Raw genomic sequence first — 60,948 nt, forward strand, 5'->3', positions numbered from 1 at the left:
TCTGGTCTCCTCCTATAAAAAGAAATTAATACAGTTTATATGAAGGCTTTACAGAAATGTTTATATTGATTACAATATAATTAATATATATTAAATACAATCAATTAATGACTATTGTTTTGAAGAGAGAGAGATATGTAAATTGTATAGCTAAAATTCACATTTTGTAATGAATAAAACAGGGACCTCAGCATCGGGGTTTGAATCCAACTCCATTGTGGGCTAAATGGCATGCTTTCTTGCAGGACTGTTTTGCATGTTAAATGAATTGAGATCACAAAAGGCACGTGGTAAACATTAACCTTCCATACCTTTTTTCAAAGCATGATGCTCCTTTACTTAAATACTTTAAAAAAAGATAACTTATTTTTGCAACATAGTGGCCATACCCATGTTGATGCTCAGAGACCTCTTAACTAAGGAGGTGGTTTAGCACAGACTGAGCAGCGGGTCCAGTATATCAGGGCCTTCTCTGCTTGGACTTGCAGGAAGAACCACCAGCGGGCCATTGAGTCTTTGCAGGCCAGCCTGGAGGCAGAAGACAAAGGCCAGGCAGAGGCACTTCAGCTCAAGAAGAAGATGGAGACTGACCTGAATGAGATGGAAACCCAGCTGGACCATGCCAACAGGAACAACAGTGAACTTGTGAAGACACTGAAAAGGCTACAACAGCAAGTCAAGGTAGTTATCTAGGAGGGGGAAGAACTAATCACAAATCAAGCCAACCCTAAGCCCGCAGGCTTACAAGAAGCTCACATCATGCATGTCTTCAGCTAGGATAAAGGCACGAGAGTAAGAATGGGGGGTGGCTGGCAAACCAGGGAGCAGGAGACTTAGAGACTGTATAATTGAGAGGCCCCCACCACCAAAGTTCATATCCTGGACAACTGGAATAAGGGGGAAAAGGAGAGAAATGGGACGTTGGACCTGTCTTGATTTTTTTTAATTATTTTTACTTACTATCAATGATTTCAGACATAGAAAAATAAAAAACATAAATACCCATGTGCCCCCACTTAATCACCTTAAGAAATAAACACAAATAGAGTTGAAAGTCCTTTAACACTCTTCATCATCATGCTAGACTTTAAAGCATGCATAGCTGGATCCATGCATTCAACACATATTTATTGGAGACCTTCCCTGTCCAAGCACTGTGTTAAGTGCTGGGGGTAGGAGAATGAACAAAACAACAAATATCTCAGCAGATAGACAATAAGCAACACATAAAGAAAACTGTAGTATTAAAGAAATGGTAAGTGGTGTGGAGAAATAAGACAGGAGAAGGAAGATAGTGATTAGCCAGTGCGGATGCAATTGTCAAAGGTCATTGAGGAAGGCCTTGTTGAGAAGGGCCTGCTGTAAACACCAGGTGCTCCATCATCAGTGAAGCATTGACCTCATGCTGACTGCCCACTGGAGAAATCCTCCGGTCAACTGGGCCATGACCCAGCTACATGACCCAGGCTGTGAACCCACAGAGGTCAGGTCTACATCTCACACTCTCTTTCTCTGTGGCCTCCACTTCCCCATTTCGACCCTAGCACCTCCTGAGCCAGCTCTGTGAAGGTCATAGCACCCTCAGTCCTAGCCAGCCACAGGCCGTGCCAAGGCCTGTGAGATGGGCTCAGTTCATGTCCTTTGCCCCCCAGGACCTGCAGGCCCAGATGGACAATGAGGCCAGGCAGCATGAGGAGCTGCGGGAGCAGTACAACCTGCCAGAGAGGCGTCTGAGCCTCCTGCAGACGGAGCTGGAGGAGGTGTGCTCAGCCCTGGAGGGCAGCGAGCGCTCCCACAAGCTGCTGAAGCAGGAGGTGGTGGAGATCACAGAGCGACACAACGCGGTCAACGTCCAGGTAAGACGGTGACTCCCTAGGACATGCCATGCAGACTCACACTCAGGGTGCAAGAGCAAACCCAAGATGGTGCCCAAACCTTGTGGGCTTCCTCAGAACTCAGAGGCAGCTAGTGTCCTCGCTCGTCAAAGCCTCGTAACTCACCTGCAGAGCTTTTTCTGATTTGTTGTTGTTGTTGTTGTTCTGATAAATAATAACATAAAATGTACCATCTTAGCCATTTTTCAGTACATAGCACAGTATGTTAGCTACATGTACACTGTGGTGTAGAGCTTTCAAAGACAGAATCCTGGAGTGTCCCCTGGAGATCCTGATCCAGTGGGTCTATGGTGGGACCCCAGGAGTCTAGAATTCTAGAAACTCCTCAGAAGATTGATTATTAAGCAAATTTTAAGGACACCCCGGCCCCCCAGGTAGCTGAGGCTAGAACTTCAGAACTAGAAGGGATCTAAAACCTTCCAAAGTCCTTTACAAATGAAAAAACACGGCACAGAGAGTTTGGTTTATTCATTGTCAACACTAAGGAACCCTGTCGGCTACTAGGAATAATACCAGTACCACTTATTACCCACAGTGCAGTCCCTTACTGGCATGGCTTAATCCTTACGCATTATCTCATTTGAATTCCCCAAAAGAAAAAAAAATGTGCATGGGACATACAGGTATTATCCCATTTAGAGGCAAGTAAACCAAACCCTAGAGGTAAGAAATTTATCTACACAGGTGGAAGTACACAACCTTGAACCCAAGTTTTCCTACCTCTGAGGTCAGGATTGTTCTACAGTGCCACCCTCTCCAGGCCTAAATTAATTATTCCTGGGCTCCTCATGATGCAAACTCTGCTGTAAACCCCAGAGAAGAATATGGGAGAGAGACCTGCACCCTGAGCAGGTCCCAGAGCCATTGTCTATTATGGGGTCTGGTAAGCATGTCTGGGAGATGCTTATTTTCTTTCCTGGAAACAAAAGGGCTGTGCAGACTCCTGTCTCACAGGGATTCCTTCATTTCCTCCTCCAAACCCAAAGCCTCCTTCCTGGTCAAGCACAAGCTGGAATCAGATGTCCAGCACATCTCCAATGAGCACGAGAAGCTCATCAGTGAGTTCCACTCATCCCATGAGAGAGCCAAGAAAGCCATGACTGATGTGTGTGCACTGTCTGCTGCTGGGGGGAAGGGGCCTGGGCACCCCAGGCCAGGCCACCTGCTGAGGACCCAGCTACCATAGGCAGGGAAGGCCACCCCCACCCCTCACGAGTCGCTATGGAGTCCTGGCACCCTGCCAGTGGGAATGTGGTCCCTGCTCTGAGGAGTCTGGAATCTGGAGAAATACTTACAAGCTACACATGATCATGTGAGAGATTAGTGTGTGGCCTGGGAACACAGATCAAAGGAGCCATCGACGTGGCCTCATCTGGGCAGGCTCTTTGGCAAGGAGGAACGTCAAACCAGCCTTGAAGGGAGGGTTAGAGAAAGGAAGATGAATGCTGTGCCCAGTAGCTCAGGTGTATATGTTGGCAAGACGTGCTGCCAAGTGTTTTTACTTCAGTATCACTTTGGGTGCTCACACAGACCTTGAGTGTTAGATACTATGTATCCCACTTTAGGGCTGAGAAAATACAGATTTTTCTTGGCAGGCTCCTCTTGAAGTGCCAAGAGCTTGGGAACATTGTTGATCTAATTTGGTGGTATGTCCTGAGAGCATCAGCACATACAGAGCGCACACTGGCCTTCTATTAATATTTGTGGAATGAATGTAAGAACGAGTGGGTAAAACAACTTGCCGAAGGTCACACAGAGGCTGGGTACAAACCTTCATCTTCCTACTCCAGATCTGTGCTTTGCCCCCTCGTGGAGGAGACAGCAAAGAGTTTGGCTGGAGAGCACAAGGCTGGTGGAGTCCACAGGACTGAAAGGCCTAGTTGCGAGTGCATGAGCCTGCCTCCGCCCCTTGCACTTGGAAAGATACGAGAGCATGGAGCTCCCTTCCACCAAACCCCAGCAGTGTGCCAGTGAGATTCCGCAAGTCAACCACTTGGTTTCCCAGAGACGGGGAGACAAGGCTCCTGTCTCTCAAGGGCGCTAGGAACCTGGATGGAGACCCAGCTCCACCTCATGCTCTTCTCATCTCCCACAGGCCGCCTGCATGGCGGAAGAGCTCTGGCAAGAGCAGGACCACTGCATGCACCTGGAGAAGATCAAGAAGAATTATGAGACCACCATCAAAGACTTGCAGGCCAAGATGGAGGAGGCTGAGCAACTGGCTCTAAAAGGAGGGAAGCGCACAATCATGAAGCTGGAAACCAGGGTGAGGGCAACAGTGAGCTGAGCCAGGAGAGAGAAAAGGGAGATATGGCCAGCCTGGAGAAGGGAGGAGGTCTTTTCCCTAAAACCATGCCCAGCATTTGATGAGGAATTGGATTATTCCAGAGCTAGGAAAGAAAAGGAAATTGAGACAAAAGCTCTAATTTATTTATACAAAGGTCACCTCTCCGTCATCTTTCCTTCAAGCAGAGCAGTTTCCAATATCCTTCCTTTTTTTGTTCCCATCTCAGTTTCCAACATTATTCCTCTCTTATTACTTAGTTAAAACAAGCCTTATTCTTTTTCAAAAAAGATTTTAGTCCTTTTCACAGGTCAGTAAACAGCCCAGTGTGGAGTATTTATGTTACGTTATTCAATGCTAAAGTCAAAGTCAAATGGTTAACAAATGGTGGCTTCGAGTCTCAATCCTACACCACAAGTCCACCTACCACCATCACCCAAGACATAGATATTTAACTCTGCTGTCATTTTCTGCCAGTCCTGAAGCTACCACATTGAATCCCACCAGATACCCATCCACCCAATGCCCTTCCCCAAATGCTCAATAAAGGCCAGGCATACAGTAAATAAATATGGTCTAAACAACTACAACTCTACTGGGAAGACAAGGGGATGGGAAATGTGTGGCGGGGGCTAGGGGAAACACTAAACCCACAACTTCCAAGTGGGGCCCAATAACTAATGCCTAAAACCACAAATGATAGAAGCAGCAACAGAGCACATTTAATTTAGAAATATGGACGTCAAGACCAGAAAGAATCAGCTAAGTGTTGAAGACAGTTGTCAATGGTAAGCTGGAGGATAACCCCAAACCAGGACTGCTGTGTTTTGTAACAAGCCTTACAGAACAATTACACTCTTAGATGACACTGCAGAATGGGTAATATTAACCATAACAAGCTAGATTCATACCCATTCCCACTGTGTCTTTGTTGCAGGAGGAGCAAGCCAACCACACCTTGGCTCGCTACAGGAAGATGGTGCATGAGCTGGATGATGCTGAGGAGCGGGCCGGCATGGCAGAGACTGCTCTAACCAAGCTGCGCACCAGACACCATGTGGCTGTGAAAGGCATCACCTCTGTGGAGATCATCCAAGTGTCCAAGACAGGTTCCTCCAAAACCCCTTCTGAGGAGTGAGGTTATCCGTGTCCCAGCCCACAGCCAGTAGGTATGGATTCCACTCTCGGTGGCCATTTTCCAAGTTCACCTTTCCTGCTCCTTCAGACTTTTATGCTTCCTGGCTTCCAATCTGCCATGCTCTTATCACTACAATGGGAACCCCAAAGTTTCCCTTCAGCTGCAACGCTCCCCCTATAGAATCTGAAAGCTCTCAGATGTGGTGCTATCTACCTATCATGATGCATCCCCATCTGATGGAATCTCATTGAAAGTAGGTTCCATGTCTGATGATACCACTTGGCACTAGGCCTGGCAAATAGGTGCTAAATACAAGCTTGTTTTCACTGGACAATCACAGGGATATTTGCAAGCTTATAGACAATGTCTATTCATCTTTCACACCTCCCATGATGTCATTATTCTTGATTTTATCAATACTGGTTGAAGTTAAATTTCTAATATTAAGGACATAATAATCACAGCACCATTTCTTGAGCACTGAGTGCAGGTGGGCTCTTAGCGGGACAATTTAAAATAGTCCTTTCTTATATTCCTTAATTCAGAGCCAATTAAAAAGAATGCAGGAGAAAAATACGTAAAAGCTTTTATGCTATAGCTCTAGATTGAGAATGTAATGGGTGTCCATCATAAGCATCCTTGTACTTCACCCCAGAATAAAAGATACCTGCAGAACTGAACCATAGGCCTGCTTCCTAGGGAGCAGCCCATATTCCAAGGGGAGGAATAACCAGAACCCATCAGCCCTGCAAGTAGATCCAAAAGGAGAGACCAGATGGGCTTCAGCCCTGCCTTCCTGGTCCCTTCTTCCAAATAAAAAATAAATTATTCCTCTTCCTAGAAGAGAAGAAAGGGAAAGGTGAGGAGAGAGGCAAACATTATTCTAAAATAAGAGTTCTCAAAATGTGGTCCTTTGGACAAGCAGTAACATCAGCATCACCTTCGATGTTGTTAAAAATGCAAATTCTTGTGCTTCACTTGGACCTACTGAATTAGAAGCTCTGGAGGTAGGCCCAGCACCTGTGGTTTAACCAGCCCTCCAGGTGATTCAGATATACGATAAAGTTTGAGAACCAAATGCGGTAGCAGAAATTGTCCTTTAGAGAAACACAGAGCCAAGAAACAGAGGTTTCCCCTATTTTTACAAGCCAAACACATCGTATATGTTTTTTACTTATTTACCCTGTGAGGTAGGTATATATCTTTCAAGTAAGGAAAAGAAGAAACTCAGAGATGTTCAGTGACTTGCCCGTGGTCATCCAATCCCTGTGCTATGGAAAGGCAAGCTGTCTTAATTACTGTGAAGATTGAAAAAGCTGCCCTCTGTTTAGGATTAATCAGGACAACTCAAGATCAAGGACTTGGCTTAGGTTGGGAGAAGCAGGAGCTGGAATCTCAGGGCTGATGTGCCAACAATGTTCAGCCTCTGTGGATTCTGGGAATTTTTTCTGTGTTCGAGTATCTGGTTGAATCAGCCCTCAGTAAGAATAAGGTTCCTCACTCACTTATAGCTGTCTTTCAGGACTGAGTCAATTTGGGTTTTAGCCAAAAGTGGCAACCCCATTGACATTTGAATTCAAGCTGAGCCTACTCTTCCTATTTGCTTAGGGAGGAAACAAAAAATAAGACACAGAAACTATGTTAATTCTCTAACTCTTAAATAATGGTTAGGCCAGGAAATTAAGTTAAACCAGAGGCTTGCCTCTGGATGAGCCCTATGATTAATGTGTAACCATCTCCTTTCAGGGCAAAAACTTGAAAAGAGTTCCTCTTGTTAATTTCTCACCTTGGCAAGGGTTACTCATAGGCTTCCTGCACCATCCAGAGTCAGGAGGCATTTCAGCTCCTTCCACCTGTTAAATCTTAGCCTCCAGAATTAGACACCTTGTAAAGCACATCCCCTGCATTGGCCTGGTGATTCCTGGGGTCTGCTGGCCCTGGTCCAATTGTGCTCTCTCCACACTACTGTGTGTTATAAGGCTGGGGCCCCTAGGGTCTGTTCTCCACATTTTGATGCATCCTTACTCTCTTATCCCATTTTCCCTTGTTGGTCATAGGGCCAGATATGCCATCTGTAGCCATGAGATGTCTTAAGTAAACTAGTACATGGGTCAAGACCCCACAGAGTTTAGTTTTCCAAAGTGGCATTATATTGTCCCACAAATACCTAACAAGCTGTGAATATGGGCTAGGCCTGTACTATTGGATACAGAGATGAATAAAAAAGACCATCCTCCTTTGTGGAGCTCAGAATCCAGTACAGAGGTAGACACACATATCAGTTACCATAAGGCTGTGATGTGGTGTTACTACCTCATGGGAGGGGATCACAGGGCAGGAGTGACTGGTTTAACCTGGGGAGGCTGGGTGGAGGAGCTCCCCAGTAGATGTGACCTGTACAAGAATCTAGAGCAGTGCCACTCAATGGGCGGGGCCTGTTTTTTACTTTCCAGGACAATAGAAGTACAGAAACTGAGAGGAAGTTTTTAGATATTTTTATAGCAATTGAGACTGTCTGACATCCAAGGACATGATCAGTGTATTTCATAAATGTATTAGTCTCTGATATTAAAATAAATGAAAATGAAAAACACTTAATGGAAATTAAAAATAAATAAAACTGATCCCATACCAGGTAGAGAAAGGAAGAAGGGAATTCCAGGTAAAAGGCCCAACACATGCAAAAGTGCAGGGGTGGAATTCACATAAGGTTGCATTGTGACTGGATAAGAGGGGCTCATGATGAGGCAAGAGTGATGGACAGTGCAGAAGATGAAGCTAGTGGGTTAGGCATGAATGAGGCTGCAAAAGGCTCTATTGCTTGCAAGTGTTCCATAATTCCCATAAGGAAATCTTGCTAATTTTTAAAATCCATTTGTGGGATGCAGTGAGCAGTAACTTGTCTTTCTTGGAAAGACACATCACAACAGCAAAACAATCCTCTCGGGCCATCATGAGACAACATGGGCATGGTGAGCACTGCATCCCAGGGACTGCACTCGGGTCCTCTCAATGGCCTACATAGAGTTCAGACCTACCTGAGCACATCAAGTCCAAAGAAAGTTTCTCTAAACCATCACAACCTTACACAGAATAAGCCAGTTATGGCCCAGTGGTGTCCATTACAAGGAAGAAAGCTGGTAGAAGCAGCCCAGGCACTTTTCCAGCAAGAAGGGGCAAAAATGTCAGAACTCTCAGCTCTGGCCCACAGGATTTTTCTCACCCTCTCTCTCTCTTGTCTTCTAGGGTAATACAGATCTCAACAGCAGACCATATGAAATATATGAAAATGGAAAACTAGGTCTTCCTGAGAATGTTCACTATGCAAAGGAAAGTGCAAGCCAGAGACAGGTGCTAAGGAATAGTGATAGCTGTAGGGGAAATGGGTTCAGGAATGGAAATAACCAGCCATTAGTGGAATTAAAATTAGCATGGCTTCTCTGAGACTGTATCAAGCTGTGTAAGCACTTGGAAAACAGTAACAGTAGGTCTGTTTCAGTTGAGATTGTACATGTTCATGTCAAGGACAGAATATGGAAAGTCAGTGACCTGGCCGTTCTCTAGAAATAATTCTTTACATGGACAGTTTTAATGCCTTGCCCCAATGCAGCTTAAATAAAAGAAATATGAAAAATAGACTGACTAGAGATTGCTTTTAAGACATTTTCTTGTTCTAAGACTTCCAAATACAAAGGCAGTTTTTACAATATATCTGAATTCTTTGTGTCCCTATATCCTAATTCATAGACTTGTTTGTATAGAAACCATGGAAACTATGCAGTCTTAGTGCAGTTCTTGGCAAATTTTGAGAGGGTATTCTCAGAGATACGAAAACAATCTAAGCAATGAAAGACAAATACCATATGATCTCACCTAATACAGGAAACTAATGAACAACACAAACAAACAGGCAAAATTGATACAGAGGCATATAAACAAGGAGCAGACTAATAGTGACCAGGGGGAGCAGGGAGGGAGAGAAGAGGGTTAAGAAGAGGAAGGGGCTAGTCAAGGAACCAATATAAATGACCCATGGACATAGACAACAGGGTGGGGACTGACTGTGGGAGAAGGGTGGGCAGGATAGGCAGGAGCAATGGGGGAAAATGTGGGACAACTGTAATAGAAAAACAATTTAAAAATAAATAAAGTAACCAAAAAATCTATGTTTCATGAAGTTCAAGAAATTATAGAATCCATTGAAGGGATATTAAGACCCATACAGGCTAATAACCCACAAGGCCTGAGTGATCCATCTCAGCATATTTCAGAATGTTCAGACATTGGCAGGTCAGCTCCATGGAGGCAGGTAGTTTTGTGTGTTTTTCTCACTGCTATAGTCTGAGCAATTAGAGATTCCCAGGACCCTGCAGAACCACCTTAATGGGAGACATTTTTCCTGGTCCCTCCGGGTTTTCTCTTCTCCAGACTGAATATTCCTGGGTCCTTCAACCATTCCAAGTATAACAGGGTTTCTGCTGTCACCTTCTAACGCTATTCGACCCTGTTCTTCTCCTCACTTTCCCAGTCTTCAGAGTGCAGGGGTGGAGGGGGCAACACTATGAGGGATCCTTGCCAGTGCACCTTTCCTCAGCTCTCTGGAAATGGTCTTTCCCTTTGACCATTAGCACTTTGACCTCTCTCCAATCCATTGGCAGACAGAAATCATTGTTTGGGCTGATAGAGGAAGGGATAGTAATAGTCCATGGATGGATCCCTCTCCATATTCACATGAACCCATAACACCCTTGCAATGGTTCTGAATTTGGAGCTCTCTAGGAAGGTTCTGAGAACCACGTTTGGGTACTTCTGTGAAAATGGACTAAACGTGAAGCCACTGCCCTCTAGTGGTAAGACCTCCAACTGCTACGTGTAAATTTCCTGGGAGATGCCAACTCACAGAATCCTAATAATGACGTTAGAATTTTAGGGTTCAAAGGCACATTGAGAGGATGTCTAGTCCACCTCTCAGGCATTTAGGAAGTCACCTCCATAACATCTCTGAAAAAAGAGTAATCCAATTTGTACCTGAACTCGTTCAGTGAAAAAAAGGCAGTCCACTGCAGTTTTGACTAACAACCATGGTTCAAAAGACCCACCTAATATTAAATCACAATATGTATCCCTCTATTTTGCTCTTATTTTGATCTAGTGTTTACCTAGTAATTAAGTCTAATTCTAACTCTTTTTAAGTATATTTTATTGATTATATTGTTACAATAGTTCCAATTTTTTCCCGTTTGCTCCCCTCCACCCAGCACCCCCCTCCCCCCAACAATCCCCCCTCAAGTCCATGCCCATGGGTCGTACATACAAGCTCTCCTGCCTCACCCTTTCATATATTATTATTCTTTTTAAAAAATAATTTATTTATTAATTTAACAATAAAAAAGAACAATCCCTCCCTCTCAGACTTAAGACCCTTTATAATCTTATAAAGGACAATGGGCGAAGGTCTCGAGCTCTTCTAGCTGCTTCAAGCTGGACATGGTCGTCGTCCTACCTACCCTTGGGTCCAGAAATCCTTAATAAGAGTGGGGGTGTAGAGGGGAGGGTGGCCTTCCCACATGGGGAAGGATCGTGCAGACTCCAGGTCAGCTGGCTGTCCCCAGACAATGGTGTGCTTGGTTTAACAGGCTGGTATTCTTGTTGTATTCTGGAGGTAACAGATTTGGCAAAAGGGTTAAAGGACATCATTCAATCCATAACCACTAGATGACAAAAGACAGGTATTAATTTTTCAATGTCCCACATTAGGGAGAAGAAGGGCTTCTTTGGAGGAAGGTGTGCCAGGTAAATCTTACCTGTCCAAAACCCTTTTGCCCATTATATTTAGTTTGGGCTGAGGGAAATATTTTAGGTTTCCCCCCTCTCAGACCTCTGGGCTCTTTCTGTCCAAGCCATTAGGACAGAAAAGAGAAACCAGTTTTAAAGTGAAGCCCATAGACCACCCCATACTTCACCAACCCAGCCACTTAGTTCAGCCAAACCATTGAGTCTCAGGAGGAAGCAATGCAGACAGGATTAAGTGAGGCCTATATGTACAGACTTAAGGGGGGCGATCTTGGAGGGGATTGGGCCTGTTGCCTTCTTGATACCCTCATACATTCCTCGTGCGTTGCCTATATCGGCGGCTTCCTGGATGCTTCTGCACAGGTTTAGCCAACAGGTGTTGGCACAGTGGCGGGCGGTCTTCTGGACTTTGTTCCTAGCAGCCCGTAGAGCTTGAAGTGTACTGGGAGTGGGCGTGGCCTTGTAAGCCAGTAGGGCCTTCCTCTTAGCCTTGATCATGGGTTCCATTTCTTCCCAGTGAACCTCGTACCAGTCAGCGTTCTTCCACTCTTTCTTCCCGTAAGCAATAATGGCGGAGTTGTATATGGCATCGCGGAGACGTGACCAATTGGATTCGATAATGTCATCTGCCGCCATTCCCTCGCCGAGTGCATCTTCCATCCTGTTGATGAATTGCTGGGTCTTAACTGGGTTGCTGGCACAACTGGTGTTGATGCGTGGGCGACCCTTCATCTTGGAGTGGTGCAACCTCTTCGACGTTATGCGCACCTTGCTTACCACGAGGGCATGGTCCGTGTCGCAGTCTGCACTGTGGTAGCTGCGGGTGAGGAGGGTGCTGCCAATATCCGTTCTTCTGGTGATGACGAGGTCAAGCTGGTGCCAGTGGCGGGAGCGGGGGTGCCTCCATGACACCTGGTGGATCTCTTTGCACTTGAAGAATGTGTTTGTCACGCACAGGCCGTGGTGACACGAAAGCTCAAGCAGTCGCTGACCATTCTCATTGATCTTTCCTCTCCCAAAGTTTCCGAGGCAGGTGGGCCAGGCCATGTGGTCGGCTCCTACTCTTGCGTTGAAGTCTCCAAGGAGATAAAGAGCGTTACTTCTGGGGATCTTGGATAACGCTTCGTCCAGTGCATGGTAGAACTGTTCTTTCTCTTCGGTGGTGGCGCAGAGGGTTGGGGCGTACGCACTAAGAATGCTGACTGGGCCAAAAGTTGTTGACAATCGGAGAGTAAGTAATCTCTCTGTGCCTCCTGTGGGTGGCTCTATGGAGTTAACAAGCGTGTTCTTCACAGCGAACCCAACACCGTGCTGTCTTGGTTGGTCCGGAGACTTCCCTTGCCAGTAGAAGGTGTAGTTGGTTTCTCTGATAGTTCCGTTGTCGGCCAACCGGGTCTCCTGTAGAGCCGCAATGTCAATGTTTAGTCATGCCAGTTCCCTGTCGATGACGGCGGTTTTCCTGGCAACAGGCCCAATCCCCTCCAAGATTGCCCCCCTTAAGTCCAAGACAGGTGAGGTCATCACTGACCAGGAACAGCAAATGCGGCGGTGGACCGAGCACTACCTCGAGCTGTACGCAACGAGGAACACCGTAACAGACACTGCTCTTAACGCCATCCCAGACCTACCAGTCATGGAGGAGCTAGACACCCACCTACTGCGGCAGAGCTCGGCAAAGCCATCGACCGCCTCGCTTGTGGGAAAGCACCAGGAAGCGACGGAATCCCTCCAGAAATCCTAAAGAGTGGGAAACCAGTCCTGCTACAGCCGCTCCACCATCTACTCTGTCTCTGCTGGAAGGAGGGTTACATCCCCCAGGATATGAGAGACGCCAACATTATCACCATGTACAAGAACAAAGGAGACCGCAGCGACTGCAACAACTACCGGGGCATCTCTCTCCTCAGCGTCGTCGGCAAAGTATTCGCCCGGGTTGCTCTTGCCCGCCTGCAGACCCTTGCTTCCCGCGTCTACCCAGAGTCCCAGTGTGGCTTCAGAGCTGGCCGATCAACAGTGGACATGATCTTCTCCCTACGCCAGCTGCAGGAGAAGTGTCACGAGCAGCATAAACCACTCTACCTCGCCTTTATCGACCTCACGAAGGCATTTGATCTGGTCAGTCGAAGCGGACTCTTCAGCTTGCTACGGAAGATTGGCTGTCCACCACATCTGCTTGCTGTGGTCATGTCCTTTCACGACAACATGCACAGCACAGTGTCCTACAACGGCGCAACCTCTGAGGCCTTCCCAGTCAGCAGCGGAGTAAAGCAGGGCTGCGTCCTCGCGCCTACGCTGTTCGGAATCTTCTTCTCCATGCTCCTCCAATACACCTTTAAGGACTGCAGCGAGGGTGTCTTCATTCACACCAGATCCGATGGCAAGCTCTACAACCTGGCCCGTCTACGAGCCAAGACCAAAGTCAAAAAGGTGCTCATCCGTGAGATGCTCTTCGCCGACGACGCAGCCTTGACATCACACTCCGAAGAGGGACTCCAGCAGTTAGTCACTTGCCTTTCCCACGCATGCAAGGAGTTCGGACTAGCCATCAGCCTGACGAAGACGAACGTTATGGCTCAAGGCACGGGGACTCCCCCATGCATCACCATCGACGGATACACCCTGGAGGTTGTCAATGATTTCACTTACCTCAGGTCCACCATCTCGAGCTCTCTGTCAGTCGACTTGGAGGTCAATCGGAGAATCGCCAGGGCAGCCACAGTTATGGCCAAACTGAACCGGCGAGCGTGGAACAATTCCAGCCTCACTGAGAAAACCAGACTGCGCATCTACCAAGCCTGCGTACTCAGCACTCTCCTCTATGGCAGCGAGACGTGGACCACCTACGCAAGGCACGAAAGGAAACTCAACAGCTTCCACATGAGGTGCCTGCGACGCGTCCTGCATGTCGCCTGGCAGGATAAGGTCCCCAACACCGAGGTGCTGAAGCGAGCCAACATGAGCAGTTTGCATGCAGTTCTTAGTGAGAGACGCCTCAGGTGGCTCGGCCATGTCAAAAGAATGGATGCAGGCCATATTCCCAAAGACCTCCTCTACGGCGAGCTAGCAGAAGGCCAGAGGATGACAGGGCGCCCAAAACTGCGGTTCAAAGACATCTGCAAAAAGGACATGACACAATGCTCCATCAATCTCAACACATGGGAAGTTCAAGCAGACGACCGCCTAGCCTGGAGGCTTGCGGTCAGGCAAGGTACGTCACGCGCAGAGGCTGCGCGCAACGAGGAGGCGGTCCAGAAAAGATCGAGGCGGAAGCAGCGTCAGCAGCAGCAACAACAGCCATCTGCCTTCACCTGTAACAAGTGCGGCAGGGATTGTCACTCCTGAGTTGGACTGCACAGCCATTCTCGGCGGTGCAGAGAGACTCTCAAGAAGCTACGGCATCGTCTCTCGAGACGGACGGCTGCCGACGACAATATGTACAGACAATCACTCAGGTAATGAGATCATAGGCTTATGCCCTTTGAAAACAGAGAACACATGTTAATTTATGTAACATAACCCACATACAAGTCTCTAAATCTGTAGGACTGTCTTCTCGGAAAGACATCCAGTTGCAAGGCATTTGACATTTTTCTTGCCTGTAAATTAAACATCTTTGATAATACCACAGACATAGTTTAACTTTCAAATGAAAACAAATTTTAAATGAAAAGGAACTTTAAAGACGGTTAGCTGCACTACTTTATAGTCTACCACTGAGCATTGTGATTTTCCTTGAATCACAATTTTTCTCCCTAAGATTACTCTCCTTGTCATTAAAGGGACTGCATTAAGTCCATTTTTAATTTATCCTGTTCATTTGCATAAACACAACAAGAGCAGCAAATGATCACTTATGATCTTTAGTTCTTCTTTGCTGGAACTTACGCAAGGAACATTTAGGGTGACCATCAGTCTGCCCTTCAGGGCACAGAAGAACCACATACCTGGCATTCAGCCTTGCCTGTAAACACCTGTCTTTTCCAAGTCCTTCTGGTTTTCCAATGTGCCATAAGGTCCTTTCTAGCCATCTTTCAGGAAAACAACCTTCATTCCTTCCCTCGAAAGATTGCCATGGACCGCACATCCAACCAAGGTACCAGGCCTTTTATCTCATGGGCTTTTATTACCTTTGAAAGTCAATCCCAGTTCCTCAGGGCTTTTTGGTAACAACCAAAGCCCAAGCATGTCTCCTTTAGGCATGACATTCCAGTGAAAGTCTTAGTCAAAAACACCTCTATTAACAACTGGTCTTATTAGTTTTATGCAAAGAAACTTATGTCATTACTTACTTCTTTAGAATGCCAAATTCTGGAGGGATCAGACAGGGAGAAAAATATACAGTGTGAAGGAAAATCCTTGTCCTTCTAATATTCACTGAACTTGCATTTCCATTCTTTATATTTTCATTTTTTCCCCCCACTAAAAATTTTTGTTTGTTTTTCCATTACAGTTGTCCCACTTTTTCCCCCCTCTTGCTTCCCTGCACCCTGCCCCGCCTTCTCCCACATTCAGTCCCCACCCAGTTGTCCATGCCCATGGGTCATTTATACATGTTCTTTGACTAGACTCTTCCCCTTCTTACCCCCTTCTCTACCTCCCATCTCCCCCTTTGTTACTGTTAGTTTATTCCTTGTTTACATACCTCTGGTTCAATTTTGCTCATTTGTTTGTGTTGTTCATTAGTTTCCTGTTATAGATGATAGCATAAGGTTTTTTTCTTTCGTTGCCCGGCTTATTTCGCTATGCATAATTCTCTCTAGTTCCATCCATGTTGTTGCAAATGGTAGAAGTTCCTTCTTTCTTTCAGTACTTATTCATTGTCATTTTCCCCCTTTGTACTCGTGTTCCTCTCTTTCTCTCTCTGTTTCTTCATCTTCTTAAAGCAGACCCTTTAGCATCTCTTGCAATGCTGGTTTGGTGGAGATGTATTCTTTTAGCCTTCTTTTGTCTTGGAAACTCCTTATTTCACCTTCCATTTTGAATGAGAGCCTTGCTGGATAGAGTATTCTTGGTTGTAGGCCTTTGTTTTTCATTGCTTGGAATATTTTTGCCATTCCCTTCTGGCTTATGGTATTTCTGCTGAGAAATCTGATGATAGCCTTATTGGAGCTCCCATGTATGTTATTAGTTGTTTCTCTCTTGCTGCTTTTAGGATTCTCTGTCTTTGAATGTTGCCATTTTCATTATGATGTGTCTTGAAGTGGGCCTGCTGGGGTTCATCTTCATTGGGACCCTCTGTGCTTCCTGGACTTGCGTGACTCTCTCCTCATGTTAGGGAAGTTTTCTGTCATTAGTTTTTCTTTTTTCTTTTTTTTTTTTTTTAAATATATTTTATTGATTATGCTGTTACAGTAGTTCCAATTTTTTCCCCTTTACTCCCCTCCACCCAGTATCTCCCTCCCCCAGCATCCCCCCCCAAGTCCATACCCATGGTTCGTAAAAAATAACTATCCCTCCCTCTCAGATATTAAGACCCTTTGTAATCTTGTAAAGGACAATGGGCGAAGGTCTCAAGCTCCTCTAGCTGCTTCAAGCTGGACATGGTCGTCGTCCTACCTACCCTTGGGTCCAGAAATCCCTAATAAGAGTGGGGGTGTGGAGGGGAGGGTGGCCTTCCCACATGGGGAAGGATCATGCAGACTCCAGGTCAGTTGGCTGTCTCCGGACAACGGCGTGCTTGGTTTAGCAGGCTGGCATCCTTGTTGTGTTCTGGGGGCAACAGATTTGGCAAAAAGGGTTAAAAAGCATCATTCAATCCATAACTACTAGGTGGCAAAAGGCAGGGATTAATTTTTCAATGTTCCACATTAGGAGAAAAAAAAAAAAAAAAAAAAAAGGGCTTCTTTGGAGGAAGGTGTGCTAGGCACATCTCTCCTGTCCAAAACCCTTTTGCCCATTTTATTTAGTTTGGGCTGAGGGAAATAGTTTATGTTTCCCCCCTCTCAGACCTCTGGGCCCTTTCTGTCCAAGCCATTAGGATAGAAAAGAGAATTCAGTTTTAAAGTGAAGCCCACAGACCACCCCATTCTTCACCAACTCAGCCATTTAGTTCAGCCAAACTGTTGAGTCTCCGGAGGCAGCGCTGCAGAGAGGATTAAGTGAGGCTTATGTGTCATTAGTTTTTCAAAGAGGTTTTCTATCCCTTGCTCTTCTTCTTCTCCTTCTGGAATTCCTATGATATGGATATTATTACATTTCATGTTGTCCTGCAGCTGTCTTAGAACCTCTTCAGTGTTGTTCAGTCTTTTTTCATTTTGTTGTACTGTCTGGGACTTTTTGTCTACATTGTCTTCCAGCTCGCTAATCCGATTTTCTGCTTCCTCTAGCCTGCTTTTAATTCCTTCTATTGTGTTCTTCAACTCAGAGATTGTATTCTTCATTTCCTCCTGGCTCTTATTTATAGTTTCTATGTCCTTTTTCATGCTGGTGTAATTCTCAGTAAGTTCCTTGTAGTTTTTCTGGAGTTCCTTGTAGTTTCCGCTGAGCTCATTGAGCTTCTCCATAATCCATGTTTTGAATTCCATATCTGATAGTTTGCTCCCCTCTATTTCATTTAGCACTCTTTCTGGGGATTCTACCTTTCCTTTCGATGGGGGGTTGTTTCTCTGTCTCCCCATTTTTGTGACTCCTATTATTTGTTGGTGCTTCTTAGAATGATCTGCACTTCCTGGATCTGCCCCTGGTGGCGTCAGATCCTGTACCAGTCTGGGCCTAGGCAGCCTGTTGGAGACTTTCAGGGATCTACTGCCTTTGTCTGGCTTCTTTAGTTGTTAATCTATTCAATCTGTGATTAGCCGTCAGGACCGTGGGTGTGGCAGCTTAATTCCTGTAGGCTGGGCTTTTGCTTCCCCTCAGGCTGACGCCACTTGGAGGGGTGGGGAATGGTCTGCCTGCAGTACTTGGGATGAGTCAGCACTGGGACCCGGTCGGCTGCCTCCCCAGTTCTCCCCTCAAAGCCACCACACCAAACTCTCCCCAAGTGTCTCCAGTCCTCTCTGCCTTCCCTCCGCTCGAGCCCAGGGTAAGTGGGGGCCAAAATATTTTCATATGTGATCCGCTTAAGAGCTTTTTTTCTCCAGGTGTTTCTCTCCAGCTAGCAAGAAACCCTGTGGCTTTTCAGTTTTCTCAGCTGGATACTATTTTACTTTCCACTCTGTTGCCGTAGGCTGGGAAGCCCAGCTGGGGGTTTAGACCCTGCCCTTTTCAGGGGGAACCCCCGGCTGCTGAGCTGTTTCTCAGTCCCTTCAGCTGCCACCCGTGTGAGCCCAGCCAGCCCTTCCGCGTCTCCGCACTCCCTATAGGTCATGTTGTGATGTAGTGGCCTTTTCTGTCTCTCCGTGGTTATAAGACTTCTCTCCAGCTAGTGTTCGGTTGGTTATTCCAGATGATTTCTCCAAAATTAAGCTGTAAATCCAGACTAGTTCTGGGAGGAAGTTAGTGTAGCTTCCACTTACTCTTCCGCCATCTTGTTTCTTCCTAATTCTTACACTTTAAAGTCAGACAGAATGGGTTTCACTTTCCCAGTAGTATGACTTTAGGCAATTTAACCTGTCTCACCTCCTGTTTTCTCAACTATTAAACAAGGAATAATAACGGCATCTGCCTCATATGAATGTGAAATTTAAGATAACTTGGCATAGAGCCTATTGTGCATGACACTTGGACTTTTGCCAAGTTTCTTCTAGCATTCCATAGGACTTCAACTCCAGACCTTCAAGGAGAGGCATGTCTGGGCTGACAGCAGCAGGCCTCTTGCTGGAAAAATGCAAGGGGCATTCCATGAGGTTTTAAGACTTCATCATTGTTTCCCGGAGGCCAGTCCACCCTGCAGTCCCCTACACTCAACAGAATTCCAGAGCAGCTCCTCACTTGGGGCAGGGGAGTGGCAGAAAGAGATGTAAACAACTCAGTGACTTGCCCAAGAACCTTCAGTTAATGGCAGAGCTACAAATATTTTGTAGCATGAGATGAGGTGAGGTTTCTAACCCAGTATGTATAAGAAAATGGACTTCACTTAGTCACATATTCTGTTTTTGCCTAAGGACATGTAATTTCAGAATACATAGCTTAAAGGTCTAACATGATATACTCATAGCTTTCAAAATGATATTTGTTGGTATCCACAATAATTAAAATCAGAGCACTGGCACCATGCTCTACAGAGTAAATGGAGCAAAGACCATTTAAATGATTTTGCTAAATGTTTTGGGCTAGGTTTCAAAGCTGCTAAATTTGTATCACTGATTCTATCAACTATATATTTTTATTTTCTATATTCTTCATGCTCCAGTATCTGGAGCCTCTCCCAGAGCTAGCCAATTCTTAGAGATAGCAAACTGTCACACACAGACTAACCCAATCCATAGCTCATACTCTGAACCACTTCTCCTACCTAGCTCTTATAATCTAGGAGGCAATATTTCCCTGCCCTACTCACACAAAGCAAAGTACTAGACAACTAGAAACAGCCCCTGTACCACAGAACCCCTGAAATTTTTCAGACTAGCCAAATTCTAAACCTGCTTACCCTGCCTCACCTATTACTTCCCAAAGAAACCACAATAAAGGTTCATGCTCATGCTCTCCCCTCACTCCTGCCTCCTGACGAACCCTGTGCTTTCCCATGTGGCCCTGAGTGTCATGCCATGCTGTGTCTCCTGCTTCTAGGGATGTGTCTGTGAATATAAAAACTTATTAAAACAATAAATAAATCAAGCGAAACATTAAAAAAAAAAAAACTTCTTCCTTCGTGACAGTCATTTCCATGTTTGTGTGTCTCATCATATCCGATTAAAACAAATAATGGGTACATTTGAAACCACCAACTATCTTCCCCCTTCTTTCACATGTGAAACCATCCTGGGTCCTTGCAGGGAACCCAGCAGGTTCTGGGTCTTTCCCATGGAGCATATTATTAAGTGTTTCCAGAAATCACAAAATTATCACAAAGACCTCAACCCTTCAACGCACAAGCTACCAGAAATTGGGACTTAAGATCTGTTGTGAAAAGACCAACCTTCAGTTATCATAGAATCACAAGACTGGAGGGGAACCTGCTGGCTACTATAAGGAACTATTCTTCCCTCTACTTCCTGAACTTTGACTTAAGCTATTAAAAAATGTATCCTGCGGCTTTGAAGAAGTGATTCCATAAAACTTTTCTCTACAGACGTTTAAAAAGCCAACTTTTAAATATAGGTACAAAATAGCAACTAGACATGTAGACCAAGGGGAACGCTGCATTATGAGAATTAGATTAGGGATTAGGAAGGCTTCTATGGGGTAAGTACAGAATGCTACAGGAGAGGCACTCAGCAAGACCTTTTAAATGGTCTTTGCTCTATTTACACTACAGAGCATGGTGCCAGTGCCCTGATTTTAATTATTGTGGATACCAACTAACGTTACTTTGAAAGCCTACGATTATATCATGTTAGACCTTCAAGATAAATGAAGGTGCTCCAGAAGAAATTGTGTCTTGCTGAAGCCTAAGGATAAATAAGACTTAGGCATAATGTGGAGGAGAGCATGCTGGAACAAAAGATGGGAGTGGAGAGGACCAGCTAAGATAGTGCTTAGTGACAATTAGCAGCACATGAGGCAACAGTGGTGCTATAGGGATGTTTAATAGTTTTACACAACAACCCCTGCAGTCACAGACAGTTTCAGAATTAGCGCAATGTAAAGCTCTCCAACTTTCCATACTGCTTTACCTTTGGGTCTGTCAAGACAAGTTTCCACAGCACTAACCATCATATCTTCCCATAACATGTTCAAGACAGGAAAAATATAAAGACTCTCACATAATGGAGCATATTTTTATCCCAAAATCTCCCTAGGAGACCTCTTCTTGAGTCCTGATTGGCAGAAATGGGTCACACACCCACCCCTAAACCAATTAGCAGCAGTCGCAATGGGGGTGGCATATAAGACATGGACCAATTGTGGTTCATTCCCTGGAAGGGCCCTGCTTCCCCAAGAACCACCTGAACAAAAGCGGGGAAACCAAGGTGGGAAAGGCGATGCAAGTATAGCCAGATTGCACACAGAGGACATAGTAAGAGATGAAAGTGACAGAGGATGAGAGGCCTTGATGGCTTGTTATGGAGCAAGGGAGGTCTGTCATGAATCTATTAAGGTTATACATTTTGGAACCACTGCATCACACCAGAAGAACATAATGTCAATTTGTGCCATTATTTGTGACATTAACTTTAATTAGCTAATTATAGTGGTGTCTACCACAACTGGAGATTAGTCTATAAAATAACTGGCGTGGGCTCTTTAAAACTGTCAATGTTGTGAAAAGAAAAAAGGCCTGAGGAACTGCTTCAGATTTAAAAAAATGACAACTAAATGCAATAAATGGTCTTGGACTGGCTCTGGGATCAAGATAAAATTGCTAGGAAGGACACTATTTGAACAACCAGTGTAATTTGTATATGAATTTAAACTTATGTTATGTAAGTTTTATGATTATTATTATTGTAAATAATAATATTGAATTAATGTTAAATATCCTAAATTTGATCATTATGATTATATAATATTCTTGTTCTTCAGAGACACATAGTGAAGTATTTAGGGGTAAAGAGGCATAATGCCTGTGACTTACAAATGGTTTAACAAACAATAATAACCACTATTATTATTACTTACATATATGAGAGGAATAAAGCAAATGTGACAAAATGTTAACAGTTGGTGAACCTACATAAACAAGTATACTGATTCATTATACTATTTTTGTGACTTTTCTGTAGGCTTGAAAGCTTTTCTGGATGACAAAAATACATAGGTGGTAGACATGATATGACTTGGTAACTACCTGGAAGCCTGTAATCAGTCTGTTGTAGATGATGACAACTCAAGGTGACAGGTAGAGAGGCAAGTTGAATCTGAGATGGTGAAGGAAGGAGAAATAATGGGTTTTATATATATTGAATTGAAGTGAGAGCTGATGAGATAGATACCAGGTAGAGAAGCTCCATAGCAATCAGAACTATCAAGGCTCAGGGACAAAATGAGGGACACATCAGAGGGTCAGCAACACATCAGAGGGTTGTGATTTAAGCCAAGAGCCTGTCAGTTCACTTAGGGAGAATGTGCAAAGGGAGGCAGAAGCTTGGGTTCGTCAACATAAAAGTTTAAGCCCAGACGCAATACCCAAACAAGAACAGTTATGCTCATGAGCAAACCAGTCATTTTCATTCAGCAGTAGTCCCTCTCTATATCACAGTTCACTTATCGCGGCCTCACTGTATCACGAGATTTTTTAAAAATATTATATTTAATTATTTATTGTGGATTTTTCACTATATCGTGGGATTTTGCGGTACTGTATACATGTTGTTAAAGTTACGTAGATTTAAGAGTGTAGAATAAATGTAAGGTTCCTACTTCATGAGGGGTCTGGAATGTGATACCCATGATAAATGAAGGAATACTGTATTCTTACAAAAATAAGTATTAGACTTGCCATTTTCTACCACTTTAAATTTCTTCCTGGAGAGACATACTCTTTTTGTTAGTTAACTTCCCTCTAGGTATAGAATTACTCAACCTTTGCAAACATCTTCATTTGGAAGTGTGATATAAGAAGAACCCCACAAATATATCTGTGATATAAGCACAAAAAGTCAGAGGTACGCTATATGCCACAAGAACTACAGTCATCCTAGGTTAATCCATTCCTGAAAATAATTCTAAGATCAAAGGAGCTATATTACATTATTTTAAATGAGAAAATAAGAATGTGTTCACCGCCTCTTCAAAAACCCCAATTTCTCTAAATACCACTAAAACCTTCTTAAACACCTATAACACAACTCTCCAAACATTTCTTCATAATATAAACATTTTAAACATTACTTAACTATTTAACACTTAATTAACTCCATAGTGATTACATCTGCAAGCAGTACACTAAATAGGCCCTATATTGGATGAGAATTAAACAACCCCTTCAACCTGTAACAAACATGTACTACAGACCAAATAAACACTGTAATGTGATAAAGATATGTAACTGATGCAATAGAACTTAGCGAAATAAAATAGATAAATGGTAACTTTAAAAAATGGTTACTTATCAAATGATTCTGGTAATGAAAGATTAGGGCAACAGACAACTCTCCCACTAATGATAACTAGAAAAGTGGACAAAACATACAAAAAACTACTCAAAGATAAGAGAGAACTAATAAGGTAGTGAATACCAGGTCAATATTTAAGAGAAAAGAGAACATCAGAGAGTGAGCCCAGCATTTTAAGGCTGCCTTACTCCATGGGCTATTTAATGATTCAAGAACAGGTGGTTGAGAGCCCAAGAAGTACTTTTAACAGCCTAAACTTCAGAGACAAAAGATGCCCAGGGCACTCCAAGAATGAGGGTAAATTTGTTATATTAATCAAAGTTCTCCAGAGAAACAGAACCAACAGGAGATTAGAAAGATAGAGATAGAGACAGAACTAAAGAGATATACAAGTAGCTATAAAGAGATATTGTAAGGAAATCCCTTACATGATTATGTAAGCTAGTAAGTAAAAAATCAGCAGAGCCAATGTTCCAGTTCAAAGGCAGGCGGAAAGAATTCTCTTATTTGGAGGACACCAGCCTTTTGGTCTACTCAGTTCTTCAACTGACTGGAAGAGGCCCACCCACATTATGAAGGGTAATCTGCTTTACTTAGTCTATCAATATCTCATCCAAAAATACCCTCACAGAGATACCCAGAATAATGTTTGACCAAATATCTGAGCATGCCTTGGATCAGTCAGGTTGACAAATAAGATTAACCATCACACCAGAGCTGCTTTGGGTTAGGACTCTAGTTGTAGGTATGAATTAAAAAATGAACATTCTTTCCAAGGACTGGGGCCCAAATTTCCAAATTTGAGTCATCTGAATGGCATAGAAAAACCTTAAATCCTAAAATTAAATTAAAGTGATCCCAGATTGCTGACACCCTCAGAAACCTGGAAAAATGAAAATGAAAATCTTATCTGGGCAAAGATATAAGCATTTTAGGTCTCAAATTATTCCTACACAATTTAAAAAATAAAATATTAGACATGCCCTGGCGAGCATGTCTCGGTTGATTGAGCATCATCCCACAAACCAGAAAGCGGTTGGTTCGATTCCCAGTTGAGGCACATGTCTGGGTTTGGATTCAGCCCCCAGTTGGGGTGTGGTACTGAAGGTAGTCATTTGATGTTTCTCTCTAACATTGATGTTTCTCTCCCTCTCTTCCTCCCTACCTTCCCCTCTCTTGAAAAATAAATTAAAATATCTTTTTTAAAAATGTTAGACACAACACTGAAAACCAAGCATATGAGAGGATAAATGAGAACCAGTCATAACAACATGTTGGTAACAGACACAGAAACTTCAAAAAAAATAGCAAATATGTAATATTTATTATAGAATTAAAATGCATAACCAGAATAGAATATAACTATGGAGAAGGATAATAATGCAGTTAAGATATTCTAAGACCTTTGTATTATCTATGAGGAGAAAATACTAAACATTGCTGGGCTGGTAAATGTTTCTTCAAAGGACAAAAGCCGTGTTCTGTAGCCTTTGCTATTTTCTGTCACGTAAATGCTCCCACCATGGCTGGTTTCAAGCCACCAATAGGAGATTACTGAACATGGAGTTGTGAAAAGATGGACACAATTGGCTCTTCTGAGCCAGTGTAAGACAGCTCCAGCATATCTCTGAATTAGTCCTTGGAAATTAAATCATAAAAATAATCCAAAAGAAGACAAGAAAGGAGAAAAAAAGAAACAGCATAGTCAGGACAAAAATGAAGCATATAATAAGATGGTATAGTTAAACTCAAATATATCAGTAATTACTTAAAGTGTAAATGAGGAGCTGGCCAAGATGAAGGCCTAGACATGCTGCATCTCCCTCCACAACTAAGAAGAAATACAACTACCTCAAAACTAGAAACAACCAGAAGTTCCAGAAAATTGAGCTGAATGTAAGTCCAACAAAAAAAGATACAAAGAAGAAATACTCATCTGGACATGTAGGAGGGGCAGAATGTGGTGGAGAGGACGCAGTGTGGTGGTGGCAGCAGTGGTGGCAACGGCGGCAGAAGCAGGCCAGCAGAAAGCGCAGTCACACATTTTAAAAAGTCTAGAGGGACACCTGGAGAGCACTCCCAGGACCAGGCCAGACCGCAGAGCTCACAGTTCCAGTTCCAGGGACAATAAAGCTTAATAGCTTCTGACTGTGCAAACCAGTGGGTGTTGGGGAGGAGGCAGAAACTGCTGGTCTCCCAGCAGAATCTGCTTATTTAAAGGGCCCCCACAGTCTAGATCATCTGCAGACCCACCCACTCTGGGAACAACTGCCAGGGCAACAGCTAGAGAGATGTGAGGCCCATATGGGTGTGGGAGAAGTGCCTGGAAAAGGGGCAAGTGCCAAGCAAACAGCATTGTTCCCTCTCAGAGCCCTCCCCAAAACACAGCGCCACAACGTGGTGAAACAGGTCACCCTGTACTGATGAATACCTAAGGCTCCGCCCCCTACAACATAACAGGTGTGACAGTTCTACCCTAAGACAGAGGAGACAGAAGTATGGCCCAAAAGGGGAACGGATCAAGGTTCCAGTGGGAGAACTAAGCGACGAGAAGATAGCCAACCTAACAGACGAAGGATTCAAAACACTAGTGATAAATGCTCACAGGCTTGACAGATATGCTTGAGTACCGCAAACACATAAGAGAAGAAGTGAAGGCTATGTTAAGTGAAATGAAGGAAAATCCACACAAAACCAATGGTGAAGAGAAGGAAACCGGGGTTCAAATGATTTGGAACATAAGAGAAAAAAAAAAAACAGTCAACCAGTGCAGAATGAGGAAGCAAGAATTGAAAAAAATGAGGAAAACTTCCCAAATTTTGTGAAGGAGATGGACATACGGGAAGCACGGAGGGTCCCGGGCAAGCTGGACCCAGAGGGGCCCACACCAGGACACATCATGATTGAGATGCCAAAGGTGAAAGATAAAGAGAGAGTCCTGGGTCTAGAATGTTTGGGACTGTCTGTGCTTCCCGGACTTGTATATCTGTTTCCTTCACCAAATTATTATTTTCTCACATAAGCTTTCAATTGCTTGCTCTTCCTTTTCTCCTTCTGGCTTTCCTATGGTTCCGATGTTGACACGTTTAAAGTTGTCCCAGAGGCTCCTAAGCCTTTCCTCGTTTTTTTCAATTCTTGTTTCCTCATTCTGTACTGGTTGACTGTTTTTTTCCCCCTTATGTTCCAAATCAAGTTGATTTGAACCCTGGTTTGCTTCCCTTCACCATTGGTTTTGTGTGGCTTTTCCTTTGTTTCATTTAGCATGGCCCTCACTTCTTCCCTTATGCATTTACCATACTTAAGGATATCTGTCAAGCCTGTGAGCATCTTTATCACCAGTGTTTTGAACTCTACATCTGTTAGGTTGACTATCTCCTCGTCTATGAGGTTGGCTATCTTCCTCAACGCTTAGTTCTCCCACTGGAACTTTGATCCGTTCCCCTTTTGGGCCATACTTATCTGTCTCCTCATTCTGACATGCTCCTGTGTTTGTTTGCCTCTACATCCCAGGTAGAGTTGTCACTCCTGTTACATTGTAAGAAGCAGAGCCTTAGAGATTCGTCAGTACAGGGTGACCTGTTTCACCACGTTGTGGCACTGCCTGTGGGGGAGGGGTCAGAGAGGGAACAATGCCACCTGCCCAGCACTCACTCCTTTTCCAGGCACCTCTCCCACTTCTGCACTGGACTGGCACCCCTCTAGCTGCTGCCCTGGCTGTCGTTCCCAGAGTGGGTGGGTCTGCGGACGTTCTAGGACCATGAGGGCCCTTTATAGACAAGCGCACTCTGCTGAAAGGCTGGCAGTTTCTGCCTCCACCCCAGCCCCCACTGGTTTGCACAGTCAGAAGCAATGAGGCTTGATTTTCCCCAGTGCTGGGACTGTGAGTTGCTATGTCCACTGACGAACTGGGAACGCTCCCCGGGTGTCCCTCCTGACTTTAAAATATGTGACTGCACTTTTTTGCTGACCTGCTGCTGCTGCTGCTGCCACCACACCGAGTCCTCTCCACCCAGCTCCACCCCTCCTACCTGTCTGGATGAGTATTTCTTCATTCTATCTTTGTTTGCTGGACTTCCATGCATTTTGATTTTCTGGAACTTCTGGTTGATTCTAGGTTTGAGGTAGTTGTATTCCTTCTTAGTTGTGGAGGGAGATGCAGCGTGTCTGTCTACACCTACATCTTGGCTGGAAGTCCTATTAAAATAATCTAAAGATCGACCCCAACCACTGTTGCTCAGTTGGTTGGGGGTCATCCCCCAAACAGAAAGATCAATGGTTGATTACTGGTCAGGGCACAAGCCTGGGTTGCAGGGACGGTCCCCAGCTGGGGCATGCACAGAAGGCAGACAGTCGATGTTCCTCTCCCTCTCCTTCTCCCTCCCTTCTCCTCTAAAATAAAAAAATAAAAATTAAATTTAAAAAATTAAACTAAAATTGCATAACAGCATAGAAAAATGTGTTAGAAACAGAATGTGTAGTAAAAAGTGATCCTTGACTCCAGAAGATTTACAGCCTAGTGGACTACAGATTTCATTTACCAAATTAGGAAAAAATTCCTGGTATTCAAAAGTATGCTTGATTGCTTGTCTTGTAATGTTTTGTGACAGTATGCTATTTATATACCATCTGAGACTACCTTATGCCCCTAAGATACCCCATAAATTGGTCTCACCTCCATGCCATGGAAATGAATTGAGTGAGCAGCCTAGAATAGAAAAACCTGTATGCATTTTTCAGTCCCTCTGGCACTGAACTGTACTAGATACTTTTAGAGAAAACTTTTCCTTATTTGACCTATACCATAGCAATTAGGACAATATCTAAGGCACAAGGATTATTAAGCATTAACAGAGAATCATTTATGTTTTTAATTCGTTTACTTAGTTTTCATAAACATTGATTCAATGACATTTCCAACAGTTTTTGTGGGGAGTAGATGGCAAGCATTGACCCTTGGAAGAAACAGAAATGGGAGCAGATTGGCAGTAAGTGTTCACTGGCACAAATAAGAACCAAACTTCTAACTCTCCACATTCTAGATACTAAATCAAAGCTCTCTTGATCAGAAGGAATTCCTTAGGCCTTTGCAAACATGTGATCCTTACAATCTACGATTGGTTATGTTCTGATGCATCTATACAAGTCCCCACACCAATTAGCAATGGGTGGCAACCTCTCTGTTTTTTGAAATCCTAGACTATGTCCTTCACTCACTCATAGTTTCATTCACCAAACACTAACGAGGCCCTTCCTGGTTGGAGACACCGTGCATTTCCTTACAGTGGAACCTCAGTTCTGGAACTTAATTTGCTCCGGAAGGCTGTTCGAAAGCGATTTGTTCAAAAACCATATGTCCTTTGTTTGCCGCCTGAGAGACACATGACTGATCAATCATACAGGTATCAGCATGAAAAGAGTATCAGGTTGAGAAATGAAGTTTGGTTCAACAACTGAGACATTTTTTCCATGAAAAACTTGGTCAAGAGCCAAGTTATTTGAGGTGGGAGACATTAGAGAACCAAAGTTTGACTGTATATTTAAAACTATTTGTGAACTAATCTTACCCCAGTCTCTTAAGTTCCTTGAGGACAGAGGGATCTTATTCAACTACATGGCTCAAAATGCTTAACACAATACATGGTACTTGGTGAGTACTCACTAAATATCTGACGACTTGAAATTTGACCAAATTCTAATTCAATCCTATTCCAATTCCAATCAAATCGATAAAGACAACACAATCATCCAACGGCAGTGTCCAATCCTTCTCTTCCTCCCATTTACCATTTCTAAGTACCACCTTCCCTGGAACTAATTTTTTATATGGCAGAGTCTTCATTTTGGATACCAGATCAGTGTCATTACACAAGTCTGAAATTGGGAAATTGACAAGTTCACTTTTTGTGAACATCACCTTATAGCCAGGCATTAGGGTCAAGTTTACAAACCACTAGAAGGAACAAAATAGGCAGCAGGTTAGCAACTTGCAGTGGCCTCAAGGAATGGAGTGCTGCTCCTAAATTTCTGAGTTCAAAGGCAGCAAGTCTAGCTAGAATAAGTCAAGGGCATCTGTATGTTGATGAAAGCATGTCTAAACCTACGGAAAATTTTTATATGAATTTGGGCCAAATTTGGGGGACATGCCTGGAAACAAAATCTCAACAGATTGAGAAAATGCTCCAGAGAATGGCAGTTTTGCAGCTTTTACACATTTAGAATCAAAGGAGAAAATGTAAGTAAGGTCACAGGAAATCCATTGGTGGTAGATCAAGGAAGCAGGATAAAGAAAAGCAGGGACACGTCTAAGATTGGACAAAAAGCAAAGTGGAGCACATAGCTCTTTTACATTGATGGGTACAGGATAGTTATAACACATACGGTATGCAAGAAACAAGACAACAAGTTTTGTAGTCTCATATTCTAGTGCTGCAGGTTGTGTTATCCAGGGGTCTGAAGAGAAATTTACTCTGACATTTCAAAGGTATGTTATCCTAGGAGCACTGAACAACAGACAGAGCTCACTTAAAGACGGACTTTTGTTAAGGAAGCTATAGGACTGGGACATGACTACCACCATGACCTGCCTGGTTAGGATTTAGTATTATACCATCCTGTGTGGTTACTTTCTGGCACAAGCAGCCCCCCTGAACTTGTTTACTACACTGTCCCTTTTCCTTCACAAGTTGAGGAAGCACCTTCACTGCAAGCGCTGTCTTCTGCGGGGGGGAGAGGGAGGACGGGGTGCCGAATTCCCCCGTTTTCCCGTCCTGTGGCGCCATCTTGGGAGCGGGGAACAAGTGATTCTGACCCAGTACGGGTCTCTGGTGCTTTCCAGAGGAAACTGGTTGAAGCGGGGGGTGGGGGCTCTCCGAAGGGAGAAAAAGCCGTTCCTCGGGTCCCTGTGGCTGGAAAGGCCCCAGTTCTCAGTAATGCATTTCCTGACAAAAGCTCTTGTGAAACCGACAAGGATCCACACGATTTCGGCCTGCGAGTCTGAGGAAGTTTTCTATGAAAGGAGTAAGACGTCTACGCTGCTTCGTTAACACCTAGCAGGTTTGCGACACCACTTCAAGTGAGCTAACAAGGCTGTAGAAACGCGGGACACTACACTGCCAGGCCCTCTCCGAACCTGCCGTGCACCCGAGCTTTGCGCAAGCGCAGACTATTAGTGCAGCCACCCTGCGCAGGCGCCATGACTGTTTCCGGGATCTGTCAGCCGCTCCCTCTGGGCTTCGGTCCTCCGCCCGCGCCCGCCGGAGCCTGTTCGCGTCGACTGACCAGAGTCCGCGAATTCTCCGCTCCGAGCCGGTCTGGAGTGCCCTGACCCCAGGTAAGGGGCAGTAGGGGCGTGCTTCTGACGCTGTGGGTCTTCGCTGGCCGGGCCTCACACTGGCCTTGAACCCGCGGTGACGATGAGGCGAGGGCTTAGGCCACGGGCCCGGAGGCTGAGGCCGGGCCGGGTCTCCCTGTCCGACCTCCCTAGGGGTGGGGGATCCCCGTTCTCCGTAGGACCTGCCGAGCTCCTGGGTCCCCATTAAGATAGTTTCTCAGAATTTTCGAGCGCCAAGCGTCTTCCAATGCCAGAATAAACGGCTATTCCTGCGCTTCCATAGCCTATATACACCTCTATTGTGGCCGTTTATCACCGTCTGTAGAACTCTGGTAAATAATCTCCCCCTAATCGAGTCCGTTCGTTTCTTTCTTTAGCCTCTAGAATAGGTTCCTGCACACAGCGTTTGTAGAACATTCGGCTCTTATCTAAGGCAGCCCTCAATCCTTCAGTTATTGGGGACCCTTTTAAAGTCGATGAAAACTTCCCAAGTTCCTTAAGATCCCCCCTCTCGAGTGACGCCCTCCCGTAAGTCAAAATTGCACATATTGGCTCCGTGGAACCTTTGATGTAGCAGTACCTGTCACAGTCCAACCCTCCTGCCCCGCTGCCAAAATTGTCATCCCGGCACCGCTGCTTCACTGGACGACCCTGGGAAGATGGCTTCTCTAAGACCCTGTTTCATCATCTGCAGTAAGACCATTCTTAGGGCTTTCTGGAAAATCAAGTGAGCTTACTTGCATAAATTGCTTAGAATAGTTTCTGGCCCAGAATCGTTGCCCAATAAATATTAGCTATTATTACTGCTTTTGGGCATTCTATGCATATTTTATCTTCGCTTACTCTTAAACACCCTCTCCTCACTTGACCATGAAAGTATCAGATTGACTTATGTTTCTGGCCCCAATATGACTTATGTTTCTGGCCCCAATATTGTATTTACTACACTGCTGCGAACATGGTAAGCACTTAAAAAATTGTGGCCTGGACTCTGATTATAAAGCCATCTGTTCTCATACTGTGACTTCGGAACCTACTTTTATCTACCTCTACTCATTGCTTAAATTATTCTAGTTCTGTCCTCTTTTATCTGTTTTATCTAACCTTTTGGTTTCATGTCGGCACTGGGTTTTTCAGGTACATAAAAACAAAAGAGGATATCGGGAAGGTATTTTTGCCCTGTTGGGGAGTGGGTGTGCCTGGCTCCTTCCTAACGCAGTATTCAGAGAATTTCTGAGGTTAATTCTTTTACTTACTACAATTTAAGGAGGGGATCATCTTGGAAAAATTAAAACTTCTTGGAGAGAGAGTGGCGGTATTTTGATCTACGAGTTGACTAATTCTATGCTAAAACACATTCTGCATAGAGAAGTTTCAAATGCTCTGCTGGTGAGGCTGGTGATAGGATTTGGAACCTGCCTCTGAACTTGGGGAGGGTGTGGTGACCTTGTTGGAGTGCCTGGTATTGCTGGGTTGGGTAATGAGAGCAATTAGAAACTAGATGAATCACAGTCTTGAAAACTGACTCTAAATAGGGAACTGAAATTCCCACTTGTACAAATACTTTCAAGCTCCAGGGCCAAGTTCAGGAGATACCAACTGGAGTATACTTCAGAGGATACTAACTGGTGTGTAACTTCTTGAGGTTGATTCAAAAGCCTGGGGTCAAAGGAAGAAAGGGAACTTACTGTGTCTCTATTTTGAGCTAGGCTTTGTACTACATTCTTTTCACATTTTATCTCATTTAATCCTCCTGCCAACAGCTTTGGGATGTCAGCGATATGTCTGATATGACTATTTAACAGATGAAAAAATGAGATTTAGGTTTATTAAGTGACCTTCCCAATGTCTCCTAGCTAGTATATACCAAAGCCTAGATTCAAACCAAGGTTCCCTTGGCTCCAGAGCCCATGGCTACCCAAACATCAGTATGACTGTACTTGAAGTGATAGGTATAGAAAGGAGTTTGAAGAGAGGGAGAATTCCTGGAATTATACTATGCCATAAATCATCTCTTTCTCTCAGTGCTGGATAATAAAGGGTTATCAGTAGAAGCTTGTTAAATTTAATGTCCCTTTTTTTCTCTCTACCTTCATTAAGATAGGTTTTCACATTTCACATAAATATTAATCACAATTTATAAATTACAATTATCACACTATGACAGAAGGTATCTTTGGTACAAGATTCAAGCTATTCTTCATACACTGAGTTTCATGAATACAGGCTGTGTTTACTGTGTCTTATAAATCTGACAAAAATATAAGTGTTGTCTTGGCTTACAGACTTAAAATAGCCACATGATTATGAAAGAATTATAGATGGGATTATGTGTCCAAATATGGAGCTTGAATAATAATAAGGAAATTAGAAATGCAATTTTAGAAGTAATTATGCTATTGCGTTAATGTTTACCTCTTTTGAAGGCTTTGTTACATTGCTTATAAAACTGATTTGAAGACTAAAAATACCTTTGTTTGCAACTGTTCTTTTTTATCTGTATATGAAATATGTGCTTTTTTGCATATAGATTTCTCATTAAATTATTTACTTGCAGACTACTTTTGTTTCAGTTAACAAATGAGCTTATAAAGTGTGGCCTTTGAACTAGATTGCTTTTAATTAAGGAGATATTTGTGACACTGCATGTTATTTTCAGTAACTGAGCAAAACCTGTTGTGGTGGGTAAGCATTGGATACCGAAAATAAAGAGTCATACAGTAAGTCTGAAAGTTTATTTTAAAACAACAAAAGCGACAACAAACTCACAACTGTCAACAACTGAATCTAAAAAACAAAAAAAACCTAAGCAAACAACCAGAACAGGAACAGAATTATAGGTATGGGGATCATTTGGAGGGTTATCAGCTGGGAGGGGGAACAGGGAGAAAGGGGGAAATGGTGTAGGGATTAAGAAGCATAGTTGGTAGTGTTACAGAAACAGGGGAGTCCAAAAACAAACCCCAGAGTTTGCGGCTGGGAGATAGGCAGCAGGAAGCAGCTTTCAGGATGCCCTTGCATGCCTGGAGCTAGTGGCTGGATACATTGTTGCAAAGATCCGCTTTACTTCCAAGACTCAGGAAGATGGGAGGGATCTTGGACTGTGGGCTGGTAGGGAAGAAGCAGACAGAGCCTACGTAGGGTTCTGTGAATAGGCAGAACTGTTTGCAACACCCACTGCGTGAGAGGACGCAGGGGGAGAGAGGAGGCAGGGAGGAAGAGAAAAGAAGCTACGGACATTTTGGGCTGGCTCTGGCTCTAGGAGGCTCTCTCTCAGGCTCTCTCTGGCCCTCACGCCCTCACTCTCTGGCTCTTGTGGGCTCCCTCCATCTGGCTTGGAGGAGGGGTCTCCAGGCGGCTTTAAGAAGAGGCTCTCGCCATGCGGTTTTGAGAAGGAGAGGAGATCCGTGCGGTTTGCAGGAAGAAGGCAGTTTGCAAGGAGGCTGAGAATCCAGGCGGTCCTGCATTGAGAGCTGGAGGGCACCACAGCACAGAAAGGACCTCCCAATCAGAACTGAGTGATTGGCAGCTACTGGTAAAGCTGAACTGTCCCTAGAAGTAGGGAAACGGTGTTTCTGACTTTCCTAAGACTGGCCAGGTCTGGGAGGGAGAGGCAGGACTTTGTGTAAATAAACAATTCTTTTTCTTTTCACCAAACTCTGGTATTCAGAGTTATGATTCTGGCCTCGGGCAATCGGGCCCCTAACTAAACAGCCTGTGGGTTCTGTTTCAATCAAAGCAGCCCAAGGGTTCTGTTACAGTAGGGACAAAATAGGAAGTTAAGAATAGTATAGGAAAGGGTGAAGCCAAAGAACTTACATGCACAACCCATGGACATGAACTGAGGGATAGGGGGAGATTCCTGAAAGGAAGGGGGATACTGGGTGGAGGGGAGAAAAGGAAAAATTGGAACAACTGTAACAGCATAATCAATAAAATGCACTTAAAAAACAAATTAGCAGTGTCATTTGAATTTATTTAATTTTTTTTTCAATTTTCAGAGTCTTTTTCTTTATTTGTGAGTTGCAGTTTACTTTGTAGAACATGCAAAAGTAAAAAAATTAATGACCTAAACATCTTCACCCTTAGGATAAAATGTGAAACATATTTCATTGCTAGTTCAAGATATCAGATGTTTTATTTAAGGGTGCACTTATCTCTTTGACCTTTGGGTTCCTTTACAGTTAGCAGAGACATTTTTTCTGCTTTCCACTAAGATCAGCTTCTACTCTGTCTGCTGAACTTTGTTCACAACCTTCTGGTGGCCCTTCATTCATTTCCTGCTTACATCAGAATTCTATCTCACATTTCAGTCTCCACCCTAGGTTAACATGACTTGTACTTATGTGTATTGAAACTTCAGCATGTTGTGAGAGTGCCTCCTAGAAATGATAAAATGGGGTTCTTTTCGAAAATTTTCCCCCATTTCAGGTAATAATTGCTTCTTCAATGGATCTAGACTTGGGTGCCTATAAAATAGAGAATTTTATTTGATTTTTGACTCGATGTTTCACATATTCCTGCTTAAAAGTTTAAAGAGTATATAATAAACACTTACATATTCTTAGCCTGGATTCACCAGTTAACATTTTGCCGCATTTGCACTTTTTTTTTTTTTTTAAGATTTTATTTATTTATTTTTAGAGGGGAAGGGAGAGAAAAAGAGGGAGAGGGAGAGAAACATTAAAGTGTGGTTGCCTCTTGCACACCCACAACTGGAAACCTGGCCAGCAACCCAGGCATGTGCCCTGACTGGGAATCGAAACAGCAACCCTTTGATTCATGGGCCGGCACTCAATCCATTGAGCCACACTAGCCAGGGCACCACAATTCTCTTTTATATCTCCTTGTACTGAGAGATTGAAAAGAAGTTACAGATGACATCATGACACTTCACCTCTAAACACTTCATCATCTTTATGTTCTAAGAGTTAGGACATCGTCCCACCTAAGGGCAAACCATTATATTAAGAAATCGAAAATAATTTCGTATCGTTATATAATATGTAGCCCAAGTTCAAATTTCCCCTATTGTACAAAATGTGTCTTTTATGGCTATTTTAAAAGTACACATTACAATCAAATTTCATGTAGCTTGATTGACTTTTATAGTTCTTTTAATCTAGAACAGTTCCCACCCTAAGCTTGCCCTTTTTGAATCATCCAGGCCAATTGTTTTATAATATGGCACATATTCTGGTTTTAATTTTATTTCCCTTTCGTGTTCTTTAACTAATTCCCTTTATTTCCTATAAACTGGAAATTGGGTCTGAATCTTGCCTGGATTTAGAGTAAAAATGTTTGACATAAATACTTCATGGCTAGTTTGATCATATTACCAGTTTACTCCAGGATAGTCCCATGACCTATTGTCACAGCGTAATTATTAATAGTGCCCCTTTTGCTCTCTTAAAAGTTGATAAATTAAATGGTCACTACCTATAAATGATGATGTGCACTTCATGTTGCCTCCCATCAGGAGGCTCCTCAGATTATATTGTTCCACTATTTATGATACTAAGTTTGATCACTCAGTTAAGATGGTGACTGCCATTTTTTTTATTGTGAAGGCATGTTTTTCCCTTTGAAATTAATAAGTAATTTGTAGGATGATTACTTGAAACTGCGTGAATATCCTGTACCCAACAATCTTTAACCCATGGTTTTAGAGTCCCTTAATGACCCTTGACAGAATGAATATATATTGATGGTTAGGATGCTGGTTGTGTTTAAATAATTAAGTTTTGACATTGAGATTGGTTCTTTTATAATAGGAAAATAATGTTTTATTTATCCCTAAACATTTCAAGATCCCCAGACAACTTAAATATTGGTTGCCTGCTGTTTTAAATGCTTTTTTTGTTGTTGCTCATTGCAGCTTTCTGTCCTTTGAAAACACTAAGAATAATGTCCCTGCATCAATTTTTACTTGAGCCAATCACCTGTCATGCCTGGAACAGGGATCGTACCCGTAAGTATGCTGTTAAATTTGCACCTTCATTTTGGTACCTTTCATACTTTTAGATGTAGGCACTTTTAGGGATTACGTATTTCATTGTTACATGTGAAAAGGGCGGCCATAGGTTCAGAAGGGAACTAGCTAAGTCCTTTGTTTTACAGATATAAAAACTGAGGCCTGGGGTGCTGGAAGGACTTTCCAGTGGTTACAATCCTAGTTAATGTCAGAGCCGTTGCTAGTACCCAAGCCTTCTGGCTCCTTGTCCACTTCTTTTTCTATACCACTGAAGGACAGTTTATATCATAGACATCCTTCATTGCCCTAAGAATCCAGTGTCTGCATTTAGTCAGAATTCTAGAACCTAGAAATAAGCTGTTTCAGAGACATATGGTTTATTCTTGAGGTACTAAGAGCATTACTAACTAGTATTTACTGTGTTATTTATAACAAGCTTGAATTTCTAGTTTGCTAGCTCCAGCAAACTAGAAAAGGATGGAGAAGACTCTTAGAAGTAGGTATAGTAGGCAAAGTGACAGATAATATGACAAGGAGGAGGCACCAAAAAAATCTGGAAACAGAAGTGTAGTATTAGATGCATGAGTTACTTTTAAAATTTTGAATTATATTCACTCTTTTTTTTTAAATAATAGCTTTATTAAGATACAGTTCACATAACATAAAATTCATCCTTTTTAAAGTATACGATTAAGTGATATTTTAGTATATTCACAGAGTTATGTAACAATCATCACTGTCTAGTTTCAGAATATTTTTATCACTCTAACAAGAAACTACTCAATAGTAGTCACTTCCAGTTTTCCTCAAAACTTCCAGTCATAGGCAATTACTAATGTACTTTCTATCTCCATGGCTTTTCCTAATCTGGACATTTAGTATAAATGGAACCAACCATACAACATGTGGCTTTTTACATCTAGCTTCTTTCACTAAGCATAATGTTTTCAAGTTCATCCATGTATAAGCTTTATTCCTTTTTACGGCTGAATAATATTGTATAGACATACCTTATTTTGTTTATCAGTTAGTGGATATTGGGGTTGTTTCTACTTTTTTGCTGTTGTGAATATTGCTAATATTCACAACATACAAGTTTTTATGTTAACATGTTTTCACTTCTCTTGAGTGTATACCTAGGAGCTGAATTGCTGGGTCATATGGTAATTATATTGAACACTTTGAGGAACTGCCAAACTATTTTCCAAAGTGGCCATACCAACTTACATTCGCATTAGCAGAGGGTTCCAGTTTCTCCACATCCTCATCAACATTTGTTATTATCTGTGTTTTTTATTATTTCCCTATACCCATTATTATCCTAGCAAGTATACATTAGTATACCCACTTACTGGCTTTTCGTATATCTTCTTTGGAGAAATGTATATTCACATCCTTTGCCTAGTTTTAAAATTGGGTTGCCTTTTTATTTTTAAGTAGTAAGAGTTATTTATATATTCTGGATACAAGTCCCTTATCAGATATATGATTTGCAAAATCTCTCATTCTGTAAGATGTCTTTTCACCTTTTTGATAGTGTTCTTTGTAGCACAAACGTTTTAATTTTGAAAATATCCAATTTTTTTCTTTTGTTGCTTATGCATTCGCTGTTATCTCTAATAAACCATTGCCTAATTTGAGGTTACAGAGATGTATACCTATGTTTCCTCCTATGAGTCTCATAGTTTTAACTCTTATATTTAGGTCTTGGATCCACTTGACTTAATTTTTGTATATGATGTAAGGTGAGGGCCTGACTTCATTCATCCTTTTGCATGTGGATAGCCAGTTGTCCCAGCACCGTTTGTTGAAAACTATTCTTTCCCAGTGCAATTATCTTGGCACCCTTGTTGATAGCCAACGAATTACAAATTTATTGGATGCTCAATTTAATTCCATTGTTCTTGATGTTTATCATAATGCCAGAACCACACTGCCTTGCTTCCTGTAACTTTGTGTAGTAAGTTTTGAAATTGGAGAGTGTAACTTTCAACTTTGTACTTTCTCAAGATTGTTTTGGCTCTTCTGTGTTCCTTGCATTCCCATATGAAGGTTAGGATCAGCTTATTAATTTCTGCAAAGAAGCCAGCTGGGATTTTGAATCTATAGAGTCACTGTCTTTAAAAGCTGTTCGGACATGGTTCACTCATATCTTTATGCAAGTCTTTGATACATAAATAGTACATACCAGGTTATTGTTGAATAAAAACCTAGATATGAGCCGCTGTATTGGGTATTTGAAAATATGTTACATGCAGGATAATGAATTGAAAGCTTCCTAGTTGAGTTTCCTGTATCTTCTGCCTCTCTTTTCCCATATGAAAATAGGTATTTGGAGTATTTTCAGTTTTAAATAAGAATGCAAGTTATTATTGTCCCCATTTAAACTACTAATAAATTTAATACATTAAGTCAGGTTTTTTGTTATGCCACATTATATTTAGAAATTTATAACATTTTCCAGGTTTAATTTTGGATTTGGCTTTTGAAATTCCTGTAATGCATCTTAGAAATATATAACTGCTTTCCAGAAAGCATTGAAAGTCTAGAGATTTTAGAGCTAGATGTTTTTCTAGTTCCACAGTTCATCTGTAAAATAGTAACTTTCCTAAGGGGGGTGGATAGGTGACATAATAGGTGGGGAAACTATTAGAAGACTGACCTAAAATTTCAGTCAGAGATCCTAATTTTAATTTTAAGAAATAATTTTTAATGGATCAACTAAAAAGAGAAAAGATCAAAATAAGTTAAAAATGTATCATATACATATATAGATATGTATATTCTTAATATTTTGGGTTGATCCAAGAGATTTCTCCTGAAAACAGTTTTATTTTGTAATTTATATTGGCTTTATTTAAAGGACAACTTTGATATAGTTTATCAGCAGAATCAAGTTATTTCTTATAAACTATGGTGGTTCCAACCAACATGGATCTGTGATAGCAGTAATGAGAGCCTAATGATCTATTTTCAGCATTTCAGAAAATCTAACAAATTAAGTTAAATTATTACTAATAATGTTGTACAGGTGAGTTAAAATGTCAAATATCTTTACTATGGGCTAAAATTACAGTTGCCCCTTGAACAATGCAGGGGTTGGAGCGCTGACTCCCACCCATGCAGTTGAAAATTCATGTATAAGTTTTAACCCCTGAAGATATAACTATAGTTAACTCTTAGTATGTGAGAGGCGCTGGTTCCAGTGCACACCTGGGATACCAAACTTCGAGGATGCTCAAGTCCTTATATAAAATGGCATAGAACAATGCACACTGTCAGCCCTCCACATCCACAAATTCCCAACTGCAGATGGAAAATACAGTAGTCCTTCTCTATATCGCAGTTCACTTATCGCGGCCTCACTGTTTTTGCGGGATTTTAAAAAATATTATATTTAATTATTTATCGCGGATTTTTCGCTATATTGCGGGATTTTGCAGTACTATATATACATATGTTGTTAAAGTTACATAGGTCTAAGCCCTGGCTACTGTGGCTCAGTGGATTGAGCATCAGCCTGCGAGCCAAGTGTCGCTGGTTCAATTCCCAGTCAGGGCACATGACTAGGTTGCACGTCAGGTCCCCAGTTGGGGGTGCGAGTGAGAGGCAACCACATAGTGATGTTTCTCTCCCTCTCTTTCTCCTTTCCTCTCTCTCTAAAAAAATAAATAAAATTTTTAAAAAAAGGTTACGTAGGTTTAAGAGTGTAGAATATATTTAAGAACATAAGCAGTATTTATAAAAGTGTGGAAAAGGTTAATAAGGGAATGGGAAAGGTTAGTAAGGGACTGGGAACTGTTTATAAGTGTATGGGAAGGGTTTATAAAGCCTTAAAATATATATAAATACTAAAATAAATGTAAGGTTCCTACTTCGCGGATTTTCACCTATCTCCGGGGTGGAGGGGGGTGAGGGGGGGTCTAGAATGTAATACCCGTGATAAGTGAGGGAATACTGTAATGTTTCGATCAGCAGTCAATTGAATCCCTGGATGTGAAACTTGTGGATACAGAGGGTGACTATTGGGGGAAAAATGCATGTATTGGACATGCACAACTCAAACCTCTGTTGTTCCAGAGTCAACTATATATCAGCTAAGTATAGCAACATTGTTTATTTCTTACTGGTTAGAATCTTTCATTGACAGTTGTATATGTCCCTGGTGGAATGAATTTTTAAGTTTAGTTTTTCTACAAAACATTTTAAAATATGGGATCCAAGTAAAGATAAAAATAATAAAAGGAATTCTTCAGGGGTGAATATTGAGGACCATTTTTTGAAACAGCTTTTCTATTCCTTCACTCTTTTTTTAAATGCCAACTCTTAACATATCCCTTTTTTGTGTAACAGTTTCAAGTTCAAGTGTTAACTATTGACTTTTTTCCTCCAGAGATTGCCCTTAGCCCCAACAATCATGAAGTCCACATTTATAAGAAGAATGGGAGCCAGTGGGTGAAAGCTCATGAACTTAAGGAGCACAATGGACACATCACAGGTAAACGAAGATAACTGTGAGCTTAGTAGAGTATTTTCAAATTTAGCACTCTTTCATTTAAATAAAGAGCCTAATAAGTAAATCTGCCATAATATTCAAAGTTGTACAGCATCCACTGAGTTTTCCTTAGAAAATTTGAGGAAACAGCATAAGAGTGATCTCAATTTTTAAGTGTTTGTTTTAGCCCAGTTGGTACACAGCACTCTACTAGTATTGTGGAAAACACGGAACCTACTATGAGGACTAAAGAGTTTAGATTAGGAGATGGGACATGAAAGTGACAACTAGACAGCATGTCTGCTGTGTGAAATTGTAAGCCTAACTGTTCCCAACTGCTGCAAGAGTGCAGTGTCTTCAAAAGTTTCTTGTAATGTTGTTTCAGGGGCAAGGAAGACATTCCAAAATACTGAAAAGGACAAAGAGTAATATAACAAATACCCATATTCTGCCACCCAGAATTACAACAAAAAAAGATGAATATCTCTTTTCCTGTGCCAGAGAACTTAGGAAACAAAGATTTGATAACAAGGGATATTATTTTAGATAATGGTGAAGTCCCATCTTACCACCATTCCTGTTCCTTTCCCTCAAAAGGCAGCCTATAATTTAGTATGAAATTGTCCCATTTTTAGTACTTTTATATACATGTATAGGTATTCATAAGCAATCTTTAGTACTATTGGCTAGTATTTTTAAATGCTACCAAACTAGCATCATATCATATAACTCTTGCAGCTTGCTTTTACATTCCTCATTGTTTCTGAGCCCTGTGTTGGTGTATCTAGATTGTTTGTTCCCAGCGAAAACTTGTGACCATCCCTTTTTGCTTTTACCAGGATTTGTATGTAATGCTAGTGAGCATCCTGAGCTGACCAACTATATATTACTGAACCAGCACCAAAGACATAATTTCTATTTTTGTTGCTATTGCTTTCCCACATTCTTATTTCTGTTAGGTTTGGCCTGTTTTCTCTTAGGTCCCTTTGCCAGTGGCCTTATGGCCTGAAAATAATAACACTCATATTTTAAATTGGGAACTTGGCATTAGGAAATAAGTTTGAATGAGAAAGGGCTAAGATGAAAGACCAAAGAGATAGCCAAAAAAAGTGAAATATTCAGTTGTGTCCTTTTTTCCCCTGCTTCGGTTTTAGAATCCTTTTAACTTGGCCCAGTTTTCTATCCAAATGCCCAATTTTTTTTTAAGGTCATAAAAAAATGTTGTTGGAAAAACCTAAATATAACCCTGTGGCAGTAGACCAAGGATCAAACATATTTCCTCAGAAAGATAGTTAACTTCAGAAAAAGGAAAATTATCTTCAGAAGCTTTCTAGAAGAAAAGACTAGTCAGTATTACAGAGAAAAAGTATGGCAAACATCAAAGGGATGTCAGAGTCTTTGTGGTTATTTTTCTGTGAGTTTATTCTTTTGTGTTAAATGTTTAATCACTCTCTTAAAAAACAACACCACCATTTTACCATGAACAGTTTTAAACAGATAACAATAGACAACAGTGAACTGAGCCGGTGTATACTCATCACCCAGGTTCAACAATTATTAACTCACAGCCAATCTTGTTCTCAGCTCCTGTCCTTTACTATTTTTGAGGCACATCGTATACATTGTATCATTTCATATTTTGGTTTGTATCCCTAAAAGACAAGGACTCTTTAAGTAATAACCAATACAATATTTTGTTTTAATTGTGATCCTAATAAGGTACACACATGGTTGTGATTAGTTGATGTATCTAAATCTTTTGTTTATAGGTTCCATTTCTTTTTCTTTTCCTTTGCAATTTATTTATTAAAAGAATTGAGAAATCAGTTGCAATTTATTTATTAAGAGAATTGAGAAATCAGGTTGGTTGTCCTATATAGTGTTTTCCATAGCCTAGATTCTACTGATTGCAACCCCATGGTTGCATATTCTCTGGCCTCTACACTTCCTGTGAATTGTTAGTTGAGTTAGGTGTAGGTTCTTTCATCAAGGAGTCACACAATGTTTAGTCATCTTTCTTTCTGTGATGTTGGCAACTGGTGTTGATCAGTACCCATATCCATTAATTTAGTAGTGGATACAACATAGTGATATTCTAAAGCTATCATTTCTTCTCTGTTAGCCAGAATACATTAATGAAAAATGCTTACCTCATCTGTTAAGTTAGCTTGAGATATAGTTAGTATAGGAAAGACAGGCTAGATGCTTGATTCCCCTCCTTTTCTTTCAAGTCTTCTAATGGCAAGAAAATAGAAAAAAAGATGCAAAGCTAAAATAATAAGAGATGAGAACTTGCCTTTTACTGAATATTTGCTCTTCCCATCTCTTTAACAAGTGTGTGTTTAAAGAGCTAAAGACTATTGTCATCTAAAGTAGTTGGAGGCTATGATTGGTTTTATAGCTTTTGAATTCAAATGTAAGATGTAGCTGTAGATGTAGACTTAGAATTATAAAACCAAGCAGAAGGCAGTTCCTTATATTTTTTCTTAAAGAGTGACGATATATTGATTTTTTATTAAGTACCTCATATTTAAGCACCTCAATAATTCTTATAAAACACATATGTGTTTAATTAGAGTGGTGATCATATGGAATAAGGGGTGAAATTTGAGATTGTCAAAATCATTACAAAATCAATAAGTTCTCTTACAAGGCAATATTCTGGATATTAGAGAATATATTAGTTTTCTATTGCTGTGTAACAAATACTGTAGACTTAGCAGCCTGAACCACACATTTATCATCTTACACTTTTTGTGGCTCAGTCGGTTGCAGCATCATCCCATGTATCAAAAGGTTTCAGGTTCGATTCGTGGTCAGGGCACATCCCTGAGTTGGTTTGGTCCTCAGCCAGGGTGTGTGCAAGAGATAACCAATCAATGTTTCTCTGAAAAGTTACAAAAAAAAATAATGAGGGTCCGGCTTATCTGGGACTCTGCTTTAGGCTCACAAGCTATAAAAAAGATGTAAATCAGGGGTGGTTTCTCATCAGAGGCTTAGTAAGGGAAGGGTCCACTTCTGAACTCCTTCAGGTTGTTGGTAGAACAATTCATTTCCTTGCGACTCTTGAGATTCATGGCAATCCTGCTTCTTCAAAGCCAACAGTGGAGAAAAGAGTGTGAGTGTCTCTAGCAAAAGGGGTGGCATGTTATGTTTTGTGGGGTTTTTTGGCACATCCTTATGAAATTTTATACAGTGATCATGTACATCTTATCACTTTTCCTGAATTCCATTGGTTAAAATCAAGTCACAGCTCCTTTCCACACCTGTTGAGAGGGGACCACAGAGAAGCATGAACATCAGCAAGTGGGATCACAGGGACCAACCTAGGGTCTGCCCACCACCATAGTGTCGAAGACTTGCTTCCTATGGTCAAGAAGCTTGTAATCAAGTTAGGAAAACAAGATATTTGTAAAAATAACAATATTTTGAGTCACACTTCTGAGATTTTTTAAAGATAATTTTTTAAAAGATTTTATTTATTTTTAAAGAAAGGGGAAGGGAGAGAGAGAGGGAGAGAAACATCAATGTGTGAGAGATACATTGATTAGTTGCCTCTCACATGCCCCCAGCTGGAGACCTGGACCGCAACCCAGGCATGTGCCCTTATTGGTAATCGAACTGGCAGCCTTTTGGTTCACAGGCCAGCACTCAATTCACTGAGCCACACCAGCCAGGGCATAAAGAGATAATTTCAACCAGAGCAAAAAGATATGCGCCTGAATGTTTATTCCCACTTTATCTTAATAAGTGATTGGAAACTAGCAAAATGTTCAACTATGGGATGTTTGGGGAAATTATTATGATAAGATGAATGTTATGAAATAATAACTACTACTAATTTATAAAAAAACAAGAAAACATTTGCCATAATATTAATATTTTGGGGGAGGAATGTATGTGGATATACATACATACTGACTTTCTGTGAATGTTCCTTTGTGATGTTTGTCCCATAACAATATGTGGGTTTTGCTTTTGTAGTTAAAAATAAACTTTTAAATCTAATAAAGAGGGCTGCAAAACTATCCTCTAATGAGTGGATATAAAATGAAAATACATTCCCCCATATCTTTTTCCCTTCAGGGGTGCAAATAATTGAGTTGACATTTCCTGTGGATGAATGAATGAATAAACTCTTCATACTGCTAAGTCACTATGATGAATGATGAATGGAGATTTTTATTTATATTCATCTTGTTTCCATATAACTGTTAAGAATGTTAATTATTAATTTTAGGGAGATATCTGTAATAAAAATGTGTTAGTAATATTTCTGTACCTTCAAGTGAAATTATATTTATAGAAGAAACCTCATCAATAGCTATAAAATGACTGAGTTATAGCAGCTTTTACTGTTGGTATATTACAAATTGACTAATTTGGGGAACCTTCACAGAGGCACCAAGTAAGTAAAAGTCTGGTCAAATAAGAAAAATAAATCTTACATTTAGATATATATGTAGTTCTCTTCCTAGTTTTAGATATAAAGATACTCAAGGACCCTTTCATAGAACCCGTATCATACAGAAAAGGTATTTAGGTTAGTTTAAATGACAGAGACTTTCTGAAGACTATATAATGAAACACAATGTATATTTTTCCCTCTATATACTAAAAATGATTTTTATTTACACAGTATGGTGTTTATTTGGATGTCATATAACAGACTTTCAGTTAATGTTATTAAGTGTGTTAATGAATGACTAATAAAGGTACTTCCAGACAAAAAAAAGATCTTAGAGGGAAGATAAAGGTCTTCAGACCAGATATCTTTAGACCTGTGAATGGGTAGAAAGAATGTCCCTGCTTAGTTTTATAACCTCTGCAATTATAAATCAGCTCTGTTCTACTTAGCCTCATGGAGGATCGATCCCAAGTTAGAGAACTCTGCAGAGAAACATCCTCGCCTTTGTGGTGTGATGATCAGGACCACATCTGTCCCAGCCATACCACTGCCCACCTGCCTGTGCCATGTCAGTTGTCATTGGCCCAAGCAAATCAGATGATGCCACATCTCACTTGCAGGTATTGACTGGGCTCCCAAGAGCGACCGCATTGTCACTTGCGGGGCAGACCGCAATGCCTATGTCTGGAGTCAGAAAGATGGTGTCTGGAAGCCAACGCTGGTGATCCTGAGAATTAATCGTGCAGCCACTTTCGTCAAGTGGTCCCCACTGGAGAATAAATTTGCTGTGGGAAGTGGAGCACGACTCATTTCTGTTTGTTACTTTGAGTCTGAAAATGACTGGTAAGCAACATTTTAGTATTTATTTTTTTTATTTTTCTCGATAGAATCATACAGCTGTGATCTTGGTGACTTCTTGAGACACTGGGTGAAGGCTTAACTATAACTTCAGTTTTTCTTCATCTGGAGGTTCTTTTTCCTCTTAACTTTCCATTCTCTCTGATTGAGCATTTTTCCTTCTTATATACACATTGAGTCATTTCTCTTATCGTTCTCGTTAATATAGAGCTGTGACTTCCATGTTCTGATCTCCTAACTTGTTTGTTCTATAAGCTATTACTACTCTTCTGACTCTCTACTATCCAAATTGTTGTTTTCTTACTCTGCTATATAAATTATAAACTTGAAATATTTCCAGTATCCTGAGAAATAATTTTTTTCCCTATTTCTATCCACTTAAAATATCTAGGATTCTTACAGATAACAATGTTCTCCTTTCTTTAATGTTTATTTGCTAACCAAATCTGTGCCTTGGTATAGTGGTTTACTTGTTTAAGCCATTGAAGTAAAAATTGGCCAGGATCTTGGAAATATAATCAGCCTGTTGTACCCTTTTTTGTAAATTACTTATAGCTAAGCCAGTCAAAATGCAAAGGTTTATTTTATGGCTAAGTAACTTTTAACTATTCCTTCTTACTCACTTTAAGAAAACAACTCTGCTCTACCTGACATGCACTCAGAAAGGGGGTTACTACCCTTCAACATGGAATTGTCAGTACAAAACTGGTAGTGCATTAAAAATAGCAGAGTACTCATTATTCTTTGTGTTAGTGTTACTGTTTGCTTTCTGCTAAAACAGTGAGAGGGATTGTTATATTATACTTTGTAATTTAGTAAAACCTTAAAAATTTTGATTCTTTGAACAGAAAGTCTGAATTTGCAGCAAGATTGAATTATGAGTTTAAGACATGCATTTTTAAGCATGTGTAAAATTAAGACTAACAAAATATTGCCTGCTAAAATTTTTTTAGAAAGCTCACTGTAACAAATAGGTAAACAATTTTGCTTTCTAGGTAACCCTCAATGTCAGTGATTGTTTACATTTTTATTTATTAAAAAATAGTCTCAACTATAGGTAAATTGGGCTTTTCTGTAGTACACAGTATTGTCATTTGAACAAGCTGTGTGTTCAGGGGTTTTTCAGCTATGGAACAATATTTCATTGGTATGATGTGAGTACTTTAAAAACAACGTTCACCTGGCTGGTGTGGCTCAATTAGTCAGAGCATCATCCTGTGGACCAAAAGTTTGCACATTTGATTTCTGATCCAGGGACATACCCAGGTTGCAGGTTCCATTTCTGGTCAGGGTGTGTACAAGAAGGCAATCAATCGATGTTTCTCTCTCACATCAATGTTTCTCTCTCTCTCTCTCTCTCTCTGTCTCCCCTCCTCCCTCCCTCCCTCCCTCTCTCCATTCCTCCCTTTCTTCCTCTCTCTAAAAAGAGTCCTTGGGTGAGGATTAAAAAAATAAATGAAACAGCCTCTAAGTCTTTAATTTAAAATAACTATACTATTAAACAATTTAGAATATTGCCTATTTTTCAAAATTAAATTTTTCAGATAGGTTCCTAAGATTCTATAGAAAAATAATGTAGCTTTCAAGGAAGGGCATTTGGTACAATATTAAGTCTCTCATTTTGAACAACAGAAACTTGATTGATCTTTAAATAGCAGTTTAAGGGCAGAAGTTGATTTAGTTATGCCAGAATAATGACTGATTTTAGACATAAATAAACTCTTTAGCTGGTGTGGCTCAGTGGATTGAGCACTGGCCTGCAAATAGAAGGGTCGCTGGTTCGATTCCCAATCAGGGCATAGCATGAGTTACAGGCCAGTTCCCCAGTTGGAGGCATGTGAGAGGCAACCGATCCAAGTATCTCTCACTTGCTTTTCTCCCTTTCTTTCTCACTCCCTTCCACTGTCTAAAAGTAAATAAATAAAATATTTATTAAAAAAAGAAAGAAAGAAACTCATTTAAGTGGAGCTAGAGACTAAAGGCTAATCTCCAACAGGAGGTTCTGCAGATCCTGGTTGTGTTTTCTGTGTGAAAAAAAGTTAAAAAGAATTTGGAGCCTCAGGACTTTATTGTACTAAGCATTGGAAACTTAGAAAGGAAATTAAGCTATCTTCCAACCCAGACTTAGTCTAAAGTGAAATAGCAAATCACTGAATATTTATAATAAAAATTCAAGTAATTTCTGCCCTAGCCAGTGTGGCTTAGTTGTTTGGAACGTTGTCCTGTAAACCGAAGGGCTTAGGTTTGATTCCCGGTCAGGGCACATCCCTAGGTTGCAGGTTCAGTCCCTAGTTGGGCCACATGCGAGAGGCAACCAATCAATGTTTCTCTCTCTCATAGATGTTTCTCTCCCTCTCTCCCTCCCTTCTTCTCTCTTTAAGGTCAGTAAACATGTCCTCAGTTAAGGATAAAATAAAAATAAAGAAAGAAAGAATTCATTTAAAAATAAAATAAAAAAAATATTAAAATAAAATAATAAAAATAAAAATTTAGGTTATTTTAAATCTCAGTTTTTATTTCAAAAGTTAAAGGCTCGGCTGGCTGATGTGGCTCAGTGAATTGAATGCTGACCTGTGAAACAGATCACCAGTTAGTTTCCTAGTCAGGGAACATGCCTGGCCAGGTCCCCAGCTGGGGACATGGGAGAGGCAACCAATTGATGTGTTCCTCACACATCGGTGTTTCTCTCCCTCTCTCCCTCCCTCCCTTCCCCTCTCTAAAAATAAATACAATCTTAAAAAAAAAAAAAAATGGTTAAAGTCTCACATAATCTGAAACTCCATGGAGCAGTACCAGAGTTAATCCCTAAATATATTTACTAAGGAGGCTCCCCTGGTAACTGGAAAAGTTCAGAACTGGTTGCCCTGATAAGAATGTCAAAACCTAAAAGACAGGAAAATGGAAGGGACATCTGTGGTTTTTCCTGTCTTCCTTTCTTCCTCTAGGAATGCACCTTCTCTCTGGTAGGAGACCTGGTAGCCACATAAGAACCATGCATTGATGTTTTTACCTAACATATTTGTAGGTCATTTGGGGATTGTTTGATTTGTGAATAAACTAAAATGGGTTTTCCCCTTTTGTAGGTGGGTAAGCAAGCACATTAAAAAGCCAATTCGCTCCACGGTCCTCAGCTTGGATTGGCATCCCAACAATGTTTTGCTGGCGGCGGGATCGTGTGATTTCAAATGCAGGTGGGAACAATTGAGAATTGGTAGACAGACTTGAGCTATTCATTGTTCATCTTTCAACAAATATTTTTACAGTCTCTTTTTGCAAGGTACTATTGCAGGCACCGTAAGGGACTCAGAGATGTAGGAGCTTGTAATCTAGAAAAGAGACTAAAGCAAGTGCAATATATCACTGAGGTAGAAAGAAGTGGATTTGGAAGTTTAGTAGAAGGGAGATGCAAGGGTGGGGACAAGGCAGTCTTCCTTAGACAGGAACAGCCATGATTTGGAGTGAAGGAAGTGTTCTCCTCCTCTCCCCCTCCCTCAACTACAATATTACTTTTCATTTTATAACCCAGGCAGCAGACTCTGCAAATTCCAGTGTGAAACTAACATTAACAAAACATAGCTGAACAGTGTACTGCTGAGCTATTATTGTGCTATTCCTTTTCAGTTAAAGCTCTTTGTTATTAGCATAAGCTAGAGGAAACACAGTCACTTGGCTAAGAGCTTTAAGGATCATACAAGTGATTGCTTTTTTTTTTAAGTTGTTCTTTATCAGCAAGGCTTTTTTTTTTTTTTTCCTTTTGCCAGAAGAAAAGCAAATAAATGTTGCTTCATGTTGACTATGTGGTGGGTTGGAGATGGGATGAGTCTTTCTTTAGTAGGCTAAATGGAGAGTATCCAGAAAGCTTAGCTAGTGATTTATATCCATGAATACCCCAGAGTTTTTTGTTTTGGGGCTCTTTTTTTTTTTTAATGTGTGTGGCAGTTTGAACTGTGGGAAGAGGATTCAGTGATATCAAGACACTTTTTGGAAAAATACTGGTTTTTCTATCTAAGAACAATTGTAACAGAAAAGATACATAGATATTCTCTAGACTTTTCCATATTTAAGAGTTTTGTTTTTATGATGTTACCCCAAGTCATTCTAGCTCCCTTAAAAGACAGAGCTAAGTGTTATTGATCCATACCACCTGGATCATTAGGCTATGTCTGAAACTGGTCGTGAAAATAGGTTACAATTCTTTTATTAATTATAATTTCCAGAAATAAACTTTGCTTGAACTGTGCTCCTTTGGGAATGGGTCTGTTCAGTTCACACTCTCGAGTTGGCTTCTGAGAACCACCTGTTCTTTCCTGGACTCAGATGACTAAAGCAGTAGCCATTGTGATGCTGATTTAAAGCACAGTGATTCTAAAATGGTCAAATCAGCTAACTTACAAATAGCCCACTGTGCCCTTCTCCTCTCTAGTGCCCTGACTCTTCCAGAGCTGCTGCCGTTGCCATTTTGGGGGGAAATATTCTGGATAATTTAGGAAGTCTTTAGGTTCAGAGGTTTTTTTAAGAGAAGAAAGGTTCCCAGCTGTTCTTTATCCCTTTTGCTTCTCACCTCAAAGAATTAAGAGAAAGAGACTGATGAGCAGGCTATAAAGGAACCACCTTCATCCCAGACTGCTCCTACCACACAGGCCGGACAGCAGGCCTGAGGGTCATGTGAGCACAGCCCTCTGCCTGACAGCACCAGGGAAAGCCTGCTCACTCTTCCCGTGGCTTCCCTTGGCTTTTTCTCTGGATGTCCCTTTCTTTAAGTGGTTTATACCATTGGGTTATTGCAGGGCAGCAAATAGTTTCCTTTCTCCTACCATTTGATTGTGTGGGCTTCCTGGAATACTGTGTTGATAATGATGGTGAAGTAGAATGACAGGAAAGAATGCTGTGCTCATTTAGCCAGATCTCCTATGGTCAGGGGAGAGTGGAACAGCACAATCCTCCCCCAGAATGTACACTCCAGGAGAGAAGGGCTTTTGTGTTCATTACTTATAGAATGGTACTCCTAGAGCAATGCCTGACACTTCCTAAGCACTTTGTGAATATCCATTGATTGAGTATGGGTTTGCCAAACTTGGACTGGCCTGTAGACAGCCTGGAACCATTCTGTGTCATAAGAGGTTTGTGTTTCTGAACTTGTCCATCATATGCTCTTTTTATTCTGGGACACCTTATGGCAGCTGCCTGTGGCCTATTTTTATATACATATATTTCCATTTACTTTTTCCTTCTTTCCCTGCTCCTTAAACTACAGAGTGTTTTCTGCATACATTAAAGAAGTGGATGAAAAGCCAGCCAGTACGCCTTGGGGCAGCAAAATGCCATTTGGTCAGCTGATGTCAGAGTTTGGTGGCAGTGGCACTGGTGGCTGGGTACATGGTGTCAGCTTCTCCGCCAGTGGGAGCCGCCTGGCCTGGGTCAGCCACGACAGCACTGTGTCTGTTGCCGATGCCTCAAAAAGTGTGCAGTGAGTATTTGCCCTTTGTTTTGAGTTAGGAAGTGGAGGTGGAATCTCCATCAGCTGGGCTGAGGCTGCCCTTCGCTGGGTACTTACACAGGATGCAAGCATCAAAATCTGACTGAGAACTGCAAGGCAGCCTTTAAAGTCAAAGATAACACATTTAGATTGTCCATTTGGGGACATTTTAGAATTAGGTCTCAATTCCAGAAACAAATTCTTAATGGAAATGCTGGTAGTGATTCCTTACATATATTATTTATTCTTGTTCTCTGTAGTCAGTGAATGATGACTCCATTAATTTGGGACTTTATTCGGTAATACTAAAACCTTGAAGCCAGTTCCTCTGATGTAGGCTGGAGGAACTTGAATTGCAATGATTCATTTGTGTCTGCTCAGTCTTAAGGAGAGCATTAGGCATCTTGTTAGACATCAGAATTCATATTTGTTCACCATATGTTGGAGGAAGAATCTTCTTTCATGGTGCATCCTTTTCTTCTGGGAGCCAAAGGTAACCCACCTTTAAAGGTTTCCTGCCTTGCCCTGGCCATATGACTCAGTTGGTTGGAACATCGTCCTTACACCAAAAGGTCACAGATTTAATTGGTACATGCCTAGGTTGCGGGTTCGATCTCCTGTCGAGGCTCATATGGGAAGCAACCAATTGATGTTTCTCTGCCACATCGATGTTTCTCTCTCTCTCTTTCTCTTCCCCTTCCTCTCTCTAAAATTAATAAACATATCCTCAGTTGAGGATTTTAAAAAAAAAAAGTTTCCTGACTTAACCTGTACAGTATTCCCTCACTTATCATGGTTATTACGTTCTAGACCTCCCCCACAATAGGTGAAGATCTGTGAAGTAGGAACCTTACATTTATTTTAGTATTTATATATACTTTAAGGCTTTATAAATCCTTCCCACACACTTATAAACCGTTCCCAGTCCCTTATTAACCTTTCCCACTCATTAACCTTTTCCACACTTTTATAAACACTACTTATGTTCTTAAACATATTCTATACTCTTAAACCTACCTAACTTTAACAACATACATATACAGCACCACAAAATCCCACAATATAGTGAAAAATCCGCGATAATTAAATATAATATTTTTTTTAATCCCGCAATACAGTGAGGCCGCGATAAGTGAATCGCGATATAGAGAGGGACTACTGTATACTGAAAACCAGTCATATCAGGTGACTCTGGCTCCCTCTGCCACATGGTGACAACAAAGTGACACTTCAGAGAGAATATATTTTCATAATGGATTGAATTGTATTTTTAAATTTTATGTTTTTTTTAAAACACCCCTATCATTATAAATTACAGTCTTCTAGAAGATTTCTATACATCTATAGGTATTTACATAGCTTTTGATTTTTTTTAAATTTATTTATTTATTTATTTATTTATTTTTAGAGAGGGGGGAAAGGAGAAAGAGAGGGAGAGAAACATCACTGTGTGGTTGCCTCTCACTCACGCCCCCAACTGGGGACCTGACGTGCAACCTAGTTATGTGCCCAGACTGGGAATCAAACCAGCAATACTTGGTTCACAGGCCGACGCTCAATCCACTGAGCCACACCAGCCAGGGCAGCTTTTGATTTTTAACACAAATGGAATTATGCTATACATTCTGCACAGTAATTTGCCTTTTGTTATTCAATAGTGTTTATGTTTTATAGTTATTTAATTTGTTTATAATTTATTATAATGCATAATAAACTTTTAGCATGTGCTTATTACAAACCCCTTTTATTGATTTATATTTGGCTTTTATGGTCCTGTAAGTCAGATTATGTCCTCCATTCTTCCCTTTCTCAAATGTAAATATTTCATATAGTAAAAGCCAGGTACAGTATTCTGTCATTTATCGCGGGTATTACATTCTAGACACCCCCCCCCCATGAAGTAGGAATCTTACATTTATTTTACACTCTTAAACCTACGTAAGTAACTTTTAACAACATACATATACAGTACCACAAAATCCGCGATATAGCGAAAAGTCCACGATAAATAATTAAATATAATATTTTTTTAAATCCTGCGCTACAGAGAGTCCACAATAAGTGAACCGCAAGATAGAGAGGGACTACTGTGTGCAACAGAGAGGCCTTAAGATGATGTTAAGACTTTAATCCAATACCAGTGGTATTTGAGGTGGGGAGGTTGTCTCTTGAGACATAGTTTTCAAAATGCATCATCTTTTACATGAAGTTATATGATTCTAATTCATCAACCATTGTGTTTTTTACTACCGTATCTGTATGACCTCTTGGCCAGGTACTGGAGCAGATTGCTAAATTATATACTTAGTATATGTACTAAGTCTGCATGTATGTATGCACACACCCCTATTGTGTGTGAGTTCCTGGCTGGCTAAGCCTGTGTCTTGTTCATCAGTAGCCCTTGCTCTTAACCCAATGCCTGGCGGAGGAAAGAGAACAGGCATTTGTAACTGTTTGTGGGCCCAGCCCTCTAGGAGCCCATGGTGAGCACAGGCGAGAAGAAAATAGCAAAATAGGGCATTCAGTCATGAGTGACAATAAGAACTTTTGGAGGTCAAAAAAAAGGAGAAGCCATTTTAGGCTGATGTGGTCCAAGAAAGCTTCATAGAGGTGACCAAATTAGAACTGAGCTTCAAAAACTGGGGTGGACTTCGGATAAGCAAGAAGAGCAGTGATAGCATGTGGTGAAGGGGTGTGGGAGCAAAGGCAGAGATGGGAACGAACAAGGGCCTGCTGGGGACCAAGCTGTAGGCCAGTTTGTTGTGAGTTGGGGGGCCTTAGAAAGGAGGCTAAAGAGAGCAGAAGGCCTCTGTTTCTGCAGGTTGCCTCAGGGCCATCTCATGCTTGAGAGTCCTGAAAGACTAGGTCATGGGCTTTTTTTAAACATAAGTAGTCATTTATACTGCTGAAGCCCCTGTGAGAATGGGTCCTTTGTCATTTTCTGAATCTATAAAGAAGCTGAGTGGTTTGTTTTATCTCCATTTAACAAGTGTTCTTGTGTTCAGGGTCTCAACTCTGAAAACAGAGTTCCTGCCCCTCCTGAGTGTGTCATTTGTCTCAGAGAATAGCGTTGTAGCTGCTGTAAGTATTTCTCTTCATCTTTCCTTGTAATACACTGTATATGATTCTCCAGAACAGGAGCAGTGTGTTCTCTGTGACTTTGTGCACGAGCACAAAGTAGAACAGCCTTTTAGAAGAAACAGAGCTAGCCTTCAGGGGTAAAAGACTCCTGTGGTGGTGAACGTTCTGCTGAGGGGTTGGTAGGCAGGCAGTGTGTACCCTTCAGGCACTGACTGATATCTTGTTTCAGGGCCATGACTGCTGCCCAATGCTCTTTAACTATGATGACCGGGGCTGCTTGACTTTCGTCTCCAAGTTAGACATTCCAAAACAGAGCATCCAGCGCAACATGTCTGCCATGGAACGCTTCCGCAACATGGACAAGAGGGCCACAACCGAGGACCGCAATACAGCCTTGGAGACACTGCACCAGAATAGCATCACGTAGGTGCCACCTAGCCACCAGGGCCCCCTGGACTGGGATCTGACTTCCTGGATGCCACCTGTAGTCAGGGCCCTAATTATCTGGAAAGGAGTGTTTAGGTGACAAAGATGCCCTTCTTCCCCTGTTTCCTGACTGTGTCTCTATGAAAATTCTATGTACTCCATGCCCAGACATCCCTTAAGGAATGAGAGCAAGAAGTTTGTAGCTTCCCAACTTCAGGCTCTTATTTTCAGCTTACCATAGAGAGTGAGCCACACCCACCTAGTCATTCTGTCCTTCGAGACATCCCAATACAAGGCATCCCTCATGAGGAGTGTGAGCTGCTGTGAACTGTCGGTGCAGCCTCTTCCCAGGACTTGCTTTCTCAAAAACTTGATTGAGAATGAAAGGAATCTAATGAACAAAATAGAAACAGACTCAGGTACAAAGAACAGGCTGACAGCTGTCAGAAGGGAGGGTTGTAGGGGGCCTAGGTAAACAAGATGAAGGGATGAAGAAAAAAAGTCTTATAGACACAGACAACAGCATGGTGATTGCCAGAGGGAAAGGGGGTGGGGGGTGGGGGTAGAAGAGGGTACAGGGGGATAAATGGTGGCGGAAGGAGGCTTGTTTGGACGGTGAACACACAACACAACATACAGATGATGTATTATAGAACTGTACACTTGAAACATATATTATTAACCAGTGTCACCCCAATAAATCCTGTTGGAAAGGTAATTCTTCCTTTTCAACCATGGATTTCAAGTAATATATATAAGTAAGAAGATTATTTAATTAGAGAAAAGGAATTCCTTAGCATCATTATGACAAGCTGAAGAATTTTCTTTTTCTTTTTTTTTTTTTTAACTGTGTGGTTGCCTCTCACTTGCGCCCACAACTGGGGACCTGACGTGCAACCTAGTCATGTGCCCTGACTGGGAATCGAACCAGCAACACTTGGCTCGCAGGCCGACGCTCAATCCACTGAGCCACAGCAGCCAGGGCTTTGAAGAATTTCTTGTTTTTCATCAGGCATATGTGGTTATGTAAGACAATAGAACTGTGTTTTGTCCAAAAAACTTAATTTTTTTAAAACCTAGTCAAAAAACACAATATATTCTTGATATTTTAAGTTATTGTGTTCAGGGTTGGGTACCATAGGATTTTCTCTTTTTGCCTAGACCTTTTGTATTGAGACACTTATTGTGGTGATGATGGCAGGAAGAATAATGGAAACCTCTAGACTTTCTCTTTGAGAGAATTATCAGTTCAGGTTGTGCTTTTCATCGTGTTCAGTGGAAGGGACCACCGAACTTAAAATAGGCTGAAAATGTCTGTGCCCTACTGAAAAGCACTAACTTGAAGGCATAGCAAGACTTTCTTCACAGTTTCAAGTTTCTCTGTCTTGAATGACTTTCAAAGTTATTTCTTGTGAATTTTTCTTAAGCTCCTCTACAGACTGTGTATCAACAAGGAAACAGCTCTCATTGCCTCTGTGAGATTTTTAGGCTAAAAATAAAACTCTAGACCCTTGCAGATTGACATGTTTGCTTTTATTTGCAGATACCAAGTCCTCTTTGCTCTAGAGCCGGGTTAGCAAACTTTTTCTGTAAGGGACCAGATAGAAATATTTTAGGCTCTTAGAGGCTATACAGTCTCCATCATAACTACTCTCCTCTTCTGTTGTGGCACAAAAGCTGTTATGGACAATATGTAAATAAATGAACATGGATGTATTTCAGTAAAACACTGTGGACAGTGAAATTTGGATCTCACATAATTTTCACATGTCATGACATAACAGTATTTTTCCCAGCCTTTTAAAATTATAAAATCTATTCTTAGCTCACAGGCTGTACATAAACAGATGGTGTATACCATTTGCCATCCCTTTCCTAGAGGGAATGTTCTAGGCATTTCAGAGGAGAAAGAAAAATATTGTCTGAACTATAGAATTGATTTTCTTGGAAGTTTTCAGATAATTAAGCTGAGACAAGTTGTTTCATTTATCTGTTCCTCTTTTTCTCCTGATTGGAATTTTATGGCTTGTCTGACTATTGCTAACATTTATAATGATTAAGTTCAAATGCAAGGAGAGCTGTTGGCTCCTGTGCCCTGGCTATCGGAGTGATTTGGGAGTTTTCGTTTGACACCAATTGGATTTCAGTCATACTTCATCCTGCCTCTACAATTTATTTTTTAAATTAGTTTCCATTTCAGTCATGGCTGCAGTGCTACTCACACCCTGCTCTGGGCAGTTTGCATGCTCTGGATTGTCTTGTTTATCCATGTCACTAATTAATGCAGGTTCCTAACTGTACCCCCATTTCAGTCTTTTCTGGCCACCTGATAATAAAATGCACTTGTGTATTTTGTTTTTGTTTTCCATTGGTTGTCAAATGATCTTTAAATATTTTCCTTTGTAGTTCTTAACTAGCCGGGCATTCCATTATACCACTGTTGATGTCACTATGATGTCATGAGGGTGGTAGCCATCAACTTCGCAGCCCAAAGACCGGGTAGCCCAGGATCTCTTTAATGGTTCCACAGAGTTAGTTCTCTGGCTAAAGATTGGTGCTGTATCTGTTGAGCAGTGTTGACAATCTCATCAAAAGTGGTATTTCCACTGTGCTTAATGTTTTTTTGCTTCTTTCTGTCTCATGGTGGTTCTTTTGAGGGCTCTGATAATCAAGGCAGAGTCAGAAGGAACCACCTCAATCGGAGCCTGTCTGTTCTGAATGGCTAGTTTTACTGTCATCCTCAGACCCTTCTAGTCACTGATTGCTCTGGCGATGTCATCGCCAGCCTTTTTTGGAGACAGGCCCAGGGGGGCGATCCCGGGGAGGGTGGTGGCCAGGGCAGATGTGGCACCGACTTCCCCACTTCATGTATAGGACTTTGATCTCGTTGGGATCAAACTTCAGCAGTACGGTGGAGGCATGCACCTACGCCTTCTCCAAGCCGAAAGCCATTTGCGTATTTTTTGAATCAGATTGGTGCAGCCTAATATTAATAGACAACTGATATTCAGGAGTTGATAGACAGTTTCCTTAAAATGCCCATACACTGTTAGGAAGGTTGGGGCTCACTTCTACCACATACCTTACAATCTCTTTTGCCTCTTTTCAGTCAAGTATCTATTTATGAGGTGGACAAGCAAGATTGTCGCAAATTTTGCACTACTGGCATCGATGGAGCCATGACAATTTGGGATTTCAAGGTATTATCTGCGTTTCAGAACAGATCTTGTTTGTGTTAAAACTTCCTGTGAGAAAAATGTTTTTCATTTCTTGAAACAAAATATCAAAGCCAATACAAATCAGAAATGTAGGATTAGAGTATAGTTGTCTTTAAAACCTGAAAGCCATTAGCAGGAGGAAACCACGCTTATCCAGTGAAATGGAATACGTACTTCTTTCTAGATGTCCATCTATTCATTCAAGAAAAGTTGAGTGCTGTTTCTATAGCAGGTCCTGTGTTGAGCACCAGTCTAAGTCTCACTATATAGATATATTTTCATGGTTTGCACTAAATAATCTAAGAAACATTCACTAAGTGCCCTCTGTGTGCTAGGCATGGTGCTAGGCACTGAGGATGAGATGAAGGATCCCCCGAGGGGCTTGTCTGGCAGGGGAAAGAGGAAGGTGAAGGAATTAGGTGGAGCTCCAGCAGAGAATCCAGTGCCTCTGTTTTTACATTGAAGAATCTAGGGGGATACAAGGGCTGTCATCGCTGCAGGAAAGAACTGCATCTCTAGACACAGTGGAATTGATTTCAGGACACATGCTTCGTGGAGAAGGAGGTACACAAGCATTGTAAGCTGCAAGAGCAGCCTCTGTGGACCAGGCCCAGATCTCAAACAGTGCACACTACGTTCAGTGGTTTGGACTGTGGTGTGAGTCCTACAGAAGCAGAAGGTGACACTAGAAAAAAAGAGCTGTGGCATGGCCAGGGAGAGGAAGCTGGGCTTTGTCTGCAGGCAACTAGGTAGAAAAGCGCCAAGCTGTAAGGCGTGAGTGTTCCTAGGCAACAGAGGGCTGCAGGCAGAGGCTGTTGAGTCCAGTGAACAAGTGAAGAGGCTGTGAACTGCAGCTGTGGCAGGGGTTGTGGCCCGGAAGTTCTGGACTGGAGAGAAATTTAGGAGGCCTGACAGAAGAGGCAAATCCAGGAGGACTCATACACTCCAGCTTTACAGAATTTTGCTGCTGTGCATTTCTGTGATGTTTCATATATTTCCCCCTCCTTGGGTTAAATATATAGCATGGAAAAGCCTCCAGAATGTTCTGGAGAAAGAGGCTTTCTCTAAAAGTCTCTCCACCCCGTTTTTACCTTCACATGCTTTAAGTCCTGGGCATCGTGGCTCCTGTGTGCGTAGTTAGCACCACCTGCCCTTTATTCTCTGATTCCTCAGGTCATGTCCTTTTTCTCTCTTGTGCTTGTGTAAGCTAGGAAATCCCAGTACAGTTTTCTCTTCAATCCATCCTCCTTTCAGCACCTGCTGTGTTGTGCAGCAGGCTGGCTGCTCTGTGGCCTACAGAAACAGAAGTAGAAGTCCCTGCCATTAGGCATATGGAGTGGAGTGAAGGGGCAGGGGACATGTGCACGGGGGGCCCTGATCAGTAAGGGCCAATGACTTAGATGAGGAGGTATGTGCCCCAGAGGAGTGTGCCCAGAGCTACAGGCTGGGATGGTGGGGACAGGGGAATGCATGGTCTGGAACAGCCCAGCAGAGACTCTGTAGGAGAGCAGGTCTCAGATTGGAGGGGACGGAGTAGGGAAGAGGCCTGCACCTCAGCCAAGGAGAGGATGCAGAGTGGTGTGGCACTATGGGGAAAATGCCAGGATGGACAACCCTCAGTAACCTTTAGTGTTCTTCCTGCCATTTCCAAGACCTTAGAGTCTTCCATCCAGGGCCTTCGGATAATGTGAAGCTGAGTGAGCCTCCCAGATCCAGCATGACAGACTGCCCACGGCAGCTCCACCGTTTGCATGATGGTGAGGAGAGCCAGCCACAAGGAAACACTGAAGACACATATCTCGCAAATGTTGTTTGTGTGGTTTTGTTTTAATATAATTGGTGAAAGTGTTGGTTTTTTAAAAGCAGCAGTGACTGGGTTTTGTTTGTTTTTTGGTTTTTTGTTTTGTTTGGGGGGGGGTTGTTTTTGCTATTTCATTCCATTTTTGACCAAAGCTTCTCTTTTCGTAGTTTATTATGGAAAATTGTCACACTAACTTAAAAGAAAAGGTGGGGAGATATGTAAATTGCTAAAAAAATTCGAATAAAAACTCTGAATGTGTTTTTGGTTTGCTTCCTTAAAGTTCTATTTTTAGTAGAAAAGCTAGGTCAGTTCTTCAGACTATTTTTTAGATAAAATCTTAGATTATTAGTTTCTTAAATTGAATACAAGTGCTTTTTCTTCAACCAAAAGAAGCATTTATTGAATGCTATCTTTTAGCATTGCAGTACTTTTGCAAAGTAGGTGTACTGTTCCCATATTGCACACGGGGCAACAGAGATACCCACCACCATAAAGCAGCCAAGTGCGAAGGGAGCCTGCTCTGAGACCGCAAAGTCTAGACCCAGGCCCACAGCAGGGGCAGCCACTGAAATAGGCACCTCTGAGGGCACACTAGGAGGAGGGTGTGTGAGTGTGCCGTGGGAAAAGGAAAGGGGCACATTACCATTTTGGTTTAGTGATTAGGGTGCTCAAGCTA

General features: G+C 41.7%; 1 protein-coding gene across 1 annotated transcript; it reads left to right on the forward strand.

Annotated features, from left to right (window-relative positions):
• Window positions 1-30,391: 30,391 nt before the first annotated feature.
• Window positions 30,392-60,530, forward strand: ARPC1A (actin related protein 2/3 complex subunit 1A). Its single transcript, XM_090276656.1, has 10 exons — window positions 30,392-30,535; window positions 36,414-36,506; window positions 40,903-41,007; window positions 46,033-46,255; window positions 49,354-49,461; window positions 51,525-51,737; window positions 54,752-54,827; window positions 55,057-55,250; window positions 58,363-58,453; window positions 60,124-60,530. The coding sequence occupies exons 2-10, from the start codon at window positions 36,443-36,445 to the stop codon at window positions 60,160-60,162; spliced, it is 1,113 nt and encodes a 370-aa protein (XP_090132782.1). The 5' UTR covers window positions 30,392-30,535; window positions 36,414-36,442; the 3' UTR covers window positions 60,163-60,530.
• Window positions 60,531-60,948: the final 418 nt, after the last annotated feature.

Source organism: Furipterus horrens, unplaced genomic scaffold (genome assembly GCF_987537825.1).
Source record: "Furipterus horrens unplaced genomic scaffold, mFurHor1.1.pri manual_scaffold_5, whole genome shotgun sequence".
Classification (NCBI taxonomy): Eukaryota; Metazoa; Chordata; class Mammalia; order Chiroptera; family Furipteridae; genus Furipterus; species Furipterus horrens.

Coding starts and splice junctions, on each gene's coding strand:
- ARPC1A (XM_090276656.1), top strand. CDS start 36,443: ATGTCCCTGCATCAATTTTTACTTGAGCCAATCACCTGTCATGCCTGG. Junction 36,507..40,902: donor CTGGAACAGGGATCGTACCC/GTAAGTATGCTG, acceptor TTTTTCCTCCAG/AGATTGCCCTTAGCCCCAAC. Junction 54,828..55,056: donor AGAATAGCGTTGTAGCTGCT/GTAAGTATTTCT, acceptor ATCTTGTTTCAG/GGCCATGACTGCTGCCCAAT.